General features: G+C 39.5%; 1 protein-coding gene and 1 long non-coding RNA gene across 3 annotated transcripts; both read left to right on the top strand.

Annotated features, from left to right (window-relative positions):
* The first annotated feature begins 22,269 nt into the window (after positions 1-22,269).
* On the top strand, positions 22,270-24,354 carry LOC141369380 (uncharacterized). The gene is made up of 3 exons (XR_012373048.1): positions 22,270-22,616; positions 23,850-23,909; positions 24,033-24,354. It is a non-coding gene; the product is annotated as an uncharacterized lncRNA (long non-coding RNA).
* An 18,071-nt stretch (positions 24,355-42,425) lies between these two features.
* On the top strand, positions 42,426-63,751 carry LOC141369276 (uncharacterized). 2 transcript variants are annotated; one of them, XM_073874951.1, is made up of 12 exons: positions 42,426-44,463; positions 45,047-45,191; positions 49,630-49,792; positions 50,896-51,083; positions 51,199-51,258; positions 51,611-51,727; positions 53,047-53,133; positions 53,727-53,903; positions 54,219-54,251; positions 54,412-56,428; positions 56,541-56,663; positions 62,339-63,751. In XM_073874951.1, exons 4-10 carry the CDS (start codon positions 50,940-50,942, stop codon positions 55,624-55,626), a joined length of 1,833 nt encoding a protein of 610 aa, XP_073731052.1. In that variant the 5' UTR covers positions 42,426-44,463; positions 45,047-45,191; positions 49,630-49,792; positions 50,896-50,939; the 3' UTR covers positions 55,627-56,428; positions 56,541-56,663; positions 62,339-63,751. The 2 variants fall into 2 exon arrangements, with proteins under 2 accessions (XP_073731052.1, XP_073731051.1); XM_073874950.1 differs by having other exon boundaries at positions 42,426-45,191.
* The last annotated feature ends 8,338 nt before the right edge of the window (positions 63,752-72,089 follow it).

The raw sequence follows: 72,089 nt of genomic DNA, 5'->3' as shown, positions 1-72,089 counted from the left end.
CGTCTTTGTTCGTGGCACTCACTATTTCTTATTGAAGCGAAGCAGCTCACACCCCATTTATGGTGCCTGCTTCCTTTCAGTGCCCTCGCAGGGCACACTCACTGCTGTGCGTAGTACCACAGGCAGCTGCAATTAACCTTCCCCTACACTGGTGGAACTGCATACAGCCGGCTCCAGTGGGAAGCATGTATACATTCTTGTGCAGGAGGCTGTAGAACCTCCACATGAGAGAAATGATGACCTACAGCCATTGCTTTATTGTTTCAAAAGGAGGGATTTGTAATTGTTCAATGATGCAGCTCAGTCCTATCCTGTGACTGAGACAGACTGTGATTTAATCAGATCCGAGGACTGATTCCTTACATTAGAGCTTATGTCTTCATTCAACACAGGAGGGTTTTCCCCGAGGGGAAACCCGTCTCACATGATCAAAGTCACGCACCGTTTTTTGCGTGCTGTGGTAACAGGAAGAAAGCATGGCTTCTGTCCCAAGGTCCTGTGTTGGGTGCGTGTTGTCGATGTGTGAGGCTGACAACAGAAGCGTCCCTCACAGGTTGTTGCGATTATGGAAAGCCAAAAGGGTCAAAATCGCTGAAACTCATCATCGGCTATGGCACTGAAATTGCCTTGGAAATTATGGTGGTATGGGTTGGACTCCCATTTCCTTCTAGACCTGAGGAGCCATCATGTGTTTGTCTAGACAGACATCACATCGGTGGTTTCTTAAATAAATCTTTAAGGAGGTCTGCAATCAAAGTCACGCATCGTTGTCTGCGTGCTCTGGTGGTGTGGAGGAAACCTTGGTTTCTATCCTAAGGACTGTTTTGGGTGTGCGCTGCTGGCGTGTTACGCTGAGAACAGACACATCCCTTACAGGTTAGAGTAAAGTTATGGAAAGCCGATAGGGCCAAAATCACAACATTGTTGATTTTGGGATAATGGCATTTGTGGTCTCTGGACAAAGATGCCCTGTAAGGCAAAGCCCATTCACGGGGAGTTGAGATTCCATCCAGATGTAGTGAACCACATCTGGAGAGTATTTGGACGCGCAGAGGTGGATCTGTTTGCGTCTCAGGACACCACACACTGCCTGATATGGCTTTTTCTTCTTTTCCCCAATCATTCTTCCACAGAAGTTCTGGAGAAAGTTTGCCAGAGATCTGGTAGCTGTCAGCTTGGCCTCTGAGGGGGCCAGGCTCGCAGGCTCAGGTCTCCCAACTGAGGTTGTGGAGACCATACTTTACTCCTGACAGTCCCAGTCAACTGCCGTGTTGTTGTGGTGCTGAAGTTTCTGCAGGAGCAAATCTCTGCTGGCTTAAGTCCTTCCACTCTTAAGGTTTAGGTAGCAGCAGTCTCTGCCTACCATACTCTTTGGAGGGACCTCATGCTCCCGAATGAGGTTGTGGGAACCAGATGATTACTTCAGAGCTCCCTCAACGAGGAAGCTTATGCCCTAAAGTAGAGAAACTTCACCTTTCAGTGTTCAGCTCAACTGACAGACCCAGTCAACTGCCCCTTGACGTGGTACTGAGGTTTCTGCAGGAGCAATTCTCTGCTGGGTTTACTCCTTCCACCCTAAGGTTTAGGTGGCAGCAGTCTCTGCCTACCATACTCCTTTGGAAGGATGTCAGGCTCCCAACTGAGGTTGTGGAGACCATATGATTACTCCAGAGCTCCCTCAGGGAGCTTAGGCCCTAAGTGGAGAAACTTCACCTCATGGTGTTCAGCTCACCTGACAGACCCAGTCAACTGCCCCTTGACGTGGTACTGAGGTTTCTGCAGGAGCAATTCTCCGCTGGCTTAATTCCTTCCACTCTTAAGGCTTAGGTGGCAGCGGTTTCTGCCTTCCGTATTCCTTCTGGAAGGACCTCATATTTCGTCTGGACAACCCTCGAGAGAGCTTTATGCCCTTAAGTGGAGAATCTTTCACCTATTGGTGTTTAACTCCCCTTACAAACCCAGTCAACTGCCGTGTTTATGTGGTACTGAGGTTTCTGCAGCAGCAATTCTCTGCTGGCTTAACTCCTTCCACCCTTAAGGTCTAGGTGGCAGCAGTCTCTGCCTACCATGCTCCTTTGGAGGGACCTCATGCTCCCGAATGAGGTTGTGGGAACCAGGTGATTACTTCAGAGTAGGGATGCACCGAATCCAGGATTCGGTTTCGGATTCGGCCGAATACTGGGCTTTTTGGCGGGGTTCGGGTTCGGCCGAATCCTACATTTTTTTCCACCGAACCGAACCCTAGGCTTGCGCTACGCTGGTCGACGTCATGCAGCCGTTGATTACACACATCGGGTGCTGACGTGGAGATGAGCTTTTTCTTTCGGTCAGCTGGACACACCAAAACTTTTAAACACGGCTGAAAACGCCTTGAGGACCCCAAATGCCAGCTGTTTTTCAGCCGAGCGCTTGGTAGCTGTGATGCTTCAGCTGTGAGCCGGTTGGTTGCTGTGGTAATGTCCCGCCCCTTCTCCATTGTAATTGGACGGCCGTGTGAAGACTGACATTGACGAGCGGAGCTTCTCACTCAAAGTTAAATATAGTTTTCAGCGCGGAGCTGCTTGCTTATTGGAAAAACGAGCGTGTCGCAACGCATCGCTTTCATTATGCATATGCTTATGGTAATTGTCAAAATAGTTTTCCAACTTGTCATCCTGGCATAATGTACAGTTAAAATTAAATAAAATGAAAAATACACTGCTGTGGACGTTTTTTACTTCATTAATGTGTTTTACTGTGTTGGAATAAGGATGCGAGTAGGATTCGGTATTCGGTTTCGGATTCGGCCGAATCCCGAATCCACCGTTTAAGATTCGGCCGAATCCGAAACCGAATACCGAACCTTAAAAATCTGGATTCGGTGCATCCCTACTTCAGAGCTCCCTCAACGAGGAAGCTTATGCCCTAAAGTAGAGAAACTTCACCTTTCGGTGTTCAGCTCACCTGACAGGCCCAGTCAACTGCCCCTTGACGTGGTACTGAGGTTTCTGCAGGAGCATATCTCTGCGGTGTTAACTCCTTCCACCCTAAGGTTTAGGTGGCAGCAGTCTCTGCCTACCATACTCCTTTGGAAGAATGTCATGCTACCAACTGAGGTTGTGGAGACCATCATTACTCCACCTTTAAGGTATAGGTGGCAGCAGTTTCTGCCTACCATACACTTCTGGACTCTCTGAGGGCAGTCTACATACCAGGCCACCTGAATGTGGCAGATGCCCCTTCGAGACATCTCCGGTGGGAGTGAAACTTCATCTAGATGTGGTGAACCACATCTGGAAAAGATTAGGACACGCAGAGGTAGATCTGTTTGCATCCCATGACACCACACTTTTCCCACTGTGGTTTTCCATGGTAAAGACGTGGCCGAGGCTACGTCTGTATGCTTTCCCCCGTGGTTGTGTTTATCCCTCCACGTGGAAACTTTATTCCCTTAAGTGGGAAATGTTCACCTCTTGGTGTTCAGCTCATCTGACAGACCCAGTTATAACTGCCTGTCAACGTAGTGCTAAGGTTTCTGCAGGAGCGTTTCTCTGATGAGTTTACTCCTTTTACCATTAAGGTTTAAACGGCAGCAGTGTCTGCCTACCATACTTCGGTGGAAGGCTCATCAGTGGGTAGACACCCGTTACTGGCTCGCTTTCTTTGTGGCACTCGCAGGTTGCGACATGTTAGCCGCACAAGGGTGCCAACTTGGGACCTACCAGTCATGCTGGAAGGGCTCTCGTCGGCTCCGTTCGAGCCATTGTGTGTGTGTGTTTGATTCAGTGGATTTTCCCAACCGGGTCATGACGAGTTGCACGCGGTAAGTAAGACTTCTGTCTTATGTTGGAAATAGTCGCGTGCATATTATATAAATGACACGAGCATGTAGTGAATCATAAGTTAAAACAGTGTTGTATAGTGTTGCATGACTCGTACTCGCTCCTCCTGCGAAAGTAACTCCTCCTTCTTCATTTTTTCGTACGTTATCGGAAAGATTCTGTAAAGCTGATCTTTCTTTTATAAATCTGATTAAACTAAAGACTCTTCAGAGATATAAAGGATGTCATACTACTCTATAGGTACTCCAGATTAACATCAGAAATGCAGAAACAGCGTGTGTTACGTGAGCTTTAAAGATCGTTGCCACAATTGATAAAATTCAATTCACAGAAAATCTATTGGCCCAAGTGAAAAATTTCAATGTTACCAGTCACTAGAAAATTTTGAGTTAGGGAGGCTAATTTTTTTTACAGTGTAAGGATTTTGTTCTTCTTCGGCTGTTGCACTGCTATTGTGGGTAACACAATAGCAGTGATATTCAGCTTATGAAAGCAAGATGGCACCTGTGGTGGCATGCCGTCTGCTTCTCCTGTGTTTGTTTGGTTTACTCCTGCTTACACCCTGCCTTGAGTTGCTGTCCTACGATCCTCAATCACTGTTGGACTTTCACACTACCTTTCTTGAAGCCTGCAAAGCTGACCCTGCTTACTTCACGTTTGAGTCTTGGGGATCTTTGCCACAGGAGAGACAAAACTGTACCTGCCGCTGGAATTTGGATTCCAAACGAAGGAAATCGTGGAAACCAGCAGGATTTTCAGTCAGATGGAAACTTCACTTAAGAGCCAGTTGCGCATCCAGCACGCTGTCCTCGCCTGAGAAGCCGGCCTATCGGACCATCTGCGCTGGTTCCTCGCTGATTTCGCGTTCCCGCTGGCTTCGCTATATCCTCCACGATTACCTTATAGATCACCTTCCCATGCCTTCCTACATCGGTGCTGGCAGACAACAAACTGGGGTAAACTTTGGAAATCTCCGCTCCATATGTCGGGTCCTGGCTACTCTGTGTAATATGATCCCTCCTCCAAAGATGGCTGTGATTAACGCCCGTTGCTTGGCAAATAAGGCTATGTTTACACGTGGGCGGCTATTTTCATAAACGGACATTTCAACATCTCCGGTTTCAAAAATAATATCGTGCACACATGTCAGTTTTCAGAAAAGTGTTTATTTACACGTACCCGTGCATATTTGCCGTCAAGAGACGCTCAAGCCCACGTAAGCCAATCACCGCCCGCGCTGGTGGTGACGTGAACTGGTTCTTCATGTTGGAGGGAGTTGTTGCAGTAGGTGATTGATGACGTCAACGTACCGCGAGAGCGAGTTGAGGAATCACACGTAGAGGTCTAATTTCGAATCGCTCTCGCGGTACTTTGACATCATCCGTCCGTCGGTTCTTGCAGCGCCGCATGAAGTCAAACACGCGTTTTGCTGACTTCCGAGCACTCGTCTCTGCTCCTCAACATAATGGAGCAGCTGTATTTGCAAATACAAACACACGAAACGAGTTTGCACGAACATAAATGTGATCTTGGAAGCATTCAGAGTAGCAGTCACATGTAAACATGGGTCGCACTTTTGACGTAGGTGCGAGCTCTGGCGCATACTCTGTGACTTTGCCTGCTTAAACATCCGTTTGTCTCACTTTACATGCAACCGTGCAACCGAAGATTTTCAAGATCTCCACTCAGGCCGGAGTTTTTAGAAACAATCGGTTTCAGAGGCGAGTTCTCCGTTTGCGTATAAACGAGGGGCACAAACGAAGGTAAATCTCTCAGTTTTTAAAAATAACCATGTACGTGTAAACAGAGCCTAAGACCTTCCTGCCAAATGACTTTTTCCTCACTCACAAACTGGATTTTCTATTTAGCATCTAATCACGGACTCAGGTAGGAGATCTCACTCCTTTTTCAAAACTGGTGCCAAGCAATTGCTCGTTTTTCAGCTCTCCCAGAGTACAAGGAAGGGGGGGGGGCTAATGACTATTTTAAAAACATAATTTTTCCCCCGTTGCCAGAAAATTGCTGTAAGAGTTTTCCTCAGCTTTGAAGCCGAGTTATTTTGCCTCAAGTGGAACGGGCATATTATGATAGCTGTGATTTACCCCCCCAACATTTGGTCCAAAACTTCATTCTTGAACATACAGAGCTGCTAGGATATTTAACAACAAACTGTGATCGTTTATTCTATTAGGCGATTTCAAGGTCCACGTTTGTTGCCCTCTAAACTCCCTTTCAAAGGAGTTTTAACGTTGATAGACTTTTTTAACCTCCAACTATGGGTTAATGAGCCCACCCATCTACATGGCACACATTGGACCGTGTGCTCACCTATGGACTATCGGTTTTGGAGCTCTCTGTATCGGACACCATTATCTCCGACCACAAGCCTATAATTTTCTTTCCCTCCTTACAAAATCTAACTCTGCCACATGAAGGTGCAAAAATTTCACGTGTTTACTTTTTTCCATTTTCATCTGGATTTTAATGTTCTCTTTAATGAAGTGTCTTCACAGTGGCTCTTGGACAAGTTTGACTCTGACCTTAATGCTGACCAACAGTTCGAACTGTTGAACAATAACTCTTGGATTACTATCCTAAATGATTGACTTCCATTCTGAAGCAGTCAAGAGACGCTTCTAAACGAGTCAAAAACTCAAGACACGACCCATTGTCAAAATTTCTGTGTCCATCACTGTAGTTCATCCAAAACAAACCAGAAATGGGACCCAAAGTGTTAAATACCGGAATTATCCTTTAAGAACACTGTCATTGCTGCGGTTATACTTGACGTCGTCGCTTAGCATTTTTCACAGCGATCAGCTGTAAAATGTTTTGGTCCTGCTTGATTTTCGTTGACTGAGTAAAATAATGGAAAGTTTTTCATAAGATCTCCTGGGGTCAATGTTTTAGCATGAGAAGCTTGGTGCTGTCGGGAGAACAAGCACCCATCTCCCGAGTATATTATTAGATGTTGATGGCTTACGTTTCTTTCCCGTCACAGAAAACCATCACAGGTTTTTTCAATGCTATTAAAGTATTATTTTGATTTGTTTGTTGATCACGAAGTACAAAGTAGATGAGGAAAACTAGGACTCAGTGTACTCAGCGCGCCACCATTGTTTGTTTACATTGCGTGAATGGTGCGCTGTAATTTTTGGAATGGATTTATTGCCTTCAGTGATATCACCCTGTCGGTAACGTGTCCCTTATCTCCCCTTACAGCTAACTGTGATCATTACTTACTAAATTATGAATCTTTCTCGACTATATTTATTACTATACACTCACCTAAAGGATTATTAGGAACACCTGTTCAATTTCTCATTAATGCAATTATCTAATCACCCAATCACATGGCAGTTGCTTCAATGCATTTAGGGGTGTGGTCCTGGTCAAGACAATTTGTCAGAATGGGAAAGAAAGGTGATTTAACCCCCTGGGGTCCAAAAACGCGGCGCCGCGTTTTGACGTGTTTTTTCCTTATCATGGCAGAATCAACTTAAAATACTCCATCATTAATAATCATACACTTACATGTTTGACATCATTTGAAACGGTAAAGGGTCTTCTTTAATATGTGTTCATTCACAATAACAACAGATCTTTGTGTTTTTGTCAAATAAAGAAAATAAACATGGAGTCCATCCAGACATTTCTGTCTCCGCCAGCTGTCTCTCAAAACACGTTACAAAAATCAATTGAAACTCCGCGAATACTCGTCACACAAACATGATACACATATCCAAAGAAAGCTTAAAATGTCTACTTTTAAACAAGCTAAATATAATCGAAAACAAATAATGCCTGTTTATATAATCTGCATTGAAGTAAGGAGAGTACCGTTTTTCCTGGCTGACTTCATTATCTTTAATTCAGTCACGCCCACAGGCGGTACCCGCTGTTGACATGGAAATCAACAGACGAGCGGTTCAAACCATAATAAACAAAGCGTAAAGTTTATCAGATTTAAAGACTTTACCACATGTTTGGATTATAAACTTTATACACACATGTGAGGAATATCTTCATTTATGTCTGGACATTGAGGAAGAGAAGCATTTATCTTTAATGTTACCTTAGAAGAACAATGGAGGACGCACTGGAGCTGGAGGAGGATATTTGAAGTAAGTAACAGTTAATTTATACCATTTATATTTGCTATTATTATATTTGCTATTTATATTTGCTCGCGCACATGGACGCCATATGCGATGTGTTTTTAAAGTTCATACGCGCTTACAGAAACGCGTTTAAAACAGAAGCTAGACGATAAGGGGATGGTCATCTGAAAACAGCTTTTAATACAACTAATTGCTGCAGATGTTTATCTGAGATTTAGTTTATGTACAAGATAGTTTATATGAATGTAGTATCAGTGATATTTACCCATCAGTTATATATGTAAGGGTATTTCTGTGGACAATTTATGCTAACAACTGTTTATAACTCTCTTAGAGGTCTGCATCCCTCTCATCAGTACAAAACTATGAAGTGGAAAAACACTTTTTGGACATAAAGTTATATGGTAACATGAGCCACATGAAGTTTACAGCTCTGTTGTTTATCAGTTTCTTATACAAGTTAAGTTTTTAAATAGAGTTTGTTTCCAAATAAACTGAAAATGTCCTACTGACCATCATTTCTATTTTTCTTATATTGTTAACTTCTTAATAAACCTCAAACAAACATGTATACATTTGTCCTCACATTCTTTACTGTAGTTCCCAACATTCCTGCCTCATTATGCAGCTCATTATGCAAGTCTTTGTTTGCTAGCTGTCAATCAATCCTTCTCGCATACGGCCCCTCTAAACAAAAAGTGTCTTACAATTTCTAAATCAATATATTGTTTTATGTGAATAAGTAGGCAGAATGATTTTCACATCATTTTAAAGAAAAAACTCGAGACTACTAGATTCTGTTTAGAAAAGTCTTGTTAAAATATGTTTAGTATGGGTTTTGTGGACTTATATCAGTGACTTAAAATTTTTGCGTTTTTAAAAACCACGCATAAAAAATTTTCTCTCAAAAATACAAACATGTACATACATGTAGCACATATAATATTTTAGCCCAGTTTGTGCTGAACGCAGTGGTATGAGACACTTGCCATTATTATGTTTTAAAGCAACTCTCAGAACCTCTGACAGTGTCCCAAAATGGTCGGACCCCAGAGGGTTAAGCAATTTTGAGCGTGGCATGGTTGTTGGTGCCAGACAGGCCGGTCTGAGTATTTCGCAATCTGCTCAGTTATTGGGATTTTCACACACAACCATTTCTAGGGTTTATAAAGAATGGTGTAAAAAGGGAAAAACATCCAGTATGCGGCAGTCCTGTGGGCAAAAATGCCTTGTTGAAGTTAGAGGTCAGAGGAGAATGGACCGACTGATTCAAGCTGATAGAAGAGCAACTTTGACTGAAATAACCACTCGTTACAACCGAGGTATGCAGCAAAGCAATTGTAAAGCCACAACACGCACAACCTTGGAGTGGATGGGCTACAACAGCAGAAGACCCCACCGGGTACCACTCATCTCAACTACAAATAGGAAAAAGAGGCTACAAATTTCACAAGCTCACCAAAATTGGACAATTGAAGACTAGAAAAATTTTGCCTGGTCTGATGAGTCTCGATTTCTGTTGAGACATTCAGATGGTAGAGTCAGAATTTGGTGTAATCAGAATGAGAACATAGATCCATCATGCCTTGTTACCACTGTGCAGGCTGATGGTGGTGGTGTAATGGTGTGGGGTGTTTTCTTGGCACACTTTAGGTACCTTAGTGCCAATTGGGCAGCGTTTAAATGCCACGGCCTACCTGAGCATTGTTTCTGACCATGTCCATCCCTTTATGACCACCATGTACACATCCTCTGATGGCTACTTCCAGCAGGATAATGCACCATGTCACAAAGCTCAAATCATTTCAAATTGGTTTCTTGAACATGACAATGAGTTTATTGTACTAAAGTGGCCCCCACAGTCACCAGATCTCAACCCAATAGAGCATCTTTGGGATGTGGTGGAACGGGGTTCTAGATCCAACCTCGTCCCCTGGATGTTGTGTTCTGCAGTGATCTCTAGCCTACCCTCGAAAGGCATGGGGGTGTGAACACCAACTCAGCCAAAAGCCTTCTTAACCAAAGACAGACCTGAGGCTGCCATGCAGGTGAGAAAAGTGGTGGCCCCTGCCGAAGTGAAGCGGCTCACATCTGAGTTTATGGTGCTTGCTTCCCGTTAGTGCCCTTGCAAGGCACACGCACTGCCGCATATAGTCCTTGACATGCACACCAGAAACTGATCTTGACCAACTTGTTAGTAGACCGTGCACACATTCCTTTGTGCCGTTTTCAAAATCAACACGTGACGGAGCAATGGCTTCTGTAAACATTGATAAGTTGACCACGCTTTTCCCTCGTTGTGTTTGTACAATTGTTTAAAAAAAAACAGAAATAAAAGTCCAGAAAAATATGGGCAGTTCTTCTTTTGTGCTTTTTCCTGCGCAAAATTAAAACTTTTGCTGGTGTAAGTGAGGATTCACTACAGTGATTTAATCTGTTGGAACGCCAAAATGACTGAGAAATGTTAACAGCAAGATGGTGTAAAACTATGTATTTCTTGTTAATTATCACTTTTCTGCAGTTTATACCACTACTTCTACTATGACCGTTCATGTAGAGTACGACAAACTGCTTCCCGTTTTGAGCGTCTCTCTTCCAAAAATTATTTGTAGGCCTCCTGAGATACCCTGCGGCCATTTTTTATTGCTGTGTGCCAGTTAGGTCTGTCATTTGCAAGTGCCTCCCAGTTGTTCAAATTAATGGAGAAGACCTGAAGATCCCTCTTAATGACGTCTTTAAAATGATGGGGCGACCATGTTTGCGGGGGGCATTTGCCAGCTCACCATATAGCAATATTTGTGGTAGGCGGGTGTCATCCATTCGATAAATATGCCCATTCCAGCGGAGATGGCATTCACGAAGGATGGTGTACAGGTCACTGGAACCAGTTCTCTCAAGTATGACAAGGTTTGGCACATGGTCCTTCCAGCATACACCCAGTATGAAGCGAAGGCAGCGAAAATGGAAGGCTCACTTGCATAAAGTAAGGTGCGAAGTACACATGCATGGTAAACACAGACTTTGAGGAGCAATGAAAGGTACTTGTTGTGCCAGACACGCTTGCTCAATTTTCCAAACATTGATGATGCCCTCCCAATGCACATGTTAAGCTCTACATCAAGGTTATTGTTGTTTGATACTGTGGATCCCAGGTAGATGAATTTGTCTACCACAGATAAACCTGTGTTGTTAATGTATACTGTAGGGTTCAAGGTTGCATTTGATATTGTTCCACAATAATCAAGCTCATCTTCTCTTAATACAGACGAGATTAAGCCATTAGGCTACTGCTCCCCTCGACTCAAATCTACGTGCGTCTAGGGGCAGGACAGATGTCATGTCAACAAGATGGCCGCGGCTAGCGACTTCCGGTGTTTGCGAATAAGCCCTATTACACCGGTGGGTTTTTCTGACCACAGTATGGTGCACTGTAAGTTTGTGTTGAGTTCTATAAAACCCAAAAGTGCATACTGGCATTTTAATGTTAACTTATTGAATGATGCTTTTTTTAAAGAGTCTTTTAAATCTTTTTGGGAGTTCCACAAGACTTTGAAGTCTTCTTTTGTATCTTTACAACAGTGGTGGGATGTTGGCAAAGTCCAGATTAAGCAGTTTACTCAGCAGTACACTCTTAATGTCACTAAGGAGTTGGCTCGCTCTTTAGATTTTTTAGAGAAAGAGGTAGCTGTTTTTCAGCAGCTAGCTCAGTCTACTGGGGAATCTCGATTTTTAGAAGCCTGCTCAAAGAAGAAGGCTCAGCTGGCTGATCTTCTGGGGCATAAAATACAGGGGGCTCTGGTCCGTTCGCGTTTCCTTAATTTGGATCAGATGGATGCTCCATCTAAGTATTTTTTCAGTTTGGAGAAGAAAAATGGCCAAAGGCGTTTTATTCATGCCTTGCGCTCGGAAGATGGAGCTCTATTGTTAGATCCCGCTGAAATTCGTAAAAGAGCAGTTGCTTTTTATCAAAATCTGTACAGTAGTGAGCTTGGTTCGGGGTGCTGTGTGGACAAAGAGTTTCTTGAAAGTTTACCAAAGGTTTCGGACGAGGCAAACAACGACCTCGCAGGGGTTCTCACCCTGGGCGAGCTTCATAAGGCCCTGCAAAGCATGGAGTCTGGGAGGGCACCAGGACTGGATGGCCTCCCGGTTGACTTCTATAAGGCTTTTTGGTTGGATTTGGGTGAGGATCTGCTGGAGGTACTCAATTGCAGCTTGTCGGAGGGCAAATTGCCATTGAGCTGCCGGAGAGCAGCTATCACTCTTATTCCAAAAAAGGGGGATCTCACGGATATTAAGAACTGGGGCCTGTTATGTCTTGGGTTTGTATTTTGGTTTTTGTTCTAATTTGTGATTTTTTTCAGTTAAGTGGTGGCTCATTGACAATCAACTGGCTGATTGGCATCACCTGAGAGAAGCCAATTTAAACCCTGGTCAGCTTTCCACACTCTCTCTCTCTGGCAACCAGCACTGGAGCAGCAATGATGTTTAACATTCTCTGATTTTAACTTGTTTGTAATTCAATAAATGTTATTTTGTTTGGCTATTCTAGTTTAGTGTCCTTTGTGTTGCTTCCCTAGAGCCTGGGTTGTAACATAATGGGGGCTCGTCCAATTTTGTTTAGTAGAATGTTTCTCATTGATACTTCAGTGCTGGATTTTTGATTCCCATTTGTTTGACCTTATTCTGGTGAGTATGGTTGTTAATTTTTTTGAATGAGTTTCCCTGGTTAGATAGGGAGTGTTCCAGCTGGGTTGATTTTCAATCCTTCCATCGGTTCACTCATTTGTTATTTTTCCTTTTTTATTTTTGAGGTTATCCTGGGTGGGGACTTGTTTCCCTGTCGGGGGTAAGCATTTCGCAACTGTTTTACAGTTGTTGAGGTTTTGCTTTTAAAGTCGCCTCGAGCCCGGTACACCTCAGAAGATAGATAGGAATTAGAAAACGTTAGGCAGGTATCCAGGGATTTCTCATGTTTTTTTGTATTATATTGACTTTGGCAACCATTCTCATCTTTATGGGTAAGGGGAATATCTTAAGTTGGGTGAGTTAAAATTAGTGGCATGTGTGTGTGCTTGTGGGTATGAGATCCTAACTTTAGAGTGTTAGCAGCTTTTGTGTAGTGTTCATTTATTGGAACTTATGGCGCTTTTCCATTGCATGGTGCCCCACGGTTTGGTTTGGTTTGGGTCGGGTCAGCTCACCTCACTTTGGCGTGGTTAGCTTTTCCATTGAGTTTAGTATCACTTCGCAGTGGGAGGAATTATAGGCGTGTCGTTATATTTGCGCTGCATACGGCTGTGACATCATACAAGAGAGAGCGTCCTTGTACATTCCCAAACATTTATTTATTTATCAGTCCGCCACAAAATTAAAATTGGCCACCACAAATACGTAGATGTTTACTTTGAACATTGCGTTTATAACTACCTCTGTCTCACATGACAGTTTCTGTTCAAACACCCGTGGCGTCAGTCGACAACACCGCTGAGCCTCAATGAAGTTGCATTAAAGCATAAATAATACTGACGTGCACGTCGCGAATGTGCCGCCACAAAATTAAAATTGGCCACCACAAATAGAAGTTTACTTTGCACATCGTGTTTATAACTACATCTGTCTCACATAACAGTTTTTGTTCAAACACCCGTGGCGTCTGTCGACGGCGCCCCGCTGAGCCTCAATGAAGTTGCATTAAAGCATAAATAATACTGACATGCACGTCGCGAATGTGCCGCCACAAAATTAAAATTGGCCACCACAAATAGAAGTTTACTTTGCACATCGCGATTATAACTACCTCTGTCTCACATATCAGTTTCTGTTCAAACACCCGTGGCGTCTGTCGACGGCGCTCCGCTGAGCCTCAATGAAGTTGCATTAAAGCATAAATAATACTGACGTGCACGTCGCGAATGTGCCGCCACAAAATTAAAATTGGCCACCACAAATAGAAGTTTACTTTGCACATCGCGTTTATAACTACCTCTGTCTCACATAACAGTTTCTGTTCAAACACCCGTGGCGTCTGTCGACGGCGCTCCGCTGAGCCTCAATGAAGTTGCATTAAAGCATAAATAATACTGACGTGCACGTCGCGAATGTGCCGCCACCAACTGCAAGTCTGGAAAAAACTTTTATGTGTTCCTGATTCACAACCTGTGGATGTTTTTAATCGCTAAAAGGGTGTTTGGAAACTTAAAACGGAGCACAGATGACAACATGTTTGCTTGAGACAGCGCAAGCTAGCAGCAAGCTTAAGCTAAAGCTAATATTTTACATAATAGGATGACGGCGCCGATGACGATTCTCTCAGACCAATCAGTGAACTACAGTGTTTACACGTCACGTTTGGTATCAGCTCGGGTCGCTTGGAACCCCAACCGAGGTGGTACGAAAAAAAGTATCGGGTAATGGAAAAGCTCCCAAAAGTAAGCTGACCCGACCCAAACTAAACCAAACCGTGGGGTACTATGCAATGGAAAAGCGCCATTAGTGTAGAATAATGCCTAATGTGTTAAATTGAGAAAGTGATTACTGACAAGTACTTTAACAAACTATAGTGTTTGTCTTTGTATAGTAATCTTTTGTATTGGTATTTTTTCTACTTTTGGGTATTGAGTTTTGTAAGCATTTTTGCTGCGTGTGGTTGTATGAAATTATACACTCTAGTATAAGAAATAGTGAAACAGAAATTAAATTTAGGCCTGTATTTTGTCAGTGAAGTGGCTTTAATTGGTGAAAATGGCTTCTTTAGAAGATTTTGTAAAAGAGCCTTCAGAGGAGTTACTTGAGCTTTTTACAAAGGATCAGCTTTTGCAGTTAGCCTCTCATTATGATATTACAATCACTAGTAAAGAGAAGCAACTGAAGGATAGTGTGAAGGAAATCATTAGGAATGTCCTCAGTGATAAGGGAGTTTTAAAGGTTCAGAAGGTTTCTCCAAAACCTGTGATTACTCCTTTGTCTGAGGCTGCATTTGAATTACGGCTAAGGGAGATAGCCTTACAGGAGAGACAGCTGGAGGATAAGGAAAGAGAGAGACAAATTAAAGAGAAGCAGATGAATTATGAACACGAGAGGTTTCTTAGGGAGATGGATTGGAAGATGGCTTCAGGAACATCAACTCCTAGATCTGATGTTTCTTCATTTGATGTAGGATATCATATTCGGTTAGTGCCTCCTTTTTCTGAGAAGGATGTTGAGAGATACTTTTCTCATTTTGAGCGAGTGGCAATCACTTCAAAGTGGCCAAAAGCAGTGTGGACCTTACTTCTGCAGAGTGTTTTGGTTGGTAGAGCTCAGGAAGCTTACTCTGCCTTAAGCCTTGAAAAAAGTGCTGATTATGATGAGGTTAAAGCAGCTATATTAAAGGCATACGAGTTGGTTCCTGAGGCTTACCACCAACGTTTTCGTAGTTGTACCAAAATGGCTCAGCACACTTATGTTGAATTTGCAAAGCAGAAGGAAAATCTGTTTGATGGGTGGTGTACTTCTCAGGGTGTCACAAGTCAAGAAGAACTGAGGCAACTCATTTTGCTTGAAGAGTTTAAGAATTGTTTGCCTGAGGTTGTGTCTGTTTATTTAAATGAGCAGAAGCCAAAAACTCTAGAGCAAGCTGCAATTTTAGCAGATGAGTTTGTTTTAACCCATAAGGTAAACTTTGGTGATAGACAAGCTTAGTTTCAGAGCAAAGGTCAGCACAAATCCAGATTTGTAAAATCTGTGTTTCCTGTTTTACCATCTGTGAAGAAAAGCACTAACGATAACTTAAATTCAGAAAGAGCTTGTTTTTACTGTAAGAAGTTCGGCCATCTTATTGCAGATTGTCCTGTTTTAAGTAAAAAACAGAAGTCCTCCAACACTGTAGCCTGTGTAAGTCCTGTGAATAATATTGATTCTGTGTCTCTAGTACCATCAATTGTTGAAACTCAACCTAGGAAAGACCATTTGGCTGGTTCTTCAGTATTCTTAATGGATGGTGTTGTTTGTTTCTCTTCAGACCCTGAATTTAAACAACCTATAAAGATTTGGAGAGACACAGGAGCTTTTCAGTCTGTAATTTTGCAGGATATCTTGCCATTTGCAGAAAGATCAGCCCTTGGTTCTGAGGTACTAGTTAAAGGCTTTGGTGCTGATTATTTATCAATGCCTTTACACAATATTCATCTTCAATCAGATTTGATTACCGGGGATGTTGTGGTGGCACTTTGTTCCCAAATCCCTATAGATGGAGTGTCTTTTATTTTGGGGAATGATTTAGCTGGGGGTAAAGTGCTACCTGCTCCTGAAGTTACGGTTACTCCTTATAAATTAGATGGACCAGATCAGCTTGAATTGGTATATCCAGAAACATTTCCCGTTTGTGTAACTACCCGTGCCATGTCTGCTAAAAGGCATAAGTGTAAACCTTCCAATAATCAATCTGAAGTTTCACTTTATGATACTTTTATAGCCAAAGATGAGATGAGTTTGACAGGATTTGGAGAGATGTTTCCATCTCGTGAGAAATTAATTCATGAGCAGAAACAGGATCCTACTTTAGCATCTTTATTTGAGGATGTTGTGTTGGAAGAAGCACAGTTGGATGTAGCTTCTGGCTATTTTGTTAGTGATGGTGTTCTGATGAGAAAGTGGACAGATCCAAAAATGTCAAGTCAGGATGACTGGAGTAGTGTATTTCAAGTTGTTGTTTCAGCAGTTTATCGATCTGACATCTTGTATCTTGCTCATGATCACTGTCTTTCTGGTCACTTGGGTGTTAAGAAAACTTTGGATCGGGTGTTAAGGCATTTTTTCTGGCCTGGAGTGAAAACCGATGTGGCTCAGCATTGCAGGTCATGTCATGTTTGTCAGGTTGTCGGAAAACCTAACCAGCTGATACCAACTGCTCCATTGTATCCAATTCCAGCCATTGGAGAACCATTTGAACACGTTTTGATCGACTGTGTTGGACCTCTTCCACGTACCAAGTCTGGTAATCAATTCTTGCTTACAATTATGTGTGCAGCAACTCGATTTCCTGAAGCTGTACCTTTGCGTAGGATTACAGCACCTGCCATTTCCAAAGCCCTTATTAAGTTTTTTACACTGTTTGGACTTCCTAAAGTAGTCCAGTCTGATCAGGGGTCTAATTTTGTGTCCCGCCTCTTTTCTCAGGTGTTAAAGCAATTGTCAATTCAGCATAACATCTCTTCTGCATACCATCCAGAGTCTCAAGGAGCACTTGAGAGGTTCCATCAAACTTTAAAGACAATGTTGAAGACTTATTGCAAGGAATTTGAAAGGGACTGGGATGAGGGTATTCCATTACTCCTCTTTGCTGTTAGAGAAGTGGCCCAAGAGTCCCTTGGTTTCAGCCCAGCTGAACTTGTGTTTGGCCATACAGTGAGAGGGCCCTTGAAGCTGTTAAAGGAGAGATGGTTAGCTGTTGAGCATTCTGCTCCAATGAACCTCTTGGATTATGTGTCTAATTTTAATTCCAGACTTAGTAGAGCATGTGAACTGGCAAAGGAAAACTTAAAGACAGCTCAAACGAAGATGAAGTTGTGGTATGATCGAAAGGCTAAAGAACGTGTGTTTAGCTCAGGAGACCAAGTCCTTGTACTTTTACCAATAGTTGGTTCTGCGTTGGAGGCCAAATACAGTGGACCATATGTTATTGATCGTAAAGTGGGAAAGTTTAACTATTTGGTTCAGACACCTGATCGTAAACGAAAAACCAGATTGTGCCATGTTAATCTATTGAAGCCTTATGTTGACCGTAGTCAAACAGGGTTTACAAATGTCAAGACTTTAGCAATGTTGCATGCTCCATCTACAGAGTCAGAAGTTGCTGCTGTTTCTCAGACTGTTCAAAGTAGGTTGCCAAATTCAAAAATTCTGGCTGATGTGGACTCTTATTTGTCCTATCTTAATCCCTCTGAGCGTTCTGATATTATTCAGTTAGTTCAGCAACATTTGTCCCTGTTCTCTGATGTTCCCTCTTGTACAAATGTCTTAGAGCATGACATTGATGTGGGCCAAGCAATCCCTATTAAGCAACATCCATATAGGGTGAATCCTGTTAAGCGTCAGCTTTTGTGTAAGGAGGTAAAGTATATGTTACAGTATGGCATAGCTGAACCCTCTTCTAGTGCATGGAGTTCTCCATGTTTGTTGGTTGAGAAACCTGATGGGACACATCGTTTTTGTACAGATTTTCGCAAGGTAAATGCCATCACTAAGCCTGACTCCTATCCTCTTCCACGTTTAGATGATTGCATTGACCGAGTTGGTTCTGCAACTTTTGTCACCAAGTTGGACCTTCTGAAAGGTTATTGGCAGGTTCCTCTTAGCCAGAGGGCTCGTGAAATTTCTGCTTTTGTGACTCCAGACCACTTCTGCCATTATAACGTTATGGCTTTTGGCATGAGAAATGTACCTGCCACCTTTCAGCGGTTGGTAAATAAAGTGTTGGAGGGAGTTGTTGGATGTGAGGCTTACCTTGATGATTTGGTTATTTTTTGTTCTACCTGGTTTCAGCACCTGGTCCAGCTTGAGGAGGTCTTCAAACGGCTAATGGCTGCAAATTTAACCTTAAATCTTTCAAAATGTGAGTTTGGACAAGCCACAGTAACTTATCTAGGTAAAGTTGTTGGTCATGGACATGTGTCTCCAATAGGAGCAAAGGTTGAAGCCATTGTGAATTTTCCTGTACCATCATCTAGGAGAGAATTGAAAAGGTTCTTAGGCATGGCAGGGTATTATAGGGCTTTTTGCAAGAACTTTGCCACTGCTGCTGAACCTTTAACTTACTTGCTTAGTCCAAAAGTTTTGTTTGCCTGGACTGAGTCATGTCAGGTGGCCTTTGACAACCTAAAGGCATTGTTGAGCAATTCTCCTGTTCTTGCTGCCCCTGATTTTAATAGACCTTTTAAGCTAGCTACAGATGCTAGTGATGTTGGGGTGGGTGCAGTTCTGCTTCAGGATGATTTAGAGGGTATTGAGCATCCAGTCTGCTATTTTTCTAGGAAATTTGATGTCCATCAAAAACACTACTCTACCATTGAGAAAGAGGCTTTGGCCCTGATTTTGTCACTAAATCATTTTGATGTGTATGTGTCATCCAGTGTTCCACTTATTGTGTACACTGATCATAATCCTCTGGTTTTTCTCCATAACATGAGAAATACAAATCAACGTTTGATGCGAGTTTATTTTTTACAGGGGTATGATATCAAGATCTGTCACATTTGTGGAAAGGATAATGTGTTGGCAGATGCACTTTCAAGGTCGTAAGTTGTTTATTTTGTTTTGATATATTTTGATGATTAATGTCCTGTAAACAATGTTGCTTTTGGTTGCCCAATAGCAACACTTTATGGGTGGGGGTGTTATGTTTTGGGTTTGTATTTTGGTTTTTGTTCTAATTTGTGATTTGTTTCAGTTAAGTGGTGGCTCATTGACAATCAACTGGCTGATTGGCATCACCTGAGAGAAGCCAATTTAAACCCTGGTCAGCTTTCCACACTCACTCTCTCTGGCAACCAGCACTGGAGCAGCAATGATGTTTAACATTCTCTGATTTTAACTTGTTTGTAATTCAATAAATGTTATTTTGTTTGACTATTCTAGTTTTGTGTCCTTTGTGTTGCTTCCCTAGAGCCTGGGTTGTAACAGGGCCCCGTTTCACTCCTCTGTACCGATTATAAATTACTTTCTAAGGCACTTGCCAACAGATTGGGTGTGGTGTTGAATCAGGTTATCCATCCGGATCAGACCTACTGTATCCCTGGGAGGTCAATATTCGACAATATTGCTTTGATTCGAGATATCTTTGACGTTTCTAAATTGTGTGATTTGGATTGCGGTTTGATTTCTTTGGATCAAGAGAAGGCTGTGTTGAGCATTCTTATTTGTGGAATACGTTAACAGCTTTTGATTTTTGCAAAACTTTGTTAATATGATCAAGGCGCTCTATTGTGATGTTGAGAGTGCACTTAAATTTAATGGTGGCTTATGTGCTCCATTTCAGGTGGGAAGAGGTATCAGACAAGGTTGCACCTTATCTGGAATGTTATATTCTTTGGCCATTGAGCCTCTACTTCAACAAGAAGTAAATTGTGTGGTTTGTTTTTACCAGGTTGTAATAACAAATTTTGCCTGTCAGCCTATGCTGATGATATTGTGGTTTTGATTAACAAACAAAGTGATGTGCAGATTTTAAGTAATTTATTAAATAATTTTAAAATGCTGTCTTCTGCAAAGGTTAATTGGAAAAAAAGTGTTGCTGTACTGATAGGAAAATGGTCTGGTGGAAGTCCTTGCCTTCCTGAGGGTTTAATTTGGGGTAGTGGCGGGATAAAATATTTAGGATTTTTTTTGGGGTGATGATAGTGTGGTACAGAAAAATTGGGAGGGGGTCTTGGAAAAAATAACTGCTCGTTTAGATAAATGGAGATGGTTGCTACCAAATATGTCCTACAGGGGGCGAACTCTTATTGTTAATAATTTGGTAGCCTCATCACTTTGGCATAAAGTGGCTTGTGTAGACCCTCCAGTAAAGCTGTTAAAGGAAGCTCAAGCAGCTCTTGTGAATTTTTTCTGGGATAAACTTCACTGGATCCCTCAAAATGTGCTATACCTCCCGAGAGAGGAGGGTGGACAAGGTTTAGTTCACTTACAAAGTAGATGTGCTGCATTTCGTCTAACTTTCTTACAAAGACTGCTGGATGGTTCAAATGACTTTTGTTGGCGTGCTGCTAGCTGTACTATTCTGCGTACCTTTGGAGGATTTGGTCTGGACAAGTCTCTTTTCCTAATGGATCCAACGAAGCTTGTTTTATCAAGGATGCCAATTTTCTATCAGAACCTTTTTAAAGTATGGGGACTGTTTCGGATACAAAAGACTGAGAAGTTTCATTCTCTCTACTGGCTTCTACAAGAACCATTGGTATGTGGGGCCCGTCTAGCCATTACGGTAAATGGTAACTTACCAGGCTTTAACACTCTTTTGCAGAGATCTAAGGTTTTTACTTTGGGTCATTTACTCTCTGCAACTGGACCAGATTTCAAGAATGTGGAGGCAGCATCCAAATACATAGGTGTCAGGTCCATGCGCTTGTGTGAACAGTTTTTAAATAAGATAAAACAATGTTTTACAATTGAGGAGGATCACTTATTGGAAGAGTTTTTCTCAGGGGATAGCACTCCTGAAGTAGATGATCCCTTTCCATGTTTAATTGTCCAACCCAGTCTTGATGAGAGTTTAAGTTGTTTGTTAAAACCATGTGAATCTTTGTTTTTGGATTTTTTTTCAAGTCAAGGTAAAAAATTGTACAGAGCCTGTGTTTATGTTTTTAATAAGAAATGGTTTGCCTAAAGAGTTGATACACCTTGGCGGTCTTTTTTTAAATTGAGTGAAGATGTTAAACCTGAATGGAGGTCACTTTATAAGCCACCATTATCGAAGAGAACAGGTGACATCCAGTGGAGAATTCTCCATGGCGCAATTGATGTGAACTCTTTTGTTTCTGTGTTGAACCCAGAAGTCAGTCCTGCCTGTCCTTTTTGTCAGCAGAGGGAGACTGTATTTCATGCATTTGCACTTTGTTGTAGACTTAAAAGATTTGTTTGCCAGGTTTAATGAAAGGTTTTGTATTGAGACTTTTATTTTGGGTTTTAAATATTGTCGGGCGGATTGTTTTAAGTGTCAATTGTTGAATTTTTTAGTGGGGCAAGCAAAAATGGCCTTTTACATCTCCAGGAAAAATAAAATAGAACAAAGGTTTGGGGATGATGTCAACGCATCTTTTGTGTCCTTGGTAAAGTCTAGAGTTTTGATATTTTTATAAAATCATGGAAGATCTTTCCACTTTTGAATCGATATGGTGTATTTATGGTGCTTTGTGTGTAGTATGTGAGGGTGAATTGTGTTTTTCTTTATGATTTTGTTGGTGAATTTTGTGGTGATCCAACTTTGTTGAAGTGATTTTTTTCTTTTCTTATTTTTTTGTTTATTTGGTATGTGAAGAGTAATTAAATGTTAATTGTTAATAAAGTTTTTTTCAAATTCAAATTCTCTCTCTCTCTCTCTCTCTCTCTCTCTCTCTCTGCCCGCCGCAGGATTCCCCCACCTCATCTGCTTCGGGTGCCTGTTTGCCGGGCTGACTGTGGATTTCCTTGTTGTGTGTCGTTGTGGATTTAATAACCTGTTGTATATACTCTCTCCCACCGTCCGCTTGTGTGGCCGGAGTCCGGACGTGTGTGGTTTATCTCCCCAGTGCTTGTGTGTGCTCCCCGCCTCCAGCCGTCTGCCCCGGAGTGGCCATTGCGCCCAGACGTGCAGGCCCGTCGCGACAAGGCAAGCAAACCAAGCAATTGCTTGGGGCCCCGGAATTTTCTGGGGCCCCAAGACAACGACTGGTTGAGAATAAATGCAACGACAAACTGTGTCCCTTTGATAGTCAATGCAATGCAGTAAAGTGCAATGACACTGTTATTATCGGAATCCCCCTCAAGGGGGCCCCCTCTCAGTACTAGTTGCTGACAACAGGCAGCCAGCCAACCATGTGATCTCTGCTGCCGGCAAAATACAAAACTTTGGCAGTCATCATGAAGCGGATTTATGCTTCTGGAAGCCAGAAAAGAAAGAAAAGAAAGGAAGAGGAATATAAGAAAAAACAAGATAGTGGTAAGTAATAATTTACATTGGATGAAATAGCTCTACTTGTCTTGTGCAAATGATGTAATTTTGCAGCAGGTAGGCAGTAGCAAAAATCTGTTTATGTTAGCTATACCTGCCTGACGGCAAATGCTGCTTGTAACGAACAGTTAGTGAACTTTTTTCTCGAACAAACGGAATATGGTTACATACTGTAATATGTTTTTTAACGAGATAAGGAAGACGCAGATCTGTTTCAAAATCGCTGTTTAATTCCATGATGTTGCTGTAGCTTAGTATTAGGTTTAAATGAAAGTGCTAATGAAACAAACTATTCCACAACGTGATAATCTATTTAACAAAATAATGTATCTACCAAATGGGGATAGGAAAACGACACGATCAATTCTGTGCATCAAACAATAGCTTGGGAAGTTTTTAAGCATCGGTGGTATATGAAAGCAGCCGCATCCCTTATAAATATCAAAATATGGAAATGCTATTGCTAACATATCTTTTCGGTAACACTTTATAATAACCATCATTAATAGATGGTATATTGTTAGTTATTTAATCTTTAGTTATTGTCATTTAACTGTTAGCAAACCGATCGTTTTACTTAATAAATACTTTGTAAACAATCTATACGTTATTTACCAGAAAGAGGCAGAGGAACGTTATTTTTTCATAACTTATGTGCTATAGTGTCAGGATATACAGTAGTGACAGTTTATGCAAATATGACATAAGTTACCAATAGATCTTGAACAGTTACTTTATTCTGTGTAGCAATGTTTACACTGTTACAAGTACAGTATCAGGACAACCCACATGTTTCACTGTTACTGTTTATTAACTATTTAACAAAGTATTATAGTCATTTGTTGCAACTTTGTCTATGTTTATAGACAGTTTACAAACCAACTAAGTTAGTAACCCTTAACAAAGTGTTAGGAATATTTGGTCCGTCTATCTATGTAATGTTTATAGATGTTTTAAAAATGGTTTCTTAAGGATCTACAAGCATTTTTAATCATTACCCAATACCTAATATATTATATGATAGATATGTGTGTTACAATAAACTGTTAATTTACAACACTACTAATAATTAGTAATTTAATTATAATTTAATTGTTTGTTAACAGTAAAAGGACTGTTTGCTAACAGCTAAATGACCATTAAAGATTAATTAACTATCAATTTACCATCTTTATATGATTGTTATTATAAAGTGTTACCATCTTTTCTTTCTCTCTCAAGGTGCTTTGCTTAAATTTCTCAGGGCGCAGGCTCTTCCTAAGGATACATCCACTGATGAAGGTAGAGTGAATTTCTCTCACTGAGCTGAGCTGTTTATACTGACCTCTTTCAATATGCTAACAGTGAAATGGTGAAATGTACTTAACAGGTAATTTCAGATTTTTTTTCCAATTATTTTCCCAGCTACACCATCAACGTCATCCTCAACATCAACAGATGCATCACTTCTCAGTGCTGATGTTTCTTCTATAGCACAAGGTACCACAAGCTCTAATTATAGCTGATATCATGCACAGCCCAGAGTTTAAACTGATAAGTGTGTGCTGTCATATTGTTAGAAAAAAAACTGTGCAAATCACTATTGAATTCCCACCAAACTGTGTAAATAAACATTAAACTTTAAACCTTAAACTGTATGGCTATGCTGTGGTTCCTGTAGGCTTTGCGTGCGTGTGGGGGGGCCTCCATGTCCATTTTGCTTGGGGCCCCCAAATTCCTTCAAACGGCTCTGCAGATGTGCTACTGTCTGTTATCATACATTATTATTTAAATAAACTTCCTGTTATCCGCAATGGGATCTATTGTGTTTTCTACCTGACAGGTAAGTGTGTTTCAACTATTTAATGTTAACTCAATAACTAAAAATACAACATAACAGAATTTTTGTAAGTTTGTCACATGTAAGATTAACATCAAAGAGTCAAGTGTTTTGTTTTAGACAGATATTAAATGTAATGGTTCAATTAAAGAACTGTGTGAAAAGTACCTGCTGTAAATGTACAAACTATTAATAAACCTGTTGCCAAGGCATAAGAGTTAAAAATTAATAATATTTAATTGGGAGATAAGCATTTCATTTTGACAAATGGCTTAAATACACTATATACACAAAACCATTGAAGAGGGTTTGCTCATAAATGCATATAAAATAAAGTTATGTGAACTTGAGATTTTTATACTGTTACTACATATGACAAATAACTTATAATGTGTGACACAACACAATACTTTGATTTACTGAACGTTAATATTAATTTCACATTATAGTTGACCCCTTTTATCAAACTCAATATAATACAATATTATGTATAGTATATTAATATACAGTGCAGGTCTATAGATTATAAATGTGACTGTTGTTATAATGGTTATAATTTCTATTAGATAGAGCAGAAGCTGTAAAAGTGGTCAACTTTCTATTTCTCTCTTGCTGATTAAAAAAGCTTAATCCACTCATTATTCCAGATTTAAAAGTCTACTTGCTGTCACGGTGACGAGTGACTTTACATTACAGCTTTGCGTTTATATTTTGAGTCAGTTTGAGCTTTACTCGTTCAGTGCATGGTCTTGACATTAGCATTTCTTTTTTGCTACAATCTCTGTGCAAACGTTTTAGATTTTATTACTCTTGTTTATCAAACCAGAGTGGCGATAATGTGGCGAGGCAGACAAGACAATGCATATGGCCAGACTGTACAGGTGGAGTGTTGCAGTGGGGCACTGTGACTAGAGGCTTTTATTATGACACTGGACTGAGAACACACTATACATACATACACTTTTCATACAAACATAATACATATTTGTTTTGCGCGATTTTGTAACACCAGTTAATGTATGTATGTCAATGATTGTGTATCGTTTGAGTGTTGTTCCTGTCCTCTTTCTGAGCATTATTTTAATTTGTTGATTTATGTATTGTGGTAAGAATCCAACCAAGGCCATGTTAGATGTTTATTTTTTTCAATCATCCACTTAACATAAATGAAAAAGTCATACTTACGTACTGGAACATTTTCACATTGCAAACAGAAGAAACCCGGTCATAGTAATTGCCACTATTTTAAAAAAACATTTCCCGCCAATAGAGGGCACAATTAATTGGTCTCTTGTCTGAGGGGGAGATTGGTGTTTGTTTGATTCTTTGATAAACATTCATTAATAATGAATTTAGTTTGTTTTGTTTCAAATGTTGGTAAATTTTGTATATTTTTTGGTTCTAACAGTTATGTATTGGTTACTGTTAAATCTGTATTAATTTGTTTTGCCTTTTTAAAATTTCTTTATTACCATCATTGATTTAATGGTTTAGTCCAAGTGAGAGGGCTTAGGGGCCAGTCACACCAAAAGCGCTTTAAACGCTTGCAAACGCAAGGTGCGACGCATTGCCTTTTTTAAAAAAAGAGCAGTGCGACGCGGCTTTTCATATTGCTAAGCAACCACCGAGTCAGCTGTCTTGTCAATCAAATATTGAAGCGTGAGCGCTCTTTTGCTGTTAACTGTCATATTAACACAAACTTTAAAAAGAGGGCGCTTGCTCTGATCTTGTTTGAGGGTGAGAGGTGCACAAACACACAGGAGAGAGTGAGCGAGTGGAGTCCGGTTCTTCAAAGCAACTGTAAACTTCACTCACCACAACGTAAGGCCCGCCTCTCCCCTCATTCGATTGGACAATGGAAAGACACGAATGACGTCGGGCGCTTCTCCGCTCTCAGCGCTCCTTCAAAAACGCGTGTGCGGCAGGCGGCAAAAAAACCCAAGACGCTCGGCGCGCATAAACAGCGTGCAAACGCGCCCTGCCCATAGAATATCATTCAAAAAAGGCGCCTGCAACTGCCATAAACGCTTTTGGTGTGACTGGCCCCTTAGACTATTTAAGAGGGTCTCTCAGTGTTGTATGAGGAGGTGAGTGAGTTGGTTTGAAAGTTCTTTGCTTGGTTTTTGGGTCAAATTATTGACAGCTAAAAGTTTTGTTTGTGAAATTGACTTTGAACAGTTTATTTTACTTTTGTTTCTTTTGATACTTTTGAATTTTCACAGTAAATATTAAATATCACTTTTGACATCTTCAGCACGTCACTTCATTTTTTTATGCCTCCATTGGCCGGTACATCCAGAGCAGAGGTGCCACTACAGCTTGAGCATTGTTGGGGCCCTATATAGCAATTGGAGAAGTCTGGAGAAGTCCAGAACAGCTGTTCGTTCGATGGCCTGTTTTTTCATCATAATAAAGGAATCTAGGACAATCTATATGAATATAACCAGTTATGTGTATCAATTAGTTTACCATTATGTATGCATTGCAATCATGTTTTGGAGAAGGGCATACATTGTGAAAGTTATCTTTATCTATTATCTTTGTTTTATTAATTTTTATCATATGTATCTGTTCACCTAAATATGAAAGAAACAGCAAGGTAATGGAAGCTATTAGCTGGAATGCCTGCTTTTGTTTTTATATGGCAAATTGAATTTTGTTATCTACTCAAAGGGGGATGATCTGGGATGCGTTTACACAGACCTCTTCCTGCTGTAATGGTTATCTGATCAAAGGGGGGATGACCAGGAATGCGTTTACAGCTTTCCTTTCTTGCCTGACTGTAACCTTTCTTTCATGTTTTATTGTAATCTGAAGGCATTGTTTCCATCTGAAGGGACCGCCCCCTTCGAATGGCTTTAAATGTAATGCATGTATACCCAAAGTCAGACTTGGTTACTGCAGCTCCCGGGCTCTATGCTCTGATTCGAAGAACACTTTCTGCAATAAAGACTACTGCTCGAGGAAATCCAAGTCTCCTGGTCTTCGCTATAAAGTTTCCAACAAAGTCTACCGCATAGTTTCAATGTCAAGGGTCACAGAGGGTCTTAAAATATTGAGTAGTGAAGATTCCTGTCTGGGTTCTCCGGCTCAGCACCACCCACAGAACCCTTTGTCCTCTGGAGACCTGGAGAAGGAAAGGGAAACTGCTCTTTTTTTGATAGAGTGGCTGCCGGCTGAAAAGCCGACAGAACAGAAACAAAAGGAAACCAAAGATTCTCTACCCGGCCCTTCTCTTGGGGAGGGAGTGGTGCAATCACCATCTCCCCAAAAGCAGTCCCTGTCATCTCCAGGTTGCCTGTCTAAGGGCAGCTTTTCCTTATGCTTTCTGGAGAGCTTTGTGGCGGGCTGGACAGCCGGGCCGGTTCGAGGGGTGTTGATGCTGAGGTGGTGTGGCCGGTGGACGGGCAGCCTTCCGTCGGAGCATGATGTGACTAATTGCCTCAGTCTTCTGGGCGGCCAAGAACTGTTGGGCGAAGCTCTCAAAGGCCTGGGACACCTGAGCATTCAGGAAGCGGGCTTTATCCAGAACAGCGTGTGGTGCCAAGTCCGTAGCCGCTCACAGTTCTTCTAGGACAACTAAATTGTGACCACCCTCGTGGAGGTATTTCAGTGCCTTGGTCTGATGGTCCTGAAGCAACACCATAGTTTGCAGGGCTGACGGTTGGCACTGCATGTCAGTGCAGAGGAGTACTTACAGGCCCGCGAAGGCAGGGCTTGCTTCTCCCTCTAAGAGGCAGCGGTGGCCAGACACAACTGCATTACAACCGACCACTCCACCATCGGGACAGCCGCGTAGCCCTTATCGGCTCTGCCCACAACCTTTTAACCTCTTAATTGACCTTGGCTAAGAAGGGCAGAGCGTTGAGGAACAGCATGGGCTGCCCCGAGAAACCAATGATCGCGGAGGTTCGGGTGCTTGGGGAGGAGCCCAGACAAAGAATGACGTTGTCGGTTGCTTCTTTCCAGTATACACCATGCCTACAGGGTACTGTTTGGCGGTGGAAACCCAAGGATTAACCGTTCTAAATCGTACTGTAATGTACTGTACCATACCATTGGTAGAAATTAAGCTTAAGAAATATTTTCAATACTAACATATTTAGATTTTTTTAACCAATAGGAAAAGTAATTATCCTAGTGAAATCTGTACTCTTACCTTTGTTGCTGCTTGGGCTTCCCCTGTCCATCCTGCTACTCCTCCAACTACTACAGCACCTGCTAGTGCTGGTAATGCCGCTCCTGCCATTGCCTGTGATTCTGCTCCTGCCTCTGCCTGTGTAGCTCGTCTCGATGCTGCTGATCCTGCCTGTGTAGCTCCTCCCAATGCTGGTGATCCTGCCTGTGTTGCTCCTCCCAATGCTGGTGATCCTGCCTGTGTTGCTCCTCTCTCCGCTATTAGGGTTATTATCCATTGTAGTTTGTCTACTACCCACTGTAATTGTGCTTCAGCGGCTAGCACTATTGCGGCTCCTGCGACTGCTCCAGCTACTGCTAATCCTCTTTGTGTTTCTACTCCTATTAATAATGCCAATACTGCTACTGCCCTTCCTGCTAAACCTCCTGATACTGCTGATACTGCAGTTGCTAAGGCTTCGGATACTGCTTGTGTTTCCCATAGTGAACGTAATATGGTAACACTTGCTCCTGCTGCTGCTCCTGCAACAGCTCCTACTGGTATGAGTCCAGCAGCAACTGTTCCCGCTATACCTCCTACTGCTACTATCAGTGCTGCTGTTAGCATTTGTGGCGGTTGTCTCCACACTTGTGCTTCCATGAGTTCAGATTCCCTTTCTTTAGCTGCTGCTTCTGGGTCTTTCACTGTAAACCATAAAATTATTATTTATTGTGTCATCATAACAGAAATACAAAGATCTTATAAATACTAGTTCATGTTGTTCAAATGTAATTTTACTGATCTAACACATGTTGCGTGATATAAAAACCTCAGTAAATAATGACTTAGATCTTTCCTATAGCCACAGCAGTTCCACAGATAATTTTTTCGAATAGTTTCCTGTAGAGATGACATTACATTTATGTGCCATGGTCTAATATGTACACTGTAAAAACACTAATTAATGAAATGTTGGAAGGGGAAAAATATATAAGTTAAACCAATATTCTTTTTCGGGCTTGGTTGAGAAAACATATTATTTTAAGTTTGCATAAATGTATTTTTAAAACAGTATGGAGGGTTTTTTCAAATACAGTCTACATTCAGAATGCCTAGTGTTGATTGAACTAATTAAGACAAATCTGGTTGATATGTCGACTTATGGCAGCTATTCCCCCCAGCAAAATGCTCATATTATTATTTAGGCATGAAAGTATGTGTTTAAAGTTCAAATACACGGTCAGTTAATAAAGATCTATTTAAAAATGTGCTCGGAGACTTTCGGAGATGAGCTACAGAGGATCACCGCGGGCACTCAGCACTCACACCCCGCCCAATGTAGCCTTGCCTTGGCAAGGTCTTCAGAAATCAACCGCTGGCTCTGATGGGATTTAATTAATTTTCATTTCTTATACTTAACAATGAAAGGATCATGTTTTACATCATATTTTATTATTTCACTTAATTGAAATCACAGCTGAGTTATGTATCGTAAATTACACTGCTGTCCCATTTGTTATATAACCAGACTGTGTTCTGCTCACAAGATTGAACACAAGAGGAGTGGGTGGAGAAATAGTCCCAATACATAATAATTTTAAATAAAACGAAATATACCCGTGTGTGTGCGTCTGTGTGTGTTTTAAATTTATAATGTCTTTAGTCGGAAGGATCTGGATCACAGTAACCACAGTGTAACCACAGTAGCAGCGGGACTGTCAATAAGGAAACAGCTTGGTCAGTTTAACCAACCAATGAAGAAGAAACAGCAACTTGTTGTGTATGTTTTGAGATGACCAGCAGTGATGGAAGTAAATAAACAGGCGACTAATGTTGCAGTTTGAGTTAAATCACTCCTCAACTTGGTCCATCTTGTTCTCACCATCGCAAACAGAAATAACTGACACAGTTTTTTACATGACGGGAGGGGTTCTAGTGGACCAATGACATCGCTTATGCACAATATATAAAATGGACTTTACTCGCCACCAGTTTCACTCAAGTCATCGGCCGTTTTGCAATTTTACGTCAGGTAAGTGGTAGTAGATAAATGTTAATTTTAGACTATTAATTGACAAATATGCAAATACTACATTTCTGTAAAGATATATTAAGGTGTGTTATATGTTATGTGTCCGATGTAAAGTGGAGCTATTTTAGTTTACACAGGGGCAGTTTAACTTACTGGACAGGGTTTAGATTAGGACTAGGTCTTATGTGATGTTTTTTTTTAGTTATATTAGTATATTAATTTCTTTTTTTTACTTTATAGCTTTTGACAAACTAATTTTCTTCTCACATACATTCAGATATTAGAATAAAAAAAGAACATATCACAAATAATAATACTATGAATAACAATAACAAACTATGATAGCATATGCCAGCAACCGGAAGTGATCAACCCAGTTTTTCACGTGATGTTCGACATATACCCTATAGGTTTAATTAACTTACGTGTGATGTCTGAGTGAAATTTGGCCTAACGTTTACATTATTTAAGTAAATAAAGTCTTTCACTACCAAGCTTTACTATATTAAACATGTATTTATGTATGTGTGTGTGTGTTTATTTTTAAAATATTACTCTTGTTTATCAAACCAGAGTGGCGATAACGTGGAGAGGCAGACCAGAGGGATGCATAATGGCAAGACTGTCTCCTCCTGTACGGTGGATGAAGAAGTTATCCTAAATGGCTTGTGATTGTAATGAATTAAAAGCTTTTGTTTTTATGTGACTTAAGTAATCATTTTGTTACCAACACCATCATAAAATTATTTGGTAAATAACTAAAACATTTTATATAAATTCACAAATAATAATTAAAGTAACGCATAAAACATTGAATAAATACTTACATTTTAATTTACAGAGTCTTTGCTGTAAGTTTTTAAATATTCAACTGATTAAAACATTTTAGTTTAACTATAAACTAGTTGAGCAAACATAATTTTTCATATTTGAGTCAAGTTTGGGCCAACTAAAAAACAACAATCTAGGTAACACTTTGGAAAAAATGTACAGAAATTTTACTTTTACTCAATTTCTGTGAAACTAAAAAATAATTCATTGAGCCAACATTTTTTAGAGTGTACAGGACATATTAATAAGGACATTTTTTAAAATCTTTCTTTATTTAACACTCCACAGGATTTTTTTGAGCAGTGGCGGGAGCCGGCGCCCATGGTGGTTAAACCACACTCACCCCCCAGTCACATTAGCTACAAGCGACAGAGACAGAGCGACAGGCTACCATTCATTTTCAATGGAAGTGGCCGTTTGCCTGCGACAAGCGACAAGCTCGGCGCTGCGGGAGCAAGGCGGGGCCAAAATAGACAAGCAGGCTATTTTATGCAAATGCTGAGCGATGCGACAAAGTGACTGCCAATCGGAGTGAAGGAGCAGCGTGACGTAGGTCTGTGGTCGAGTCTGAGAAAATAATTCAAGATGGCGGAAAATGCGTATTTATGTATATATCTGATAAGTTTGGCATTTTATCTCATATATTTTGTTACTTTTATCGAGAAATAAATACTTTTAAATCCAAAAACACCGTTATTGAAACTTAACAATGCCTCTAAAGTGACTTTTGATACCGCTTTTGGAAACTAGCCAAGGAACGCCCATCAAGCGAGTGCGTGTCGCTCGGTGTCGTTCACTTTTGTAGCTAATGTGACTGTAGGGTCACACATTGGGCATAAATAATTTGCCTAAATGGCTCATAAATAAAAAACGATGTAGTGACTGAGCTAGATCAGACACACAATAACTAGTTTTATTATATAAATATAACTTCCAGACCCTCACAAAACAAGGAAGCTGTATATTTAGCACTCCTATTTATATGTTCTCCACTTACAGTATATAAATATTATGTAAAAATAGTAGTGATGTTACCAGTGACACAAGCTCCGAAGCGTGTGTCAAAAAACCGAACCGATTTTCATTGAAGCTTTGTATCGAAGCTTGATTCGTTCTTGCAAAATCACGTGACCAATGACGTCCGAAGCTTCGTTTCACACACACCCACGTAACTGCTTCGTTATCTGATTCTAGGTTTAAAATTGTGCAATGCGCGGCGCGCCCTCATGGGTTGTATTGGAGTATTCCATTACACGGAATCAATTACTGTATAGTGAGTTTATGAGACATTATGATAGTAGTAAAAAGCCTTTTCTGCACCACTTAATACCAGGATATATATTTTTAATTGGTTCACACTTTATACTTTTATAGACAACTTCTATCCTTAATTAGTTATTTTTGTTTGTTTGGAGTTACCATTTGCATGAAATGGAACATGCTTTGGTCATGTATTTAATATATTGTTACATTTATTTATTATTTTATCCTTAACTTTTCAATCCATAAAGTTTTGCTTTTATAATTAATACGTTGTCTGGTTGTGGAACATGCTGTGATACAGCACTTTCACCAGCAGAGGTCCTCATCGAGCTCTGATTTGAAAAGCTTCGAGTAATGAACCTTTTTCCAATACAATTGGTTTGAAAGCTTCACTGCTTCAAGAAAGCTTCACTTCGCTATCACTAAAAAATAGTTCCTTGACGAAATGTTGGGGGTAATTAATAAACTCTGCTTCAGTGAGTGTCGGGCGCCACCTGGTGAGCAGTGCTGAATCGTGCTTGCCTATCTTGCAAATACAGTACAAATCAATTTCGCACCATTTATCTCAGAAATATGTGGTGCAAAACAGAGAGCACTTAAAGAGCGTTTGAAACTCGTAGCAGCAGATTCAAGCAGTTACCTACTTGTGTTTTTAGCGTGAGACTCACGCAATTGACCCCATTCTCATGCTCTCACGCCACACATGCATTTTCTCACGCAGGCTGGTGCCTACTATTGAGATCTCCGTTGAGTGTAATAAAAGTCATGAAATAATTGCCTTATATGCCTAATTTTAAATACTGTAAAACGCTTATCTCTGGCTGTTTCTTAATGTCAAGGAAGGATCCTCGGAAGCCAGAATTTTGAGGATGCAACGTCATCGACATCCGTCGAAGGAATGTTCCAATGTTGAGGATCCTCGGAATTGCAACCAATGACTGAGTCCTTGGTTCGAAAAATATCCCATATACAGGAAAGGATGCATATGTGTATCCTTTTGATCTCTTCGTGCTCTCAAATAACCCACAATCCTATGCACGCAGCGCCGAAAGCACACCTTTTTACTGACGTAATGACGCAATGACGTGCACTGGATAGCCTGTTCCATTTACGTGTTCTACGAATTCTAAAGAGGAGCCTCTCCTAGCCTCTGAAGGAAGTGACTTGGAAAGACCATTCCTGCCAAGGAAGTATCCTTGACATTGAGAAACAGCCTTTATCTGGCCTGCCTTAATCAGCAAAACGCTCGTCAAAGTCAAATGATGCGATGGCCAATCAAATCAAAGAAGGTGGAGTTATTTTTTACAGATTCTGCCCCTGTCCCAAATGGCACACTCTGGACTTGTGGACCTCCTCAGAGGTGTAGTGCAGACCTTGGATCCTTGACGTGAGTCCAAGAGGCTGCACCGTAGTCGTACTTTGGGACAGAGCGTCATGCCGGAAATAGGAAGAGAAGTTGCCCGTCAGTGTGAACTCCTCCCGTCGTCTGATTGGTCTGTTTGCTCTTTCGCAAGGACTTCTGGGTTGGTAAAGTGCGCAAAGCCTGCTGCAGTGCGGGCTTCGCCAGTGACCGCATCAAGGTGGCAAAGGGGGAGCTGACGAGCACACTTCAAAGCGTAAAAATGACAGATGGGACACCCTACGGACTCGTAGACTTGCCCTACTGTCACATTAGCTACAAGAGACAGAGACAAAGCGACAGGCTACCATTCATTTTCAATGGGAGTGGCCGTTTGCCAGCGACAAGCAAAGAGCTCACCACTGTGCCGAGCAAGGTGGGGCCAAAATAGACAAGAAGGCTATTTTATGCAAATGCTGAGCGATGCGACAAAGCGACTGCCAAGTACGTAGGTCAGTGGCTCGAGTCGAAAAAAATTATTCAAGTATAAATTCTGTATATATCTGATAAGTTTGGCATTTTATCTCATATATTTTTATATTTTGTTACTTTTATTGAGAAATAAATACTTTTAAATTCAAAAACATGATTCTTGTACACTCATTTAAGCATTTATGTAAGCTAACCGGGTCATGGCAAAACCGTTAGTGCACATGCGTTAGCCGCTTGTTAACGTGACTCTCTGACAGTATATTCAGAGTTTAAACAACAACATCATTCATCATTAATCCAGGTTATAAAAACGACGACAGACATTAACATTTTTACACTCATTTAAGAAAGTATGTAGCTATAATCATACTTAGAGGTTGTGGTTTGGAGACGCATGTTGTTCCAAATAAAGTGGGTACTGCACCTTTTTTATTGCCAAACGTCTAGTAAATCCCTCCGTTAAAATGAATTTTCACAGCCAAACATTTAGTATATTCTTTATTTGAAAAAGTAATTTTAACTCTTTCACCGCCAGCGTTTTTAACTCTTTCCCCGCCATTGACGAGATATCTCGTCAATTAAGAGAAAACGCTTCCCCGCCAATGACGAGATTTTCCGTCTTTCCGCAATACCGGTATTATCCACCAGGTGGCGCACTTCCGCAACTTTTTAAACCCGGAAGTATTGCCCTATGGCAAGCAGCTGCATGTCCGTGTCTGTTTTAAAGATCGCTCTGAATGGGATCTCTATGAAAAGTCCGTCACAAAAATGGAATTATCTCTGCTTTTTGCTCAAAATGTGGTGTTTTTGCAGAAACCTACCCATATTCAAAAGCTGATTACAAAAGAAAAACGCTGGCGCTGGCTGGCAACTTTTTTAAAAAACGCTGGCGGTGAAAGAGTTAAAAAAAAGTTGCCAGCCAGCGCCAGCGTTTTTCATGATTTTCACAAAAGTTTAATGCCTTCCTGAAAATGTTCTTCTTCAAATATATAAACATACAATATACCAAATGAAAGAACAGACCCTCTGCTTTCAAACAAAAAAACGTTTCTTCCTACCTTGAGTAGTTCTTTTGTAATCAGCTTTTGAATATGGGTAGGTTTCTGCAAAACACCACATTTTGAGCAAAAAGCAGAGATAATTCCATTTTTGTGACGGACTTTTCATAGAGATCCCATTCAGAGCGATCTTTAAAACAGACACAGACATGCAGCAGCTTGCCATAGAGCAATACTTCCGGATAGTTGCGGAAGGGCGCAACCTAGTGGATAATAGCGGTGTTGCGGAAAGACGGAAATACTCGTAATTGGCGGGGAAGCGCAGGGCCGGATTTTGCTCTGGGCAATGTGGGCGAACGCCCAGGGCGCAATCTATGTGAGGGCGCACGAGCGCCCTAAAAAAAAAAAAATAATATCAAAACCGCTCATTTCCATGTCAAGTTAGTGCTGAGAAACACAGTTGTGTGTGTCTCAGAAGAGGCACGGGTGAGGGGGGCGGGGAATCAACTTGCGACTGCAAGTCCCTCGCTCGCCTTAAGGGGGGCGAGCGAGGGATTGACTGATCCCATGCCAGAGGTCACACAGCACAAACTGCTGCGTCTGCTTCCAAATAACTGATCCCAGGCCAGAGGCCACACACAACACAAACTGCTGCGTCTGCTTCCAAGTAAATTGTATTTTTCATTCCTAAAATTAACATAGACCCATATACATACAAACATGTAATTAATTGGGTTATGTGAAAAAAAATTCTGTAGAGTCATCTACGCGACTCACGTCACGTGACTCCGGTTGATTGACGGGTAAAACGGACGTTGTTGTTGGCAAGATGTAATGCAAAGTAATTGATGTCGAATCTTCATCATCCATGGATCAAATTAAAATACCAAAGTAGCCATCTCAGTTGCTCGGTTCAGGAAAAGAAGATGAGGAGAAACGGGCAAAAGATAAAGGTATGCCGATTTCAATGAGTGACAGTAGGAAATAGGCTATTTATATTAGCCTCGCACTCTTGCTAATATGTTGCTATTAGCCACAGAATACGACTGTATTTGGTTTTAGTTTTGCTGAACTAGCAACTATTAGAATTGAGGCATCATGCCATGCAACTAAATTCACTCTATAGGCAACACAGTCTTGTGTTTGCAACACAACAAGTGCAAACTCACACAGACCTCCTGACTGTGTAATTTTTTATTGCTTTACGCTATATGTGTCAACTTAAATAACTTCTAATATACATTGAAATGGCATTTTGTAAGCTACAGTGATATAGCTTTTTAAATAATTTGTAGTGTATGCTTAGTTTATATAGGATGTTAACAAATACTAATAAAATGTGTGTTATGGTCATTTTAATTGGGTAACTGATGCATGTGTGAAATAAGTGTATCTAACTTACATAATTGTATCTTAATTGTAAATTCAGAAGTATCATCTGAAATATTTTAGAGCTAGAGCACCCACTGGCCAAAATGAGGGGTCAGATACTTCCACAGCAGCAACTGTGTGTGTGTGTGTGTGTGTGTGTGTGTGTGTGTGTGTGCACTTACTTATGTCACTTTTGGGGACATTCACCAGAGTACACACCAGTAAACTGAGGACCACCTTGACAATTTAGGACTTTTTTAATGTCCTCATTTGTTTGACTATATAATGGCATTCAGCATGTCCTAAAATGGTGTCCTAACTTAAAATCTCACTTGTCCCAAAAATGCACTTTTACATGATTTGTGTACTCAAAGTGTGTATGCCCCCCCACTAATTTGTGTATAATGCAGCGCCCTCTAGGAGAACTGCACTTCCTGAAAGATACACACTCGGGAGATTCTGACCAATCACAGGCCAGGAAGATTAGGACCCCATATCGCCCCAATCGGCCATTAAATGAACTGCACACTTTAAATATAATGATAATCTGACCAATCAGAGGCCAAATACGCGATCAGTAGAGATTGCGGAAGATATTATATGAAAGAATGGACACATTATTTACAGTTGTTTAAAATAAACCCTATCAATTAAAAACAGACTAACCTGTATTAAGAATCAGGATCTCTTATGATGTGTTTCTCAACTTTGCATCGTATACTCGGTTTCTCTGTCGCGTCTGTGTAAAGATGACCCTTGCAGCCTCTCCCTCGACTCACTCATCGAGTGACTGACAGGACCCGCGGTACAGTAATGCAGGCAGCACGTGTGTTTGTGCTGCGCAGATCGATCGGTTTGTGACATCACAGTTTTGCGAAAGCGATTCAAAAGCACACTCAAACCGTCTGTGCTCGCGGTAGTTTGATTTCATAGACGGATAATATGCGCAGCGCTGTATAAAATCGATAACAGTTGTTTATTAATGGTGCAGGAACAGTTTAATACAGCGGAGACGGACATTAGGCTTTAAAGGAAACATTTCTTTCTAAAAGAAAAGTGGTATGTTTACATTTAATGCAGTAGGTGTCATTACAATGTTTTTTGTTTATTTAATTAAATATATATGACACAACCCTTACGAAAATTAACCATGGTTTTACTACAGTTAAACAAAAACAAATAGTAAACCATGGTTATAGTTAAAAACTATAATTGGTTAGTGTAGTAAAACCATGCTTTTGCTGATAGTAATCATTACCCCAAAAACATGGTTAATACACTTTTACCACAATAAAACCATGGTTAATTTTCGTAAGGGAAATATGTTAAAACATGAGGAATTGCGGGCTTTTTGTTGCAGTTTGATTGGTTTGAATGTTTTTTCCTTCTTTATGTTTAGTTTGAATAAAATCGATCTCTGACCATTCTGTTTAATTCAGATGGCTAAGCAGACTGTAGCCCAACCCCCACTCCACACAGTAAGCACAGCAAACATCACCTCATGGCATCAGATAGTGATTTATAATATAAACAATCCTCATGCCATATTTCATCATTAATTATTATATTCAGTTTCTAGAATCTAAGAATAAATGTGTATTTTCAGTTTATTAACTAAAAGCTCTAAAAACAATCACAAATCAAGATGATATGATTCTTATAATTATATAGCTGGAATTCAAAGAAGTAAAGTTAGCAGTTTGTCAGTCAATGATTTCATGCTTTCCACCACATGTCTAAGCACCCTTTCCCCGACATCACAGTAGCACATCAGACTTTACAACACATATACAATTCTTATTCAGAAATTAAGTCATATAAGCTGTTTGTTTAGAGAACTTTATCATTTAATTTAAAAGGTGCAGTCCACTGAAGTAAAGTTAGCAGTTTGTCAGTCAGTGATTTCAGGCCTCACATGTCTAAGCACCCTTCCCCCGACATCACAGTAGCACATCAGACTTTACAACACATATACAATTCTCATTCAGAAATAAAGTCATATGAGCTGTTTGTTTAGAGAACTTTATCATTTAATTTAAAAGGTGCAGTCCACTGAAGTAAAGTTAGCAGTTTGTCAGTCAGTGATTTCAGGCCTCACATGTCTAAGCACCCTTCCCCCGACATCACAGTAGCAGATCAGACTTTACAACACATATACAATTCTCATTCAGAAATAAAGTCATATAAGCTGTTTGTTTAGAGAACTGTATTATTTAATTTAAAAGGTGCAGTCCTCTGAAGTAAAGTTAGCAGTTTGTCAGTCAGTGATTTCAGGCCTCACATGTCTAAGCACCCTTCCCCCGACATCACAGTAGCACATCAGACTTTACAACACATATACAATTCTCATTCAGAAATAAAGTCATATAAGCTGTTTGTTTAGAGAACTGTATCATTTAATTTAAAAGGTGCAGTCCACTGAAGTAAAGTTAGCAGTTTGTCAGTCAGTGATTTCAGGCCTCACATGTCTAAGCGCCCTTCCCCCGACATCACAGTAGCACATCAGACTTTACAACACATATACAATTCTCATTCAGAAATAAAGTCATATGAGCTGTTTGTTTAGAGAACTTTATCATTTAATTTAAAAGGTCCAGTCCACTGAAGTAAAGTTAGCAGTTTGTCAGTCAGTGATTTCAGGCCTCACATGTCTAAGCACCCTTCCCCCGACATCACAGTAGCACATCAGACTTTACAACACATCTACACTTCTCAGTCAGAAATACAGTCATATAAGCTGTTTGTTTAGAGAACTGTATCATTTAATTTAAAAGGTGCAGTCCACTGAAGTCAAGTTCGCAGTTTGTCAGTCAGTGATTTCAGGCCTCACATGTCTAATCGCCCTTCCCCCGACATCACAGTAGCACATCAGACTTTACAACACATATACAATTCTCATTCAGAAATAAAGTCATATGAGCTGTTTGTATAGAGAACTGTATCATTTAATTTAAAAGGTGCAGTCCACTGAAGTAAAGTTAGTAGTTTGTCAGTCAGTGATTTTAGGCCTCACATGTCTAAGCACCCTTCCCCCGACATCACAGTAGCACATCAGACTTTACAACACATATACAATTCTCATTCAGAAATAAAGTCATATGAGCTGTTTGTTTAGAGAACTGTATCATTTAATTTAAAAGGTGCAGTCCACTGAAGTAAAGTTAGCAGTTTGTCAGTCAGTGATTTCAGGCCTCACATGTCTAAGCGCCCTTCCCCCGACATCACAGTAGCACATCAGACTTTACAACACATATACAATTCTCATTCAGAAATAAAGTCATATGAGCTGTTTGTTTAGAGAACTTTATCATTTAATTTAAAAGGTCCAGTCCACTGAAGTAAAGTTAGCAGTTTGTCAGTCAGTGATTTCAGGCCTCACATGTCTAAGCACCCTTCCCCCGACATCACAGTAGCACATCAGACTTTACAACACATATACAATTCTCATTCAGAAATAAAGTAAGCTGTTTGTTTAGAGAACTGTATCATTTAATTTAAAAGGTGCAGTCCACTGAAGTAAAGTTAGCAGTTTGTCAGTCAGTGATTTCAGGCCTCACATGTCTAAGCACCCTTCCCCCGACATCACAGTAGCACATCAGACTTTACAACACATATACAATTCTCATTCAGAAATAAAGTCATATGAGCTGTTTGTTTAGAGAACTGTATCATTTAATTTAAAAGGTGCAGTCCACTGAAGTAAAGTTAGCAGTTTGTCAGTCAGTGATTTCAGGCCTCACATGTCTAAGCACCCTTCCCCCGACATCACAGTAGCACATCAGACTTTACAACACATATACAATTCTCATTCAGAAATAAAGTAAGCTGTTTGTTTAGAGAACTGTATCATTTAATTTAAAAGGTGCAGTCCACTGAAGTAAAGTTAGCAGTTTGTCAGTCAGTGATTTCAGGCCTCACATGTCTAAGCACCCTTCCCCCGACATCACAGTAGCACATCAGACTTTACAACACATATACAATTCTCATTCAGAAATAAAGTCATATGAGCTGTTTGTTTAGAGAACTGTATCATTTAATTTAAAAGGTGCAGTCCACTGAAGTAAAGTTAGCAGTTTGTCAGTCAGTGATTTCAGGCCTCACATGTCTAAGCGCCCTTCCCCCGACATCACAGTAGCACATCAGACTTTACAACACATATACAATTCTCATTCAGAAATAAAGTCATATGAGCTGTTTGTTTAGAGAACTTTATCATTTAATTTAAAAGGTCCAGTCCACTGAAGTAAAGTTAGCAGTTTGTCAGTCAGTGATTTCAGGCCTCACATGTCTAAGCACCCTTCCCCCGACATCACAGTAGCACATCAGACTTTACAACACATATACAATTCTCATTCAGAAATAAAGTCATATGAGCTGTTTGTTTAGAGAACTGTATCATTTAATTTAAAAGGTGCAGTCCACTGAAGTAAAGTTAGCAGTTTGTCAGTCAGTGATTTCAGGCCTCACATGTCTAAGCGCCCTTCCCCCGACATCACAGTAGCACATCAGACTTTACAACACATATACAATTCTCATTCAGAAATAAAGTCATATGAGCTGTTTGTTTAGAGAACTTTATCATTTAATTTAAAAGGTCCAGTCCACTGAAGTAAAGTTAGCAGTTTGTCAGTCAGTGATTTCAGGCCTCACATGTCTAAGCACCCTTCCCCCGACATCACAGTAGCACATCAGACTTTACAACACATATACAATTCTCATTCAGAAATAAAGTCATATGAGCTGTTTGTTTAGAGAACTGTATCATTTAATTTAAAAGGTCCAGTCCACTGAAGTAAAGTTAGCAGTTTGTCAGTCAGTGATTTCAGGCCTCACATGTCTAAGCACCCTTCCCCCGACATCACAGTAGCACATCAGACTTTACAACACATATACAATTCTCATTCAGAAATAAAGTCATATGAGCTGTTTGTTTAGAGAACTTTATCATTTAATTTAAAAGGTCCAGTCCACTGAAGTAAAGTTAGCAGTTTGTCAGTCAGTGATTTCAGGCCTCACATGTCTAAGCACCCTTCCCCCGACATCACAGTAGCACATCAGACTTTACAACACATATTCTCATTCAGAAATAAAGTAAGCTGTTTGTTTAGAGAACTGTATCATTTAATTTAAAAGGTGCAGTCCTCTGAAGTAAAGTTAGCAGTTTGTCAGTCAGTGATTTCAGGCCTCACATGTGAGAGCTCCCTTCCCCCGACCACAAGTAGACCATCAGACTTTACAACACATATACAATTATCATTCAGAAATAAAGTCATATGAGCTGTTTGTTTAGAGAACTTTATCATTTAATTTAAAAGGTGCAGTCCACTGAAGTAAAGTTAGCTGTTTGTCAGTCAGTGATTTCAGGCATGTCATTTCCTAGCTCCCTTCCCCCGACATCACAGTAGCACATCAGACGTTACAACACCTATACAATTCTCATACAGAAATAAAGTGATATAAGCTGTTTGTTTAGAGAACTGTATCATTTAATTTAAAAGGTGCAGTCCTCTGAAGTAAAGTTAGCAGTTTGTCAGTCAGTGATTTCAGGCCTCACATGTCTGAGGCTTATTAACAGTTTGTTGGTACAGCAGGTACTTTTAACACAGTCCTTAAATTGAACCATTACCGTATAAGACAAAACACTTGTGACTCCTGCACTAAGGGTAATTAAACGTTATCCCCTTCATGTTCATCTTATGTGACAAACTAAAACTAACATAGATTCAATGATTCTGTGAGCTGTAGTTTTGCAGAGTCAACTTCAAATACTTTAATTAAAACACACAGGATGTGAATTAGAAGTGTGAGAATGTCCAAGCAAAGTTGGAAATGTTTTGTTGGCCTTTAAGATCAATTTATTACGCAGGTCTGGATCTGTGATCTCTTTGTAATTGAGACTGAGCATTTTAATTATGAAGATCTTTGCACAAATAATAAAAGGATAACATGAAATCATATTATATGACCCCCTTTAGCGTATACTGATTGTGTTTGAGATTATTCTCAAGTGTTCAGCACTGCTTGCTACTTGTTTGACTTCATGCGGTGCCGCATGAACAGACAGGCGGATGACATCAAAGTAGCGCGAGCATTTCGATAGCAGTCCACTTTGTCTGAATTCTCAAATCACTCTTGTTGGATTTTGTTGTCATCTGCTTCTCAGTTGTTGTGGAGCCACATGAAGTCGAGGAAGCCTGTTGTATCAGTCACTGTTTAGCTCAACGTAGCAGTCAAAAACACATGGGAGGTCACATACAGGACAAAATCAATGAGACCCAAAATACGGACATCCCGACTAATACGGGACAGTTGGAAACCTAGCTAGAGGGCCTTTTCTGCTTGAAGCCATCTGTTTACAGCCAAATGGTTGACCACTGTGTGTGTATATGTGTCCTGTCACAAAACTCCCACACAACGTTCGTATTGTGATTGAAGTGTGTAGGTCATGATGCACTTTGATAATGAAGCTAAAATATGAATATGAATTTGATTTGTGTTTACTTTGATTATGACTTTAGCCAAATAAGAGTAATTAAAAACCACTGTTTACATCATAGTTTCGCAGTATTGTTTTATTTGAATATTGTTGTGCATGTAAACATTGAAACCCACTTGTTTTAGCCACTGATGCTCCACATCACAGCAGCACATCAAACTGCTTACTTCACAACCAGAAGAAATGAACAGGAGATTTAGTGTCATTTGAGGTTATCAACATATAAACATGCTTTTCACAGTGGAAAAGTTAACACCAAGTTATTCTAAACCCCGGGTTAACGGAATCCTGGGTTATCTGTTTCACGTTTCACACTGTTCGTGCTTAACCAGGGGTTTAAGAGATAACCCTGGGTATTCATAATCTGAAGTTACACATTGTGTATTCCTAAACCCTAGGTCAGGTGTCTAAAACCCTGCTCATACACCTGTCTGTAATTATCAAGCAACCCTGAACACCTTGATTAGCTGTTTCAGCTGTGTTTAATTTGGGTCAAAAGTTATTATATTATATTTTTTACTTTATTTGTTTAAAAAAGCTTTGTTGCATGTTTAATTTTTATTAGGTAATAAAAAAGACAGTCCAATAAGATATTGTAGGTGGAGCAGTAAATGTTCTCAAGAAACAGAGCTTTCATTAAGCTGTTTTGTTGTATGTATTAAATGTTTTTAAAAGTACATTCCATCAATTAATTTCCATGTGGATTTGTCTACATTTAGAGGAATCTCTCTGTAAATAGCAGTTGTTTTGGACAGTAGCACGAGGCGCTGTGCTGATCCCCTTGTCTGTGGCGTAACAGCAACAACACTAAGCTGTGTTCATACAGCGCTGCGCAGATCGAACAAGATATGACATCACAGTACCGCGAGATCAAACTTTATCAATACGTGCTCGAATCGCTCACGCGATACTTCAACGTGACATGCTTTCGGCCTTCCTATCAACGACACTTTTACTACGCAAGTCAGCAGCAGTGGATTCGTTTCCCTGGAAATGCAGACACGTGATAATGACATCACCGCTGTTAGCCCCAATTTCCCGCGAAACAGACTACACGCGCCCATTAAAGGAGGAAAGGTGAGTTCAGTCCTATGTATAATAACATATTTTTGCAAAATATGAAAGATAAGCAGGATTAACATACGATTTGTGAAATATTTTATCTTATTTGACGGTTTGTGGCCAAAAATATTATCTTCCTGAGTAGCCCATAACGATATTGGAATTGGTCAGTAAACAAACATTCGGTTTCAGAGTAACTTAACTTACTTTACTGATCTATTAATGTTGTCCATAAACGACTAAGTGCTTAGTAAAATTATGTGAAATAGCAGTAATAGATTGGGTAATTAGTAATTAATTCTTATTGTTTAATCTGAGTTTCAATCAAGCGATTTTCTTATCATGCAAACAGTGGCACGAATAGCCACAGATATCTTTAAAGATTTTAAGTTGTGTATGTATATCTAAGTTATCTACAGTTGTGTATGTATGTGTGTGTGTATATCTAAGCTATATGTATATTTACAAAAGTATACATGCATGCCTATACATACGTTAGATACATATGTTATACCATTTGTTGGCTATTTGGGTAAACAATTTTAGCAACCTTAATATTATGCTTGATTAATCGATTGATTAATTTAATTATTTTCAGTCATTGCATGTCACTGCAGTCGCCATGATGCTGGGTATACCAAGGCAGAAAAAACGAAATAGACCTCAACAGGATGCTGAGCATCACATTACTTGTAAAACAGACAAGCCTGAGCTTTATGAGCAAGTTATCAGCAAATATAAAGGTAAGATAAATTCTGTAGTATAGACGGTTTTCTTTCATGTACGCAAATGTAAGTTGCAAAGCATAGTTTATTTGTATATGCATACAGACTTTTGATGCATGCGCATTGCGACAAAATGCAACACATCGCCTGGGCTACCTACTTCAAAATCTGTCTGTGCATGCATGATGGAAATTGTGTCACGTGCACTCTACGTGGACTCTTGTGATAGATCCTGCTGACTTAAAGGGGCAATGAATCTGTCGATTTTATTGTTTACTACTGTTGTCTGATGTCTACTTATGATGTTCAAGTGGTTTTTCCATTCAAAAACATCAAAGGCAATAAGTAATAGGTTATTTTGTAACATGGATTAGTTGCTCTCTGGATAATGGTTCGTTTGAAGGGGCGGGCCGCAGTGAAGACCTGGACGTAAACGCCCACTGCTATGATCCCCGTCATTACATGTGGGGAAATGTTTTAAAAACATTGATGTGTAAAAATAGCAGCCGAACACAAAAATATGTTTGAGCCACAAAAGATTCTGGGTGCTAAAGATGATACACATAAATGACAATACGTATAGTAAAGTATAAACAAAACTTTAAACTCAATGTGACTAAATTACCGTAAACAACACAAGTAAGCACGCATCAGAATCTAAACCGCGCCTGATAAGTCCTTATCACTAACTTTGTATATTTCTATTGTGCTTGTGAGGTTGCTCTTACATACACGTAACGTTACAGGGAACTACACTAACCTTTTCCACTGGTGGCACTTGCGCTACCAACTTTTTCAGTTACTTGCGAAAAATATTATTTGTTCTCACATATTTTTTTCAAGTTATATTAAGGCGCTCTGGATAATAATGAACAATAATGAAACTGTGTTGCATACAGATATGCTTTTTATTTTACTTGCCATCTTTTAAACCACATGCCGCCTTGTTTTCTTAAACGTTGCAGTCAGTGTTTCCCACAGATCTGAAATTTACTTGGTGGTGGTAACCGGTAAAAAGGGCAATCATTACCCACTGACAAATAATGGTCTACTATACATATGACGAAGAACTAATAAAGTGTGACACAATACAATACTGATTTATTGAAAATTAATATTAATTTCACATTATATTTCATTAATCTAACCACCCCAAACTTTCTTTGCCATTAACAAAGCTGACACTGTTTGTCAAAGCACCACGAAAACACTTACTGTTTTTGCACTGATATATGAAGCAATTAGACCCCTTTTATCAAACTCAATATAATACAATACTATGTATAGTATATTAATAGACATTGCAGGTCTATAGATTATAAATGTGACTGATGTTATGACTGATGTTATAATGGTAATAATTTCTATTAAATAGGCACTTTTACTGCTTCTGCTCTATCTTTCTATTTCTCTCTTGCCGATTTAAAAAGCTTAATCCACTTATTATTTCAATAATATTATTCCAGTTATTTTATTTTCAAATCTACTTGCTGTCAATGGGCTTGACATTAGCACTGCTTTTTTGCTACAATCTGTGCAAACTTAATATGGATATGGTTTTAGAAAAGATATGGTTTATTAATAATAAGATTATTAAAAACATGTGAGAAAGAAAACGCAGCGCGTGGTCGTAACAAGAACCATCGCCATAGAAACCGAAGGCACGCTAAACTGCACTCGAGCTTTAGCGCGGTAGCGCTCATGGCCGTTTTCCGATCGACATGGGTTATAAACTCAATATTAATCAGACTTGGGACCCAAAGTAATTAAACTAGGACCTAACCGGACCCGACAGACCATTTAAAATATAAACCCGGAACCATACGGGTCCCGCGTCCTCAGTGAAGAAAGACCTCTGCTCAAGTTCAGAAACATGGAAGACACTGCGCTTGCGTCGCGTCGCACCCAATTCATTGAGAAACAGCTGAGCACGCAAACGCACACTGATAGGGAGAGACACGACGTGCTTTCACGCAAAATGAAGCCAACGTGTTGATGTCTCAGAGCACGTTATAAAACGTATTCTTAAAATCCACATTTATGTTTTAATAAATGCTCATAGTAAATCATAGCATATTGTCTAAAACATTAGGTAGCACATTTGCGACCCATTAAAAATTAGGGTCGCAACGGCAGTTCAAAAGGTCGCATATGCGACCATTTTGGTCGCAGTGTAGCTCCCTGCGTTACATACCACAGTTATATGATAAAAAAGCTTTGTTGAGTGTTGGACCTTACAAACGCGACTTGCCTAGATTACCGTATACAACACAGTAAGCAGGCATCAGAATCTAAATTAGGGCTGGTAAGTTCTTTCTTATCACTAACTTTGTATATTTCTATCGTTATATTACAGTCATATTGTTTAAGTGTTGCACCTTTATTAATGGTTTAATGTTTTTAGTAAATTAAAACAGTCAAATATACGTGTTTAGAGACTGATGTTACAACAGGACATATCAAGCGATCTTTTACTAAACGGTAGTGATGCGTAGTAACTTAAATAAAGTAAAATGTTTTACTCACTGTGTATACTGTTGTGTCATTCCTGCCAGATGCAATATTAGTGGTGCTTTTAATCACAGTTTCTCTGCAAATCCAGCACCGACTCATGGCTTCTTTACAAATGAATCCGTGGTACACAAAGTAAACAAACACTCCCCACCTGAGCTGGAACTTCTTCAAAAACAAACTTTAACCACGCATTCCTAATGTTATGTTCCAAGCCTCCGTTAAACAGCGTCTGTGTTCTTCCCATAGACGGTTCTTCCACAACCGAACACTCTGTTGGGTACTTATAACAGATCACCGCGTCAAAATAAAAGTCTCTTAGGAAACATGTTTTCAAAAGTCATTTTGGTTACATTTGGCAATCTTTAAAGACATGTTTACTAGGGGTGGCACGGTTCACAAAACCCTCGGTTCGGTTCGTATCACGGTTTAATGGCCACAGTTCTCGGTTCTGTATGGTTCTTGTTGTTATTTTTACTTTTAATTTTTAACACTTCAGAAATGTATTATCTTATTAATGTAGTAATTATCCATAATTTAGGATACATTATTAAAAAAGTTATATCATGTTATCATGCACAAACTGAATTTGACTTTAAGCACATTATTGGGACCCTCTCTGAGGAAAGCCAGGTGAGATTTTGATACAGCAAGAGGTAAGACATTGATGATTTCAACATGCTTTTCATTTATTTGGCAAAAAAAGGAGAATGTGTATATCCATCTTATGTGCCTTTTTAGCACACAAAGATAACTTGCATTTATCAAACTGCCAACTTCAGTGTAGCTCTTAGATTTATCACTGAGAGGCTGCTTAAATACTGCAGAGAGTATATGTGGACAAGAGAGAAACATAACGTTTACACCTGTAATATTTAAATCCGTCTCTCTTGTCCACTTTTGACCACTTCTGTCCTGATTACTTTGAGGGGCAATTTATGAAATAAGATCGCGCAACTTTCACACGCTAGCAAAATGAAACTACGCGGAAATCAGCCGCTTTAGTTTTATCAATAAAAGGCTAAAAATAGCGCACGTTCACTGTGTTTTCGCGGCAGAAGTCAGAAAAGACGTTCAGTACCTTAGCTTTGATAAATGGGGGGAGAGAAGGCGGTCTCCTGTGGCTGTTCGAACACATTCAACCCATAGACTGCAGTTCTATCTATTGTTTTTTTCCACTGTCATCGTAGGTAACATGAAATAAAAAATGTTTCCACACACCAAACTTATATGACGCTGGCGCATCATCCAACTCCGGGCAGACTTCCATTTCTCTCCAACTTGCCATTTCTACATGTAACATAACCTGCAGCACTCACTCTCCACACCAGTCAACTTTTCTTTCGCGAAAGGGAAACATGCCATCTGAGGCAAGGTCACATACAGGGCACGAGGCTATTGCGCATGCCATGAACCGTGCGACGCACACACGCTCCGAACTGAACGGTTCGGATTTTTTTCATGAACTGTGCCACCCCTAATGTTTACTGATTGTTGAGACACTGCATGGTTTGCTTTACCCCTGACCCACACATGTCACGCAAAGCTGTGGACGGGGCTACAAAAGTGGTCATTGTATATGGGTTTGGGGAGCTGTTTCACTTCTACTCTGACGTCGTATTTCAGCACATTTCTGAATAGACCATTTTCCTGGTAAAGAGGATGTTTTCAGTTTTGAAACTTGCAGGATGTTCATTTAAGTATGATGACCTCTTATATAACTAATTATCAAGGTAAAATTTATTGTTTGATTCACCGCTCCTTTTAATCCAGCCGACAACAACAAAATGAAAGATCCAATTAGGGCTATGTCCAAAATTGTTGGATACCACAGATAAAACTTCAGATCTAGCTATTTTTATTATTGTTTTTGGATAAGAGCTCATGAAAATAATAATTAACTTTAAAGGAACATCAGAACTTACTGGTATTTTTTTCTTTTTAGGACGTGGAGTTTTCACCACTGAATCATTTTTTAGAGGTGATTTTGTCCTTGAATACAGAGGTGAACTTCTGACTTCAGAGGAGAGCCTTGATCGATCTAAACTCTACAATGACGTTGAGAACACATTCTTGTTTGATTTTCAGTGGCATGGCAAAAATTGGTGGTGAGTATAGAGTTATTGTCTTGAAGTAATAGGGCGGTTAAGGGTTAGTTCACCAAAACTCCTGGGTCCTGGTGATCCTCGTCTCTGCACATTTGGTATGACGCACTCAGTACCCAGCTGATGATTTTTATTGTGTGTAAAAAAGCAGACACAAAGGGGCAGTTTTCCATACAGGGTTTAGATTAATCCAGGACTAGGGCTTAGTAATATTAGGACATTTAAAAAAAAAAAAAACATTGCTGTGCATCTTGTGATAAAAACAGTGGCACTGATATGTTAAAGAGCACCTATTGTTTTTAAATTTCCTTTGGTGTGTATTAGTACATGTTAACAATGTGCAAAAGTTACAAACCCCAAAGTAAACCATGACGCGAGTTATCATCTCCAACGTAAATCTCTTTTCTTGGATTACAACAAACACATGGATTGTAGGCAAAAGGTTTACTTCCTGGGGATTGGTGATGTAGACAAGACCGACATTATCATAATTCATCCTGCTTCGAACTCAGCCTGTAAGTTAACTCCTGTAACTCCTGTTAGTAACTGAATCTTTCAATCATGGTAAGAAGTCTCACGTTTCCAGCTGACAGAGCTAATCAGACCAATCACAACATACAGATTAGCTGACCAATTAGGCACACAGCTTTTCAAATCCGTGCGTTTCAGGAAGAGAGTGAAATCTGGAAATACAAAAATAAACCTTATGTGGAAAATAATGTGTTTTTTAACCATAAACCACATGAACACATTATATTATACCAAATACACAAAATAATATTGTTTTTTAGCAATGAAATAGGCGCTCTCTAAGATATCTCAGTGAAAGCTGTTTTCTGTTCAGACAATTCAAACTTGTATTCAAGTCTGCGAATAGACTTTAGCCCTGTTCAAGAATCTGCCCCAAAATGTGTAGAGCAGACCATATAACCAGACCCACTGATGTAAAATGCCTTAAAGCCCAAAAAACTCATTTTGATTTCATGTAGTTGTTAAGATATGTTTACAGAAGTTACTCTTACGAGGTACAGGCATAAAGGAAACAACTGCTGTACAAGATTACAAATCAGTCTCTTATGCTTGGTGGTATTTTTATGTATTTATAGCATGGATGCATCCAAGGAAGATGGGTCCTTGGGAAGACTTGTAAATGATGAGCACAGAAATCCTACATGCAAGAACTGTTGAAGTGAACAAAAAACCTCATCTGTGTCTTTTTGCTGTACGAGATATCCAACCAGGAGAAGAAATCACTTACAGTTATGGAGATTCAGATTGGCCTTGGCGAGCTAAGGTACTGTCAAGTATATCCTAAGAATCTTTAACAATATTTCATGATGACATTTTTCTCTTATGCTGATTTGATACCATATGATTGTGTTCTCATATTTCTCAAATCTTTCATTTAGGTATCATCAACAGAATCCAGTGATAAAAGCCCAGTCAGCAGTTTGGATTTGCAGAAATTGGTAAGTACACAAAACATCTATATTCGGGTTCTATACAGTCATGTGGGAAACTAGCAATTTGAGAGGTTTTTGACATATTGGACAAGCATTTAATCCTCTGTGAAACAATGCCACAACTTCTAAATCGTGCATTTTTTCAGTAAACGTATTCTTGTTTGTTTTTTTAAACAGAGGAATACTGACAGATTTAAAAAGTAGGTTCAGCTAAAGTTACTGTAGGACAGATGAACGTGTACCTTATATTACTGCATCTCACTGTCTTTTATACATCACAGTATAAAACAAAACCATACAAAAGCTTAGCAAATACAGTACAAAATTTACCCCCTAACTCTTCTTTTCTGACTTTCAGTTCCATCAGGCTCCTCCTGTTTCCTCATCTGCCCTGTATAAGGTGTACATCAATGAACCACATAAGCAAGTTGAGCCACAACAGTCAGGCAAAGCAAGTACATCAGAGAATAAAATGGTAACCATTCTATACATGCAGAAAGTATCTTAGGCCGTTTACTTCATCAGATAACTAGTTACACTATATGGACAAAAGTATTGGACGGCAACTTCTAGTGAACACATTTAACTACTCATTTCTGTGAGCACAAATCTTAATGCTACAGCATATAATGATATTTTCCAAAATTGTGTGCGTCTAATTTTATAGCAGCAGTTCGGGCAGAGCTCTTTTCTATTCAAACATGACAATGGTCCCACAATCGATTTTGTATTTTAAAGACATTCAAGTCTTTAATAAATCACAACAGTCGTTATGTAACAAAATGATGGTTTGCGCTGGCACAAGCTGTTAGTAAATCTGGCCCATAGACTCTTCTTACTTTATGTGCTATTATATCTTTTCTAACAGATTTATGGGTTTCCTTATTTAGTTTACTAAACTAAATTTATTTGGCTTGCTCTTACAGGAATAGTCTACTCATTTTCAATATTAAACTATGTTATTACCTTAACTAAGAATTGTTGATACATCCCTTTATCATCTGTGTGCGTGCACGTAAGCGCTGGAGCGCGCTGCGACATTTCGTTCCATTCATTCAATGGTACCAATCAGAGATAAAGTTAGAAGTGACCAAACACATCAACGTTTTTCCTGTTTAAAACGAGTAGTTATACGAGCAAGTTTGGTGGTACAAAATAAAACGTAGCGCTTTTCTAAGCGGATTTAAAAGAGGAACTATATTTTATGGCGTAATAGCACTTTTGGGAGTACTTCGACTCGCCTGAAAAGTCTGCTCCCCTTCTCACTCTCATAATGGGAGAGGGAGGGTGTTACTGCGCCGAGTCGAAGTACTCCCATAAGTGCTATTACGCCATACAATATAGTTCCTCTTTTAAATCCGCTTAGAAAAGCACTACATTTTATTTTGTACCACCAAACTTGCTCGTATAACTACTCGTCTTAAATAGAAAAAACGTTGATGTGTTTGGTCACTTCTAACTTTATCTCTGATTGGTACCATTGAATGAATGGGGCTAAGCTAAATGCTATCAAAGTGTCGCAGCGCGCTCCAGCGCGTGCGTGCACGCACACAGATGATAGAGGGATTTATCAACAATTCTTAGTTAAGGTAATAACATAGTTTAATATTGAAAATGAGTAGACTATTCCTTTAATCTAAACCAGAGCACTTGAAATTAAGCAATATTTTATATTTACTTTTTGTTTTCTATATTTTTGATTGGTTTTGCCTAATGTCTTTGAGTGTCACAGCTTTTAACATTATGTACATTTTACTTTTATTTTAAGATTAATACCTTTTCATATATCCTCAGAAACTCAAAGATTGCCATGAGCGCTTTAACAGAGCACAAATTAAAACGAAAAAGACTGCCATAGAGCCATCACAAGAATATTTCATGGTGAGTAATATTTGGATATGATCATCACATTACTTGATTAGCACCTCAGTCAATTAAGACTTTATTATTTAAAGTGTTAATAGTCGTTGAACAGTTTCCATGCTGCTTTTATTTTTAACTTTTTTTTCAATTATACTTTTAAAGTTACAGACAGTATTATAGCATACACATTTAATGCACCGTCTTAGGCACCCTGTGCTATGTCTACCTCTGTAGAAGCCTTATTGCCCTCATACCCTTCTCCTTCTCCTGTGCAGCCCTCATCACCTGTGAAGACCACATCATGGTCCTCTTCTAATGTGCAGCCCTCATCACCTGTGAAGACCACATCATCTTCCTCTGCGCTTGTGCAGCCCTCATCACCTGTGAAGACCACATCATGGTCCTCTTCTCATTTGCAGCCCTCATCATCTGTGAAGACCACATCATCTTCCTCTGCACTTGTGCAGCCCTCATCACCTGTGAAGACCACATCATCTTCCTCTGCACTTGTGCAGCCCTCATCACCTGTGAAGACCACATCATCTTCCTCTGCACTTGTGCAGCCCTCATCATCTGTGATGACCACATCATCGTCCTCTTCTCTGTTGCAGCCCTCATCACCTGTGATGACCACATCATCGTCCTCTTCTCCTGTGCAGCCCTCATCACCTGTGAAGACCACATCATCGTCCTCTTCTCCTGTGCATCCCTCTACACCCTTGCCCTGTGCTGCTTCCACCCCTGTGATTTCCTCATCACAGGTGTCTGAGACACTGTCTTTAATGGAGGTGGGTAATTGAGATTAGTAAGGACTGTTTAATGTGAATTCACAGACCTAATATTATTATCATCTATGTCATGGTGTAAAGAAGATTTTATGATACAGTTGTATTGTACAGAGTTTCTGTTTGTGATTATCAAACCGTGCCAAGTGTGCCATCTACTAAGGCCTTATTTGCTGAGCTACAGTTTGAAATATATCTAGTTGAAATAACTTTTTTTTACTCTTAAGTGTTTTATTTTTTAAATTATTATTATTATTATTTACATTTAATTATTATATACAATTTTATGTACAGTAGTTTTGTTTGTTCTTTTTCCAGATGCACTCATTAAGGCAATCAAGAAAAAGACAGGTTTGTAATTAACCATGCACTTTATATGCTTAAATGAGTTTCTCTTGTTGAAAATCAGTTGGATTCTGGCAGTTGTCTATCCCATTAAGCAAGTTTTTAAACATTTGTTAAAGAAATAATTTTGCATGATTTAAGTTAGTGTAAAATTTTTCTCATTTAGTATTCTGGGAGTGCCTACAGTGATTCAGATGTTACGGACTACAGTGATGTTGACTATATACCCCAGATCAGCTCAGATGAATCAGATGGAAGTGCTTCTGGACAAAGCAAGGCTGAAAGGAGTTCAGATGGATCAAACAATAAGTCTGAATGTAGTGATCCTAGACCCAACAAACGTTTAAGACATACTAAATCACCCCTTTCAAAAAGGAAAGCTGAAGAGGCAGGTAGTTCATCTGCCAAATGTATGACAGCAATGTCATCAAAAAGGATGAAATGCCAAACTGAAGAGACCGAAACCTCATCTGACAAAAAGACTTTGGTTCAGTCAATGCCATCACCACAAAAAAAGAGCAGGTCATATAACAAAAAACAGTATTGCCTTTATTGCTCTAAGCCATATGCAAAAATGGCAAGACACCTTGAGTTTGTACATCGCAATGAAGTAGAGGTTGCAAAGGCTGTAGCTTTCCCAAAACGTTCCAAAGAACGAAGAGTCCAGTTAAACCTTCTTAGAAAAAGGGGCAACTTTGCCCACAACACAGATGTGGTGAGAAAAGGGGAAGGTGAGATGATTGCCTGCTACCGTCCAAAAAAGTGCAAAAACCCCAAAGAATTTATCCACTGTATTCACTGTCAAGGCCTTTACAACAAGCTCAGCCTATGGAACCACAGTAAAAACTGTCCACTTAAACCGAAGGATGATGAAGCTCAGGGCAGAAAAAGAGTAAGATCTCTTTGTGCCCTAAAAACACCTGTTGGCTTAGAGGTGAGTAAAGGTTTCAAGAAAGTACTTTCCCTGATGAACTATGACGAAGTTTCAAGGGTGATTCATAGTGACAGATGCATCATGCAACTGGGAGAGCACATGTTTAACAGGATGGGATCTGATGTGACCAAACATGACTACATCCGACAGAAAATGAGAGAAGTTGGCAGACTTCTTCTTGAAGCAAGAAGGATAACCCCACTGAAAACAATGGAGGACTTCATGATACCAGCAAACTTCAAACATGTCATATCAGCTGTGAAAGTTGTGTCTGGCTTTGACGAAGAGAAGAACTCTTACCGCATTCCCTCTTTAGCCCTCAAACTTGGACATTCTTTAAAAAAGATCTGTAGCATTGTTGAAAGTAATGCGATGATGTATGGAGACCATGAGCGTGCTGAGTGTGCTCGAGACTTCAGAAAAGTACACCAAGCAAGGTGGAATTAATACATTTCTGCTGGTGCTATAACTACATTGAAGGAAGCCAAGTGGAATGCACCACAGATCATTCCTTTCACTCAGGATGTCAAAGTCCTGCACGCACATCTAGAAAAGAAACGGGATAAATTCCTTAATAAACTTAAAAACTGCCCCTCTGCAGACAGCTATGCTGCTTTGGCCAAAGTCACACTCTCCCAAGTTATCCTGTTCAATAGACGAAGAGAAGGTGAGGTGTCACGGATGCTTTTGTCAGCTTTTCAAAGCCGGGATTCTTCTGAGCTGCATGAAGACATAGCCATCTGTCTTTCTGAGTTCGAGAGGAAGCTATGTAAACACTTTACCAGAGTAGAGATCCGTGGTAAGCGAGGGAGAAAGGTCCCTGTCCTCCTCAAACCTTCATTGGTTTCTGCCATGGAGCTGCTTGTTGAAACACGTGAGGCTTGTGGTGTCCCAAATGAGAATCCTTTTATGTTTGCCAGATCTGGTGCAATGTCTGCCTACAGAGGAGGAGAGTGCATAAGTAAAGCTGCTCGTGAATGTGGCATTAAGAATCCTGAAGCTCTTTCCTCAACCAGGCTCAGGAAACACATAGCTACCATGTCAAAGATTCTCAACCTTGATGAAAATGAAGCAGATCAACTGGCTGATTTTCTCGGTCACGATATAAGGATCCACAGACAGTATTACCGGTTACCAGAGGGGACATTGCAGCTGGCAAAAATGAGTAAGGTTTTAATGGCAATGGAGAAAGGAACACTGTCCAGCTTTAAAGGAAAGAGACTTGATGACATTGAAATCGACCCAAATGGTATGTATGAAATTAGATTTTTGTGCGCGTCTGTGCTTTACATATTTGCAAATCTGTATCTTTCATCATCTTTTGCAAAAAATACATTGACGGATTCCTTTTATTGTTATAGAGCAACTTGAGGCCGAAGGTGATACAATGTCAAGTGATGAAGAGGATTGTAGTGACTTGCCTCAGACAACATCACCAGTACCAGCAGAGACTGATCAACCATCTGCTTCCCAGAAAGATCAAGGTAAAAAAAATCTTTAAACTACACAAACAGCAAGAAATGGCAAACCCTGAATTACTAAATACAATACCTATAGGCAACAGTAGCAAGACAGGAGCTTTTCAAAATTTGAGTTTGTTGTACAGTCAGTTTGAAGAAATAGATAAACATATATTATGTGATTTGTCAATTATTCACTAAGGCTGCGTTTACATTTTGCATTAACATGCGATCTCGGTGATCCGTTCACGCAGATCCGATCATTCGTATATCAGGACACGGCGCGTTTACATTTGTCACATAAATGTGGCTTCTGTATCTGGATGTGTGATCTGATCCCGTGTGGGGAGACGCGCGCTGGGTGGATAGCTGTCAATCAAAATGGGTACAGCTGTCTTTAGCCACATGATTTAGGGTTTTCGCGCTAACCGCAATCCCGTATTGTACAGTGCTACTGAGAAGCCAACAGCAGAGAATAACTAGCAACCCCAACAACCGTGATGTTCACATTTTAAGCGTTATATTTTTAAGCTTTAAAAGCCTTATCTTTAAAAGCCTTATAGCGTCCGCACCGCTGATGAATGTCCTGTTTAACTTTACCTGAACTTGACTTTCACCCGCATGCTTTAAATCAACAACAAAATCAGCGTGAAACATGACCGACTCCACTGTTTTATTCTGCCTTAATAACGGGCTTTTGGCTCTGCCTAAACTTATATGTATATTTATATTTTAACCATAAACTGTTGTTAGTTATGTTTCCTGGTAATTTTAATATGATTTAATTAAAAGAGCTAACAATTTCCTAAATTTCCTGTTCATAGTGCGTAGAAGTAGGCTAATGTAATTTACAAACACATTTAAGTAACCTTGCATAAAACCAACACTGAATAAATGTATTTGGTTAATGTTGTTATGGTTTGTACGTGTTTTAAAGTAACTTAAAATGTGTTAAATGAGACAGAAACAGCCATAAAGAAGCGCAACATTCACGTTGATATGTCACCATGGAAACTCAAACATTGTAACGACCTGAATTCTGCCATTAAATATTAAATCTCTCTATGAATAGGAACATATAACATATGCCTGAATAACTTAAATACAGTCAGCAGTGTTAAAATGCTTTTGAATATCGATTTATTAGGATACTTTTAAGCGTAGCTTCCATTGCTCCACAAATATGAATGTATGCGTCTCTCACCTGCGCTCCATGACCTAACGTCCTTTATTTTTGACAGCTGTCAGTGAGAGGAGATGATAGTGGGCGGGTTTTTTGTGACGTTGACCTGTAAATGCAGATACGATGGCTGGATTGCGTTTACATTACACTGAGATCCGATCACAATGCGTCCTCGACTACCTCTGCATCAGGACACACAGATCGGATAACATTCAGATCACAGACGCGTTTACACTTGTCTTTTCAATGTGTATGTGGACAACATCCGGATACAGGTCGCATGTTAATGCCAAGTGTAAACGCAGCCGCCTTCTGCCTACACTGTTATGTGAAAAACCTGCAATGAAATTCACATACACAGTATGATTTTTATTTACATTGTTATATTTAAATGCATCAATGCAGAATACTTAATTATAAAAAGGATTTTACTATACACCTGTAATATGGTAAATTGGGTATATACAAGTCTTAAAAACAGTAATATGTGCCCCGTCACGGAAACCAGTGACACAAGTCGGCAGAACAACTTTTGAGCTAATGATAGAAAAGCATTTTTATATTTTTTGCAGAATCTGTTGAGATCACGAAGTTGCCTCTACATGTTTGATATAGCAGTATTTGTATATTTAAAAGGGTAAATTTTGAGGTTGATATCTGCTTTTTTTACGCAGTTTCTAGAATGCAGTAGGTGGTGTCGTCGTCTGTGTGCATTTACATACTGGATAAGCCAGCTTTTGTTTCTTTTGTTATTGCCCCTGCCCTCAGCGTGGCTACTTACCTCTTTAGAAGGAGCCCCACTGTAGCCCAAACCAACCTATGTTCACTAAAATGGTTGTTTTTACCAAAAATACTCACAGTTAGGAGTCTTCTTCGTTTCATAGCTATTCGAGCTATTCAAGAAATCTTACGGAGTAGTCTAATTTCGACTCGCTCTTGCAGTACTTTGACGTCATCCGCCTGTCAGTTCTTGCAGCGCCACATGAAGTCGAACACACAAAAAAGTCACACAATGATTGTTGAATTCGTTATGTAATTGGCTACGTATTTTGTCTATCAATATTTGCCATGAAGTCATTGGCTGATGGAGGAACAATCGAGCGATACAGTGATATAAAGTGTTACGACGTAAATGGTCATCAGATTATATATTATAATCTATTACCAGACTTTCATTCGAAATCTGATGTAAACAATAGACTATATATTTCTATATTTCATGGCATTTGTGGACAAAAATTGTCATTGGATGATTCACACGTCTGAAACAGACTAGATGCGACTTGTGATAAACACAAAAAGTCCTGTTTATTTTTTGTCTGTTGTCATCCAGACTTCTTTCACAAAAAACTACATATGATGATAGAGCATCTGTATCTCAAAACGGCTTTACAGGGTGTATGGCTTAGCTAAATGAGATGTAAATGAGCCCTATTGTCACTCCCAGCAGAACAGAGGTGAAAATGATCCAAACTTTAAAAGGCTATATCTCCGCTTTGCGGTCTTTTGAGTTCCTACATTCAAATGGCCACAGCTTCTCCAAATATGATCAGATTCCCATGTGTTACACATCGCTGGAAAGCTTAGATACTACACATTAAGAATCTGCCCCAGACTTGTGTCCCTACTTTCCGTGTTCGGTCACATATCTAAAAATTACAATGTTGGCGTTTTGGTGTAATATCAATTTCTTTTTAGTAGTGCTGCAACGACGCGTCGACGTCATCGATTACGTCGACTACAAAATACGTCGACATGCGTAAAATGCGTCGACGCGTCACGCTGTTTACATTCATCTCGCGTAATGGCTGCTTCTGCTCCTGGAAATGTTTTCCATACATTGATTTGTTTGTGTGCGCCACAAAATCAACAATGGTCGCAACATTTACATTTTTATTTTCATTTAAAACGGCTTCATTTATTGTTGTGAGCGCTCAGTGGTGCCTCTCTTGTGCACGTGCGCTCTCTCTCTTTCTCTGCGTGAAGCCCCTAGACAGCGCCTCTCATACATGACACTGAGTGAAAGAATTAAAAGTTGGATGTGTTTTCCGTGCGGATTCCTGTGTACTTGCATTTTCACGTAAACGTCTGTTACTGACAGAGAAGACGACTGATTCGAGTTTATCATGAAAGGTTAGCAGTGTTTTCCCACACACAATGGTTCTCTATGTGCTTGTGCGCGAGCTCTCTCTCTCCTATGCCCGCGCATGTCTTCTGTAGTAACTCTGTGTAATGGCAATTTTTTTAATTTGCGCCGAATTGTCTGCGATGCCGCGTTTATAAATCAAAATTTTAGTAACTTAGTAGTTAAAGTAACAGCTGGTTGAATTAAACACAAGGTTATTGGGTCATGTTTTGTCACTATTTTAATAGTCTTTGGGGTGGTTTCCTGGACAGAGATTAGTTTAAGCCAGGACTAGACCTTCGTTTAATTAGGAAATATAATTAGTTTAAACAAACATGCCTTACTAAAAACATTACTTGTGTGCATTTTGAGGCCAAACTAAGGGCACTGATGTATTTAAAGTAGGGCTGTCAAAATAAACGCGTTAATAACGCGTTAACGCAAATTCATTTTAACGGCACTAATTTTATTAACGCGCGATTAAGGCAACACGCAGTTTCTGTTTGACCCACAGCTGGATGAATTGAGACGCAGCAAGTGACTGGCGCTGTCTAGATGAGTCGGAGCTTTTCATAAAAATAAGAACATTAAGCTCTAACCAATGCTCTATATGGTAATTAAACATCTAAAATGCACGTTTTCTGCACGTGCAGTTTTCTTTATCTGCACGTTTATCTGCAGGTGTACCGTCCCAAATCCATATAGAGCAAAGATGCGTCTTCTTTCACTTTTTAGTTTCGTTTTAAAAGCATTCAGAAATTATAGAAAATAGACCGCAGGACTTTCTTGATGTTAAAATAATTATTAAGAGAGATAAAGTTCGGGATCTGATTGATGTTAAAAGAGTTATTAAGAGTGACAAGGCTCAAAAGCGATGTCTGACACAGACGTCTGACTCTGAAGCGCATGCACACAAATGCGCGAGTGCGTGACACTTCGTGCTATTTATACGCATCTTCAGGAGACTGGGCTCGATATATATAGACATCTAACACGAAATTACAGGTTTAAAAATATCTGTTTTGACAAGAATTCACGCAGGTATGACCTATAATCTGTTATATCTGAAGTGAATGTTTGGTTAACTGTTAAGGAAAAGTATCTGTTGTGTCATTTATATTAAACCCTTGCATTATCCTACAGTCTTAAAGTGGTCTGTCTCAATGTCAAAATTAAACAATAAAAGAAAAACATGTATGTATATTGATATTGTTTTTGCTCTGCATTAACAGGTATAGTTCTGTCATGCTTTGTCAGATTCCAACAATTGGTCCAATTGTTTTGAAGTTTTTTAATAGAGAATGTTAAAATATAAATGACACATTTTTGAAAATTTGCTCATCCCAACTCAATTTGCCAGCACAGGTCACAAATGATGCAGCAGCAAACAGAAATGGAGAAAGAACAAGGTCTTCTAAAGCCAAAAACATTTATAAAACTATGGCTGATGGTTCTGTTGAAAATGTAAACAGGCTGTTGTAGACATACATGTGCATATAGCATATATATTATCCAAATCCATGCTGATTAGAGCATTAAAATCTTAAAAAGTGTTACATTTAGGTAAATTTAGAACAGATAAAATGTGCGATTAATTTGCGATTAATCGCGAGTTAACTCATGAAATCATGCGATTAACTGCGATTAAATATTTTAATCTATTGACAGCCCTAATTTAAAGATATGTCAGTGGAAGATGTTTTCAGTTTGGACAGCTCTTATATTTATTTTAGTCTAGGACTAGTCTAATCCCTGTCTGGAAAAACGCCTCTATATGTCTGACAACAGAACAGATAAAATGTGAAAATAGCATTCAGTTGTGTTAAAATACAATAAAACAACCAATGACTGTCAGATCAGACAGAGAGTAGAAAACAGATTATCCAACAGATTAAATAGCTAATCAAAAAAAGAACACTATTAATAAAAAAATAATTGTTAGAGTAGTCGACTAATCGGAAAAATAATCGCTAGATTAGTCGACAGAAGAAATAGTCGTTAGTTGCAGCTCTACTTTTTAGTGATCTGGCTCCCAACTGCATGAATATTGCTTTTCAAGCTACTTTGTTTGAACTTGAAATGTCAAAGTTCAATATCTATGTAGATGTTCCTCTGTGTGGCCAGGTTATGTTTCCTCATGTCATATTCTCAAGGGCTAGGCTTCATTTATATGGGTATAATATTTAAATTACTATTGTTTTCATTCGCCACATTTATCAACACCCATTCATTTGTGTGATGGAATTGGCCACATGAAAGTTTAATGAATCACACATGAGTGGTGTTGTAAGATTATGTTTGCGCATGGATTTGCGCTTGTTTCTACATTTGATTGATAAATAAATCCCATTGACTTAAGTTGTAATAAGGATATGATTTTTCACTTTATAGGTTCATCAATACCTCCAAAAAGAAAATGGGAAGAAGTTGAGGTAAAAGCTGTTGAAAAACACATGATGAAGTTCATAAAGACATGCAAAGTTCCTGGTAAGCAAGACTGCGAGAGATGCATTCAAGCAGAGCCAGAAGCCTTGAAGGAACGTACGTGGACTGGTGTGAAAAATTATGTGCGAAACAGGATCACCACTTTAAAAAAACAGGGTGGATTATAGGGGAGCAAATAAAAAACACTTTTCTTTTTACTGTAAAAAAACAGAGCATGGTGAGGAAAAGTTGCCATGTTACAAAAACATAAAATAATGAATGCCTTTTTTAGAATAACTTTTTAACATGTTTAGGGCTGCAAAATGATGAATTATGACTAATCGTTTGCAGAATAAAAGTTTTTTTTTACATCATATGTGTGTATACTGTGTATAATAATTATCTATATATAAATACACACACATGCATGTTTATATTTAATAAATATTTACATGTGTATATACATTTTTATGTTTATATGTAATTTATATTATATAAACACTTAAAATATAAATAGATTTTGTTTCTTCAAATTATACATTCATGTGTGTATATGAGCTACATAATTATTATACACAGTACACACATATATGATGTAAACAAAAGCTTTTCTTCTGCAAACGATTCATCATTTTGTATGTTTGTAATATATAATAGGTTCCTTTCAGACAAACTGTATTTATACTTTACACATCATGCTCTGTTTTTTTAAAAATGAGTGAAAATAGTAAAGAAGAGTAAAGGTGTATGAAGAGGGAGAACTTGTTTGAGTACAGGAGGAAACAGAATATTAATGAGGTAAGCAAGACAGGAGAAGAGAGAGGATTGAATGTAATGGTTAGATGATAATTTCTGTAAAAAGCTGAGGAAAGCAAAAAGAACAAGCTGCACTGACAAATTTCTAATTTTCATTCTTTGTTTACATGTATGTTTACATGTTGTTATATGTTTACATGTTGCTATTTTTTCTGTCAACATATTCTGTTCTATATGCACTTTTAAAATATGTCAGTATTGTTTATTTCCTTTAATTGTAATTACAATTGTTCAATGTAGACAGAAGTTAATTGAGTGAACTGAAAGTAAAGAGATAAAAGGAGAAGCAAAGATAAAAGAGAAGAGGGAGGAGCAAAAGGAAAGTGAAGTGGGAGGAGCAAGGTAGAAGGCAAGAAAGTAAAGGTGAAGAAAAGAGTGAAAGAGTTCATATCAGTTTCATTGATTATACTGTCCTATATTTTATACTGACACTTTTATTGGCAAACTAAAATGCACTTAACTTTTAAGTAACTGTGTTTATGGTTAAGTGCTGTTACTGGTATTGCCAAAACTTCTGACATTTATAGCATGCATTTGCATGGTAAATAAATGGTTTGGAAGTCATTTTTCCTTGTTTTCTTGTAGTCCTCAAAGTGACTTAAAATCTGAGTTTGTGTATGACCAGAGACCCCGAAGTGACCTAAAATCTGAATTTGTGTATCAACCAAAGTCCTCAAAGTGACTTAAAATCTGACTTTGTGTATCAACAAAGTCCCCAAAGTGACTTAAAATCTGAGTTTGTGTGTCAACCAAAGTCCTCAAAGTGACCTAAAATCTGAGTTTGTGTATCAACCAAAGTCCCCAAAGTGACTTAAAATCTGACTTTGTGTATCAACCAAAGTCCTCAAAGTGACCTAAAATCTGAGTTTGTGTATCAACCAAAGTCCCCAAAGTGACTTAAAATCTGACTTTGTGTATCAACCAAAGTCCTCAAAGTGACTTAAAATCTGGGTTTGTGTATCAACCAAAGTCCCCAAAGTGACTTAAAATCTGACTTTGTGTATCAACCAAAGTCCTCAAAGTGACTTAAAATCTGGGTTTGTGTATCAACCAAAGTCCCCAAAGTGACTTAAAATCTGACTTTGTGTATCAACCAAAGTCCTCAAAGTGACTTAAAATCTGACTTTGTGTATCAACCAAAGTCCTCAAAGTGACTTAAAATCTGGGTTTGTGTATCAACCAAAGTCCCCAAAGTGACTTAAAATCTGACTTTGTGTATCAACCAAAGTCCCCAAAGTGACTTAAAATCTGACTTTGTGTATCAACCAAAGTCCTCAAAGTGACTTAAAATCTGAGTTTGTGTGTCAACCAAAGTACTCAAAGTGACCTAAAATCTGAGTTTGTGTATCAAACAAATTCCTCAAAGTGACTTAAAATGCAAGTTTGTGTTTCAACCAAAGTGAATTTATTTTATGTTGTTGTGTATGAATTGTGTATGACCAGACTGCCCAAAGTGACTTAAAATATGAATTTGTGTATCACCAGAGTCTTGGATTTCAAGAAAGCAATAATTTTGGTCTATTGACATTAACTAGGCCAGTGGTTCTCAACGTTATTCCTGGAGGCCCACTGCTCTGCACATTTTCTAAGTCTCCCTTATTTAACACACCTGATTCAAATCATTAGTAGAGATCACCATGAACTAAACTAAGGCTGCGTCCGAAACCGCATACTGTATAGTAGGTACTGAATTAGATGAAGTACCTACTTACTTAGCGTTAAAACAGTAGGTACTGTATAGTATGAATCCTGGTAGTATGAATGAGATTCGGACGTACTACATCCGCCATGTTGCTACATCACGTGACATACGTCGTCATCACGTCATGTCATTTCAGCGCGAAAACAACCGCATGTCTCGTCTTCTTCGTTGGATAACTCCTCTCCCGGGGCATCATGGGATAGTGAAGCGTCCATCGTATGCACACTGCAAAATCTAACCGGAAGTAGTAGGTCATCCGGGTACTTTTCGCATACTGTTTTTCGAATACTATGTATTCGGACATACTACTTGCCTCGCCTACTGCTTTTCGCATACTATATAGTAAGTAGTAGGCTGTTTCGGACGCAGCATAAGTCTGTCAGATAAGAGAAACATACAAAATGTGCAGAGCAGTGGGCCTCCAAGAATGGAGTTGAGAACCACTGAACTAGGCAATTCCTGTCTTTTATGTATGTTGAAGTAGTATATATTCATAAAACAGCTTACCAATCAATAATCACTAAATAATAGAAGAACTTAACTGTAACCGCTGTATATCTGCACTAGGCTGTTTTCAAGTCAGTATTTGAACTTTGAATTGTAATGTTGCTTATTAGAGTGAGTCATATACAGCATAATCTTAAAGTCCTCAAAGGTTAACATAATCAGAGTTTGTGTATCACCATTGTCCTCAAAAGTCGACTAGATCAGAGTTTGTGTTTGTCCTCAAATTGGACATAAAAAATACTGTCCCCAAAGTGAAGGCAAAATGTCAGGTCTGGAAAGAAGGCTTTTATTGAAAATATCAACTGGTATCTGTAATGAGGGCATTTCCAGTAGTGCAGGGATATCTTTATTTTGTCTCTAGACCCTTCAGAAAGGGGTGTACCCAAAGGTAGGGTGTTCAGTCATACGTCCCCACTTGGTAGATAAGTAGGTATGTGTGTGTGTGTGTGTGTGTGTGTGTGTGTGTGTGTGTGCGCGTGCGTATGCATGAGTGGGTGTTTATACTGTATTACATGTTTTTCTCTGTTCTTGCTACCTTTTTGTATTTAAGAGTATATATAACAAAATAATAGATGTTGGTGGCGGGGTTTGGGGGTAATTCATTTTTTTCTGGGGGCGGCCAAGGGATGGTTCGCCCAGGGCGTAAATCTAGCCAGGACCGCCACTGGGGAAGCGTTTTCTCTTGATTGACGAGATATCTCGTCAATGGCGGGGAAAGAGTTAACAACAGATTCTTCATATATCTTCATCCATAGATTAACACATACAGTAACAAATGTACTGCTCATGATTAGTTCATGTTAGTTAATACATTAACCAATGTTAACAAATGAGACCTTATAGTAAAGTGTTACCAATAATTTAATAGGCCTCTAGAAATTAATATTATGCTTTTATATCTTGAAATGTCATGTCCTTGTCCTCTTTTGTGACCAGATGATGTATCTTTAGGATAGCAGTTAAAGAAAGAGCTCATTGGATTAAACAAGGAGTTACTGGGTTGTGGGTCGTTACTGGGTTGTGTTTAGTCACTATTTTGTAGACAACAGAACAAAAAATATGTAAAATAGCATTCAGTTGTGTTAAAAAGTAATATAATGTGACAGATCAAAGAGTAAAACATGACGCAATGACGTCACATATATGATAATTGGCGTGTGACGTCATCACCACCACTGTCTCTCAAAATCCTGTGGGAACATGGAAAAAACATATATAAACATATATGTTTCACTATAGGTTTTGATATAGGTTTTACATATATGTGACATATATAAAATTGTCAGTTTTCCTATATTATATGTACATATATGTAAATATATGTGCTTATATGCACATATATGTTAACCTATATATTGGTAAAATTATTAAAATCTGTAGCTGCTATTTTTCTGACAACACACTTTGTGTTGTTTTAACACATCTTGTCCCTTTTCTTTATTTAAACTCAAAATCAAAATGGAATGACACATAGTGTGCTAAATAGGATTAACACATCCTTTCATAGAGTGTAGTTAAATTAGCCTGACGTTGTCATACTCAATTCTAGTCAGAATTTGAGTCTGATACCGCTCCATTGAGCTATAATTATGAGGCGTGTCTCAACCGAAAAATGCCTCTGCACTCAATTGGATAGACCTACGACCAATCAGATCAACCGTGTGTGTAACGTATGTTGAAATTACGTCTTTGCAGCCTGAGCTAACTGCTAGTTATTTCTCTTTGACACTCACATTGTGTTTATACTGTGTTAGCGAATGTACATCAACACCTATTATGTTTACAACATTTCGTTTATATCACAACATGAAGTATTTACTAAGTCATAGAGTAAGACTATCTCTTACCATTTGTACGTTAGGTGAACTTCATCCACGACGATACCCATTACGTTTGCTTGAAAATATTGGAGCCTAGCATGTCCCTCCACCTTATTCAGCAACCACGATTCCGGGCTTCCGAAAAGAAGCTGGCAACGACCGCTAATTATATCCATCTCGTCGTGCATGCTGAGTTGCATCGCCGTGATAACGTTAGCCTTTTCAGTTGCGACCAACTTTTGCCGAATAGGACATCAACAAATGCCCTGCTCGCGTTTCTCTGTTCCTCTTTTAAAATCAATGCTCTGTCGATATATTTTAGAACAGACTCAATGTCAGAATCCACACATCTGAACTCTACAGCGGCAGCCATTCAACACACGCGCTCTTTGGTGACGTGGTTCATTACGTTACTGTTGATTATCTGTTCTTCATCGTATAAAGCCCGCCCTGACAATTTGATTGGTTCGACCAGCATTTGTCCTAAAATAGTAGCTCCTCAACGGAGAAACCCCAGACCCATCTTCCCGTTTACAAAATCTTGTGGGCGGGGCTAAGATGGGCTGGCACCCAGGCTATAGTTAAATTCCATAAAATGCCAATTACATGTGACACAAATTTCATGTGTTTGCACATACATAAGTTCTTGCATTTTTTTTGTTAGTTCTAAGTTATTGCCTTGATAATAGAAAATATGAGCTGGGCATGTATGACATTTGCCAAAGTGAGATATGAGCTACAAAATGACCAGATCCTGCTTTATAGGAGACATAACTTATAGGGCTCATATGTGGATATAAAGAAGCAATACAGGAGACCTATATGGCCTGTATATGCACATATATGCACCTCAATTTTGCATATATGCAGCATATATATTATCATATATGGGCATATATGGTGTATATGTGCAGCATATATGTGCATATTAGCTGCATATGGGTTTCATATATGTGCATATATATTATTATATATGTGCATATATGCTGTATATGTGCATATTAGCTGCATATATGTTTCATATATGCACATATATAAAATATATAGGTTCTTTCCATGAAACACTGCACTATAGGGCGTTTATTAGAATTTGGAAGTAAATTAAGCAGCGCGTAGGGTGACGAATTGTTTTGATTGATCCGGGCAGTTAGGTGTGAGTGGGTAGGAGTTATTTATAGAGGAACCAGAAGCTTTGTCTCCTGCGTAAAGCACAACATATTAAAAGTTGGACGAGAGGAGTTATTTACGGAGTAGTTTATTTGCTACGAGAGTAGCGCATTGCTTGTGTTCTCAGCCGAAAGCGGGGATGCGGTGAGCTGGAGCAGCGGAAGCTTTTCCTGCATACTGACAACGTATTGCTGTTCTTGGCTGTAAACAGGAATAGCAAGCCTCAGGCCCAGTTTATATTACAGTATTTGCGTTTTAAAACAGACTTTTAAAATGAAATCGATCCTTGTTTATACTGGCATTTTGATCCCATTAGGCAGTGATATTGTTGACTGCCACCTTCTCATTATGACCAAGTTAAAGGCCATATCCAGCAACTGTTGGAGACAGGAATTGTGCAACCTAGTTCGAGTCCTTATTCGTCGCCCATAGTGATTGTGCAAAAGAAAGTGGTTACATCCAAGTGCTAGTTGCAGAAGTGGACAAGGCCAAGACAGCTTATTGTACGGCGTTTGGACTTTTTGAGTAAAATCATATGCCGTTTGGTCTTTGTAACTCACCAAGTATGTTCCATAGGTTGATGGAGAGGATTTTTGGAGATCAAAGCTTTCAAGCGCTTCTTCTTTACTTGGATGATATAATAAATCTTTTTGACCTCTTTTGACGAACACTTGAAGCGCTTGGAACTCGTCTTTAACCATCTGCACAGTAACCACCTTAAGTTAAAGCCATCGAAATGCCATTTTTTTCAAAGAGAGGTAAAATATCTGGGACATGTCCTTTCTGCCTCGGGGGTAGCCACCGACCCGGACAAAGTCAAAGCAGTAGCAGAATGGAGACAGCCAGCCCTAAGATATTTTTTGGGGTTTGCATCGTATTACCGTCATTTTGTGGAGGGTTTTGCAAAGATTGCCATCCAGCTGCATACACTGGTGGTGCAGATGGAGACGGGCTTCAAGTCTAAGTCCCTGGCCAAGGCATTGGGAGATGACTGAACTTTAGAGTGCCAGGAGAGTTTTCAGACTCTGAAAGCCCACCTGATTAGCGCTCCTGTATTAGCGTATGCTGATTTCACAAAACCGTTTGTCTTGGAAGTTGATGCAAGCCATGCTGGACTTGGGGCTGTCCTAGCTCAAGAGCAAGATGGACGGAGGAAGCCTATTGCATTTGCAAGTAGAGGCTGCACCCGACTGAGAGAAATTTAGCTCTTGTAAACTAGAGCTTCTTGCCCTTAAATGGGCCGTAACCAGCAAGTTTAGAAAGTATCTTCTAGGTGCAAAGTTTGTTGTCTTTACCGACAATAATCTGTTAAGTTATTTGCAGACCGCTGAGCTAGGGGCCACAGAACATCGCTGGCCCTCCGAGTTAGCAATGTTTGACTTTGAGGTCAGATACCGCTTAAACATTGGCAGAGGATACGATGTCAAAATGGGGTGTTGTACCGTAGCATTCGGCTGCCAGGGGACAGTAGAGAGACATTTCAGATTATCTTGCCGCAGTGTGTAAGACAAGAAATCTTGAGAGGCCTTCACGATGACCATGGACATCAAGGTATAGAACGTACAACTCGCCTCATTAGAGTAAGGAACCAGAAGCTTTGTCTCCTGTGTAAAGCACAACCTATTAAAAGTTGGACGAGATGAGTTATTTACGGAGTAGTTTATTTACTACGAGAGTAGCGCATTGCTTGTGTTTCCCAGCCGAAAGCAGGGACACGATGAGCTGGAGCAGCGGGAGCTTTTCCTGCATACTGATGATGTATTGCTGTTCTTGGCTGTAAACAGGAACGGTAAGCAGCAGTTTACTGTCTGTTGCATGTGAGTTAGGAAGCTCTATAATCGAGGTTGTACTTTAACAGTGCTATCGTCCTCAGTTTCAGCTTTGGTCTCAAAGGGGAAGCCTAGTAGCCCAATGAGACCACAGTACTTTTTGCAACAGAGAGTGGGGATCTTTAGCACAAGGTAGCTATATATTAATGTAATTATGTAGTGATATTGTTTATTAATGTGGGATGTATGGTGTTAGGTGGGGGTGTGCATTGGTACTGCCCTCACAATTCGATTCAATTACGATTCACCAGGTAACAATTCAATTCGATTCTACGATGCATTGCGATGCATCAGAATTCTACTGTACACAACAAGGCAAATTTTTCATCAGTCAAGTAGTAAAGTCAAGTGCAACTATTCTCAACAAAAACGAAAGCTTGGCAGCTTTAAGACAATGACAATCATATACCTGAGATGAGAATTTTACACACAGCGTAAGTCTTGTCTAGTTTCCCATTAACTTCGTAGAATCCGAAATGTACCCATATAAGGGTTGCCGCGGTGACAGAATTTTCCCAGCAGGGGCTTATAAATGCGCATGCAGACCTGCACATTTTACTTTCACTTTTGAATTACGCAACTGTTTAAATGCAGTGCTTGTGTACGCTGTGTTAAATCACGTATGAATTTGCATGTAATGCGAGTGCAACAGCTGGTAATTAAGTGGTGGAGTCAATATGCGCAGGTAATTCTCATAGAACCCGCCAGTCCCAAGCAGAACAACCGGCTACTCCTCCATAAAGCGCTGCTTGAATGATGGGTTTATTATTTTTCTTATTGAAAAATAGAAACAACAAAACAATCTCGCGTTTATTAAACATGATATATGGATATTATAACAAAAACGAGTTAGCATGCGGCTTCTGCCATCGTCTGGTCGGTCAGCTCATCTCGCACACTCTGACAGAAATAAATGAAACCTGACACCTGCTGCTCTGTGATATGACGTGCGTTCAGCTCCGCTGATTTCATGCAGCAGACACATTTAGTTCTTAGTGTGTTTGCTCTCTCTAACGAAACTAAATGATTTAATTACACGAAAATATCAAAACGACAGTGTCGCGGTTAGCAAGTGATCTAACCGGTGAGAGGCTGAAGCACCGGTAATCACCGTTTCACCAACTATCGCGGCAAGCCTAACCCATATGTCCGCTTTCCATGGAAAAGGATGCGTTTTTATTTACCCATCTATCGCGGTCATCTCTCTCCACCTCAGCCATCTTGATTGTTGTTGTTATGCCCCCGGAAGTAATTGAAACTTCACAACTTTATTGTCCACTCGAGGCAAGAAAATAAATAGTGACATAACCGATTATGCCACTTTGCTGCTTCTATGCTGAATCGTGCTGAAATGGGCGCATCGCGATGCATCGCCGAATGGATTATTGTTGACACCCCTAGGTGTTATGTGGTTGTGTCTTCCCTGCTTAAATGTGTTAAATTATTGTGGGGGTAACCATGGATTTTATATATTTATAATGTGTGGTATGTTGTAAATGGGGACATTATACAGCATGAAACACTATTTTGTAACTCAGGGAAGGACAGTACCAATACAATTAAATGTGTGCAGTTGCAGTTATGCTACGAGTGCTCATGGTATTGCAGCAAATTAGTGCTCCTGGGTGAAATTGCCGCTCTCCCCCTTATTGTAATTTTACTAATTATATTGTACCTTCAAGACTCATTATATATGCTGTTTTTTTTCTTTTATTTTCTGAAGGGGTGGTTGTTTTGTGGGTTGTCAGACTGTATTATAACGTTGTGCAGCACTCGCCCAAAAGTTAGTCTCAAGTGTAGAGTTGGTGTGGTGGTTTCACATGTACTATGTAATTTTGAGCCTGTCGTGTACAGAGTTTTCTATTGTGGTGCTGTGC

The sequence above is a fragment of the Misgurnus anguillicaudatus genome, chromosome 13, assembly GCF_027580225.2.
Source record: "Misgurnus anguillicaudatus chromosome 13, ASM2758022v2, whole genome shotgun sequence".
Lineage (NCBI taxonomy): Eukaryota > Metazoa > Chordata > Actinopteri > Cypriniformes > Cobitidae > Misgurnus > Misgurnus anguillicaudatus.
Note: the sequence above shows the minus strand (reverse complement) of the source record. Positions and strands in the feature narration are given on the sequence as shown.

Bases quoted from the DNA above. Each gene is read 5' to 3' on its own strand.
- LOC141369276 (XM_073874951.1), top strand. From the start codon at position 50,940: ATGATGAGCACAGAAATCCTACATGCAAGAACTGTTGAAGTGAACAAA. The intron at 51,728-53,046 runs GTAACCATTCTA...ATATATCCTCAG, and splicing joins GTACATCAGAGAATAAAATG to AAACTCAAAGATTGCCATGA. The intron at 54,252-54,411 runs GTTTGTAATTAA...TTTCTCATTTAG, and splicing joins GGCAATCAAGAAAAAGACAG to TATTCTGGGAGTGCCTACAG.